At 43.2% G+C, this 62,042-nt stretch overlaps 2 protein-coding genes across 2 annotated transcripts in view; one reads left to right on the plus strand and one right to left on the minus strand.

Moving 5' to 3' along the window:
• RASSF5 (Ras association (RalGDS/AF-6) domain family member 5) overlaps positions 1 to 18,057 on the plus strand; it is a 54,602-nt gene extending 36,545 nt beyond the window's left edge. The window contains exons 3-6 of the mRNA XM_015427697.1: positions 8,449 to 8,562; positions 11,724 to 12,021; positions 13,598 to 13,713; positions 15,503 to 18,057. Coding sequence (XP_015283183.1) covers positions 8,449 to 8,562; positions 11,724 to 12,021; positions 13,598 to 13,713; positions 15,503 to 15,655 — 681 coding nt within the window. The 3' untranslated portion in view covers positions 15,656 to 18,057. The remainder of the gene's footprint in view (positions 1 to 8,448; positions 8,563 to 11,723; positions 12,022 to 13,597; positions 13,714 to 15,502) is intronic.
• Positions 18,058 to 19,172: 1,115 nt separating this feature from the next.
• EIF2D (eukaryotic translation initiation factor 2D) lies at positions 19,173 to 52,483 on the minus strand. Its single transcript, XM_015427764.1, is given in 16 exon segments — positions 19,173 to 19,288; positions 19,738 to 19,912; positions 21,296 to 21,416; positions 22,651 to 22,712; positions 22,714 to 22,756; positions 23,504 to 23,593; positions 23,985 to 24,143; positions 32,980 to 33,083; positions 35,534 to 35,579; positions 38,089 to 38,206; positions 38,923 to 39,221; positions 40,304 to 40,411; positions 41,807 to 41,897; positions 44,783 to 44,866; positions 46,469 to 46,659; positions 52,282 to 52,483. Coding segments are annotated over 16 exon segments (1,818 nt in total). The 5' UTR covers positions 52,338 to 52,483; the 3' UTR covers positions 19,173 to 19,217.
• Between the last annotated feature and the right edge of the window lie 9,559 nt (positions 52,484 to 62,042).

Below are 62,042 nucleotides of genomic sequence, written 5' to 3' on the forward strand. Positions count from 1 at the left end.
TCTTGTGACTGGTGATGCTTTGCTGGCATTTCCTGTAGAGCCTCTGCCTCTGGATGCCATTTTACTCCCACACTGAGACATTGTTTATACTTAGGTAATAGTTTATAAAAGTTCTGAAATCTTTACTATGTTGTGACTGCTTAACTCAGATGTATTCCGCTTTGAAAAGGGTGTTAATCGCCTGAATCCGGCTTGCTTCTACGCTTCAATTTCACTAGTGGGTAGGGTTCTTCCTCTGCGAGTTCCCCCCCATCTCTTTGAAGCTATGCCGTTTTGTTATGCCAATTTCTTCCACCACCCTTTTTGTATATGACTTTCTCTTTGCCACTTAACTCACTGTTTGATTAATCGCTGGATAGCTTTGTCGCATAGATTTTCTTTTTAGTTAAGTCCTTGTATACTCTGGTCCGGTAACATCACTGAGCACCATTGCTGGCCTCAGGGAAGTGGAACCTATCAGAGCAAAAAGGAGCACTGTGCTCCCAAGCCGGAACTTCGGGAATGGCCCCTCTGGCGCTCCAGGCTAGAAGCCCCCTCTCGGAGCTTCATGGGAAGGTTGGAACCAGCCGATCCCCCTCCCTGCCGCCCCGATCCGACTCGCCCCCATCAGAGCTTGATGGGGTGCGACCGTCACGAGTTGCCATTCACCGGAAATCCCTGAGTTGTCATATTTGAGTAGGCTGCAGCTGATATAAAGACCACCAGACTCAATGTTAGGATTGGGGGGGGGGTGCATTTTGCTTTTAGTTTTAGTTAAAATAGTTTACCAAGCAAGTCAGTATCTCCCAGACATATATTCAGAGCTTTGACTTCAGAGAAGGTTGGGCTTAACTGTAAATGCTGCAGATAGCAATTTGTTTTGTGGGAGACGAGCTCTCTGCTGTAAAAGCTATTCTGGGATTTGCTTAAGAAAAGTGTTTGGGCTGCCAGCAAAGGGAAGCAGCAGGGGGAACTCACTGCAGATGGCCACAATCCCCCCCCATAGTATGGTTGAAGATGGTTTGCCTTTGCTGCTTTCTCAGTAGGAGACATGTGTGAACAAGGCTTCAATATGCAGCTCCATAATTTAGATTGTTACAAAAAATGTGGTTATGATTTGAAGTGCAAGGCATGCTATGGGCTTCAGTAAGTAGCTATCACTGAAAGTGCCTGTCTTACTGAATGGCCAAAGAGGGTGTTCAGTGCTGTCTGGACATTTAGCAGATATTTCAGAATATGTGCTCAAATTATGAGACATCTCTTCACCTTGCAAAAAGTGCAGCTTCTTCTGTGAGCTGCTGCCTTAATAAATGGGCACCTCAGGAGTGCTAAAAAGGGATGGAGCTTGCTTCAGAAGAGCCAGAGGACTGATGGTTCAAGACCACTCATTTTAACTTATAGTCAGTCTTCACGTTCTTCAAAAAAAAAAATCCTCTTGAAACAATAATTTGAGTATAAGATTATTATGGAAGGGTATTAGAGTATTAGAGTTGTACAGAGTTTGATTGGGATATAACAATGTATGGAATTCTTTTTGATGTCTCAAATGCCTGGAATTTGCACTAGGGTGGTGTTGGTGTTGGGTTGTTTTATGAAATAAAAAATTTTATTAAAAAAAAAAAGAAACAATAACATGCATTTCCGCCTCTTTAAAGTGGTATCTTTTTTAATGCACCTTTTCTGGGTACAAGTGCTGGCTCTTTCGTTTGCATCATTTATTCATGATTTGAACACCTACTACTTTAAGATTAGATTATCACTCCCAAGAGGTATGATCTGGTGGCCAGGCTTGGCAAGGGATTCCTCACCGTAAAACACTTCCCAAACTCTCCTCTTACCATACTTCACCCCTCTCATTCCTTGTCCCCTGTCTGGGCAAACCCAAAGCTTTTTACCTGGGAACTATGCAAGAAATATATTTATACCAATAGTGCCATGAGTCCTTACTTGAATCCTGTGATAGTTTCAGGGAGTGGTCCCACATGGAAGTCTCATAGTTGAGCATTGGATGAACTGTTCTCCATTCTTTTCAGCTACCAATTTGTCTGCCTCTGAAGTATCCTGCCTCCTTTCTAAGCAGTCTCCAGATGAAACATTTTACCAATCGCTCTGCATGACTCACTCCCTTATGGCTCTTTTTTAATGGAGGACAGATTTCTGTGGTACATGCCTGCCATTGTTAGAGGACTTTGTTGTGCCTCTGCTAGGGGGAGGAGCACAATGTCTCAGTGCTAGAGCATCTGTTTTGCATGAGAATATGCCAGGTTCTCCAATCACTGGAGAAGACCCTGATGCTGGGAAAGATTGAAGGTCAAAGAAGACGGGGGACGGCAAGGGATGAGATGGTTAGACAGTGTCATAGATGCAACAAACAGGAAATTGAGCCAACTTCAGAGGACGGCGGAAGACAGGAAGGCCTGGCGTGATCTGGTCCATGGGGTCGCAAAGAGTCGGACTCAACTGTGTGACTGAACAACAACAAATGCCAGGTTCATTCCCAGGCATCTCCAGTTAAAAGGATGAAGTAGGAGGTGATATAAATAGACCTGTGCTTGAGACAATATTGATCACAGTGAGGCAGCTTCCATGTCTTGTACTCCTTGAGAGTCATTGGTTATTTACCAGATTGGCCTGGAAAGCCTCATTGGTGTCATGGCTTTGGAGGCTGATGAGGGTAGCAGCTTGGCTCCTCGAAGCAAAGGTTGAGTTGCCCAAATAAGAAGATATGTTTCTAAATCTCTCACCTGATTAAGGACACCCACATTGAGCTAGGCAAAGCTGGAACTTTTGTTACAATTTCTTAGCATTCTGATCTTGTTAGATAATAATTTAATTTGTTCTCTGTCTGTTCCCTGAGAGAAAAGCCGAGGACCTGAACCTCCCTTGGTCCCAGATTTTGGTTGGAAGGCACTTCATGATGTAATCTTGCTCAATTTAAACAGGTCTGTGTCTGTTCAGTGCTTGGGTGGGATACCTCCCATATTCATCACCTTGAATTCTGTGATGCAAAAAAAAAGTACAGTGTAAATCTAATAGACATTCCTATATCACCTGTTCTTTTCAGTAGAAATTCACGGTAAAATAGAGAAGATAAAACAGAGGAGAGGAAAACGACGTAAATAGCTTTGGATCCCCATTGGGGAGAAAGTTAGAATGTAAGTGAAGTAAAATAAATAAAATAAATGCACACATGCCGCTGCAAGTTGGGAAATCATGAGCTGAATGGAAACCATGCTTATGCAACTCAACCCTAAGGACAGAGAGGGAACATGGGAGCTCATAAGTGGACACTGACTAAGGTCCTCAGTTACTTTTCTGACTGGCTTATTTGGGTGCTGATTCCCCAAACACTTGCCACCCACATGCAGCCCCCAGCTGTTTAGGAACATATCACAGGGGAAAAACAGCTCCCATGTGGCTGCAACGACATCTGAAAAAGCCACCTTGTAAGATCCACCTGTGACCAGAGGTATCAGAATTAGAAATTCTCTTGGGAAGAGGCAGATCCTCCACAGGAAAAGATGTCTCTGATCAAAATCTCTCTTGGCTTGGCTTGTTGTTATGGAAATAGTTTTCCCGCAAGGAAAGAGAATTGTTCAAATTGATTTCAGGGAAGGTAGCCTTCTTCAGAAGAACTGAGAGTGTCTTTGTTGAAGGTGGATTCCTGCTCCTCTCCCATAATAATCTAATTTAGTAGGCCATAGTAATCTGCTGCCTCCTAGACTGTGTCTAGTATGTTCTTATCATTTGGTATATTATTACCATTATGGACATTGGACATAAACGTCCAGCAGAAGCTACATTGTGCATGCACTTGCTACTAATTGGCTTACTTTGAATAGCTTCATTACCCTCCTGATTCAGTGTCACCTTCTGAATGAGCTGGTAATCAATACTGAGTACTGTGTTGTACTCAAATATAAGAAGGCAAAAGTAGATTGTGAATCTGATGGCCTTGCTTGGAAGGTGGCCCAGACAATGCATAAGTGCTATTTGCCTCCAGCAAACCTGACTCTAAACAAGCTAGGGGGGAGTCTGAACATTTATAGCACTGGGAACTGTCCCCAGTTACGTTTTCATTGGATTGTTTCCTTTCTCAGATCCATTTGGCATATTGCAGATGGCTCAGGAGAAGCCTTGATTCAAGAACAGAGCTGCTTCTAGCTGAATGGGATCCTCTTCAACTCACTGGAGTTAAGAGCTGTTCATCAAGGGCTATAGATTCTTTGCTGCATTTAAAACAGAGGATGGAGAGAATATACTGCATGCCAGATGTGCTCTTGATTCCCATAGAAACCAGATGCTTTCCCTTTGATTAGTTGCAACATTACTATCAGTTGTATATTTGCTTATGCAATGTTAATGTTTAAGCCATTTTAATTGTGATTTTAACTATATATTTGCTTTGTGAGCTACTTTGAAAACAATTATAACTCACAACAACTCAGCACATGGCTTCCAAATGATGAGTAGGGGGATGTATGGCAAAATGCACTGAAATGCCAGAGGGAGTTGACAGCTGGACAGGGGATATGGAGAGATGGGAACTGATGAACAAGAAACAAGACTGAAGGTACTTTGTACAGAGGGATCGCTCTTGCGATGGGTTCAGTACAGATGAGCAAGCATAGGGTAACAGACATGGGGTAACATTGGCACATGTCTGCTTAGGTTAACAAGTATTTTCACCTGAGATGCTTTGACTGTGCATGGAATATTAGTTCTAATGTAGAGTCTTGAGAATCTGAACTTTATCCTTTTAGAGTAGGGATGTGAGCCTCCAGGTGGGACCTGAGGATCCCCTGGAATTACATCTCATCTCCAGACTACAGAGATCAGTTCTCCTGAAGAAAATGGATGCTTTGGAGTGTGGACTCTGTGACATTGTACCCCAATGAGGTCCCTGTCCTCCCCAGGCTCCACCTCCAAATCTCCAAGAGCTTCCTAACCTGAATCTGTTAACTCTGTCCCCCATCCCCCACCAGTAGCCGGGGGGACCTGGCCACCCTATTTCAGAGATTGTCTTCTTGAAAATACCTGATTGGATTCTAATAAGGGCTTAGACAGTACAGAATATCTAGGTGAAGTAGTTGGTGGTTGCTACTACAGTCCAGGTCTGTTATATGAACCATTGAAATTGCCTTGTGTAGACCATTGATATCTAAATCAGTATGTGTATTTTGGTGACCATTCAGTGAAAATTATCTCCCAAACTTGCTTTATGAGATTTTATTAATTGGGGTGAGAGGGACTAGAACTTGGGATCTTCTGCAAGCAAGCTCCCTGTCAAAAGAGTTGTGGCTCCTCTGGAAGGGAGAGTCCACCAGAGACTTGAAGAATTAACACTCATATAGCAGGCTTCCCTAGGACCCTCCAGTTCTCCTACATTTATAATAATCCAGCAATGTTCCTTAGTGTGAAGGCCTGAAAGTTGTTTTCTTTTTAGCCTTACCCAGTGCCTAATCTTGTTTGTGTCCATTCTATCGATCACCACCCTCACCCCCCATCACCATGTTATCACCTATTTGTATCAACAGATATCTGTGGTTTTAGTTTCTAAAACTGTTTTAAGCTTTATGTTACTTAGAAGGCTGGTTTTCCAAAATGCTTTCCCTACATTTAGTGAAGTGTTGTCCATCTTTTTTCAGTAATCTGACTTTCTCGATCTCTACTGTAGGAATCAGAAAGCCAAAGCCCATTTGTCCCATACCTATATTAACTTCTTTCATGGCTAAAATGTGCCCTGTCTTGTTCCCCTTTAAATACCTGGCTCTGCCTCCTTGACTGCCTCTGACCAGGTGTAGGTGCCATACTCTGGCAGTATAGATGGGTTTGGTACATGGTATGTGATTGGGAGGTTGCTCTGAATATTTTGGTTAGAAAGGTATGAGCTGACATTTCTGGGTCTTGCCCATTTCAGCCTTTACACTGGGAAGAGAGGTCAGGGAATATCTCACCATTCCCTGGCAGCTGCCTGAGGCTTTATGGGGCATACTTTATCATTTGAGGTCTCTGAAGATAAAAGAAAAAAGCACCAATCTCCTCCTCTTTGCTTAGACTACATTACTCAGCATGACTGTATTGATTTCAGTGGGCTCAAGTACTAGAGAAGGAACTGCTCTCTTTTTCTTAGGGCTGACATTATTCCCAAGATTGATGAAAAAATCAAATGCTTTAATAGCTTGATTATTTAGCACCTGCCATTCCATCTAATCAATTGGAGCACTGGGTACAGGACACATTTTGACAATCAGCCCATTGTTCATTTAATGAGCTTCCTCAGCATCCCTGTGGCTGTGACAGGTGTATCCGAAGTTGTTTATTTCTTCTCTGCTGAATTCTCTGAACCTCCGATTATGTTTGGTGTCCTGGAGAAGTCCTGGTCTATGATTGGTCTTGATTGCTAGCGTGTTCAGTTGCATCTGAACATTAATCGATTTGCATTAAAAAACCCTCATGGGAATCTAACCTATGCTCTGATTTGTCTTATTTTAAAAGGAAATTAAAATAAAGTGCACAGCCAGTGTCCCTCTCTGTTTCTTACACAGAGTAGTTTCCAATCATGCAACGAATGGATCAAATTCCTTTTGGGACTGGGGGGAAAGGGTTGGTTGGAAATGCAGCATGCAGATTAATTCCGTTTTGCATGCTTTTTAAAATGCTTGGAGGGGGCAATTCTCTTTAAAACTCAGCAATATTGTATTGTTTGTGTTTCTTCTAAGAAGAAGGCAGTGCAGAGACAATCAGAGCTAGTATCAGGGCTGTCAAAAGGAGTGGAATAAGGTAGCAAAATTCAGGGATAACATCTACATCAGACTACATTAGACTACTGCAGTGTACTATGCATAGGGCTTCCCTTGAAGAGTGTCCAGAAGCTACAACTGGTGCATAATGCTGTGGCCAGAATTCTGGCTGAAGTGGCTTGTAGAGACTATATCATTCCAGCTTTGTTCCACCTATATTGGGGTCTAGTTTGCTTCTGGGCCCAATTAAAAGTGCTGGTATTGATCTTTAAAGCCCTATACAGCTTGCGGACAGCATACTTAAAGGAGTGCCTGCTCCCATATGGACCTACTTGACCATTACGGTTATCCTCAGATCCCCTCCCCATCTGAGAAAGAGCCTTTTCACTCATGGCACCAGCACTATGGAATTCTCTTGCTAGGGAGGTTCATCTGTCCCCTTCTATCACAGTCTTACCCCTGCAGATGAAGACTTTTCTGTTTTGTCTGGTGTTCCCGCACTGATTCTCATTGACCATCCTCTCTGTTCATGTGTCTTGTTTTCATTGTTTGCTGCCTAGGGGACCCTAAGTTGGGTAGAATGTTAAAGGATGTTTTGAATAAATAAACTAGTTAATATCTGCAATGGGTGGAGAGTCATGGGTTTTTGTTAGGCTAGTAACAGTTCTAGTGAGATAAAATTCCCAAGTCCCAAGGAGGAGAGAGGAAGTAGTGTGAAACATTTGAATAAATCCCAATTCAATTGTTTCATACTATATTCCCCTTTGAAGTTCTTTTGTTGAAGGTTGGTGGCTTAGAGGTCAGAAGCACTATCCTGGTAGATTGAAAAGTTCTCCCTCTAATTTCTGAATATTATGATTTTTAAAAACAGATTTGTGTCCTTTAGTTTTGCATAGAGACTGACTTCTTTGTCATATGTAGAGAGCAGGAGGACACTGTTGACACTTGATGGACTATATTACACTGCAAGATGAGCAAGTGAATAAGCTTTAGATGGTATAGCTGACAGAGGTATAGGAGGACAGATAAGAGTAAATGTGATAAGCATAAGTTTGATGCTATTTGTGCAATTCTGTAGTTGTATTCAGGAAAAAGAAAACCATGTGCCTACACTTCTGAGATGGAGCTGCGGTGGCTCAAGTGGTTAAGACGCTGAACTGCAGGCTGTGGAAGGTCAGTAGTTCAGCAGTTCAAGACCCGGGTGCCGCAAGACGGGGCGAGCTCCCGTCTCTAGTTCCAGCTCCTGCCAACCTAGCAGTTCAAAAGCAAGAAATTGCAAGTAGATAAATAGGTACCACTTCGGTGGGAAGGTAATAGCCTTCCGTGCACCTTGGTGTTTAGTCATGTCGGCCACATGACCACAGAAACGTCTTCGGACAGCGCTGGCTCTTCGGCTTTGAAACGGAGATGAGCACCGCAACCCTAGAGTCGGATTCGACTGGCTTTCGAGCAAGGGAACCTTTACCTTTACTTTACACTTCTGAGAAGAGGAAGCATATGTTTGTGTGTATGCATATAAAATGTGCCCTAGGCAAAAAATGGAATGGATGAGTTCATATGTTTGTGTGTATGCAGATAAAATGTGCCCTGGGCAAAAAAATGGAATGGATGAGTCTTCCACCTACAGGGCAAACTGTATGGAAGGCAAACATTATTTCAAAGGCAGCATAAGCCACCTAGATACTGGAAGTGTATGTCAAGTGTTGCTTCCCATTTTGTGTTCCAGAATGCAGCAAAAACAGTGGAAGAAGAAAAGCTCAGAGCTCCAACCATCCAAGAGCTGAAACAGAAGATTGACAATTACAATTCAAAAGTCAACAACTGCTTGCTGATGAAGATGGTTTGTATTGCATTTTCTGGATTACATTTGTCTTTCAGTACAGCTCAGTACAGTAATGTGGCCTAAACATAAAGGTGAACTAATTTTTGCTCCATTCCAGAAAAAAGGTGCCTCTCTTTTCTCCCACTCTGTATCCCTAAGAACAAATGTAGCCCAGATTCTGGAGGAGGGGCTGTCCATCTATCTCCTTGTGGAGACGAGTTGAGAGACTGATTTCCTTGAGATCCCACTATCCTTTCCGTAGCCTGTTGCCATTGCAGTAGCTCCTGTACAGAGCACCAGTGCAGTATGACTCTGGGGGACTGGCTAGCTGTTGCTCTCTCCCTAAACTACAAGGTTTGCATCAGATTTGGGTGGAGTCAGGAGTGAAGTTAACTAACCAAAATCCGCTTCTGGATGGACAGAAGGGACATCAAGACAAATAATGTAGTATTTAAAAATCACTCATAGTCTCTTCTTCCCTGCAAAAGCCATGTTTAGCACCTGAGCTATGATGAAAGGAAAGGCCAGCCTAATGGAAATGCGCCTGGCAGAACACCTCATGATTTATGGAGTGACCACCAATTACAGATATTTTGTAGATTGTACAGCAGGGGTCCCTGACCTTTTGGAGCCTGTGGCCATCTTTGGAATTCTGATACAAAACGGTGGGCACAACCACAAAATGGTCACTGCAGGAGGCAGAGCTGTACACACAGGATCCCAAGTGCAGGGACAAGAGGAGTAATTTAAAGGAATACACTGGGAAAGAAGAGTGAGTGAAAATAAAACCAACACTCTGGTACACAACATTATTTTAATTTGCACAGCCAATCAGATCTCCAGCAGCCAGTCAGAAGCCCTGGCCTAATCACTTTCTAAAACTGTTAGCAATTGCCAAGGAAAAAGTGTGTGTGTGTGGGGGGGGTGCCATGGCATTCATGGGCACCATTGTGGTGGCCCTATTGTACAGTATTGTTTTCATTTCCGTTGCCCTGAGAGGCTTAGGGTAGGTAATTATATTATAACTACCTGTATATAACTTCATAATAGATGCAAGGAATTAGTTGGTGCTTCATGGGAAACATGGATTCATTAATTCTGCTTTTAAGTGATAGTGCATTGGCTGCTCCATTCTGTGTTGATTCCTCTTGCACAAAGTTGCTCAATGTAGAGTCCAAATGCAGTTGTGCAGGCTATTCCATGGCTGCTGCTTTGCTTACCAGAACTGATCAAATTGGCCTGATAGTTGTTCATTCAGCATGACATAACCTTTCATCAAAATGGATATATAACATTTGGTCAGGACAGATGCGCCACCATTCCCTTCAGTCCTCTGGTTTGCTTGATTTTCATCTCAACAAATCTGGTGGAGGGCTTGGCTTATTCATCTGGCTGGTATGGTGTTGACTTCAGCAATTTCTTTATTGAAGTCCATACAGTCTGTCAGCTGGATTTGAGCGTCACAATGTTCTTGAACTCTCTTGAACTGTTGCTGCTCAGGTCAGGAGCATTGTACAGCCAACAAAAGTTGAGTTGAGGGTACAAAGACAGACCTACTTATAGCTGTAGAATACAATATTGAGGTGATCTCTTAGTTTCACTTTGAATCTGAAATGGTACAGAGTACTTGGGAATGTGAGCAATACAACTACTTTAACTGAAACATTTTCCCCTTAATAAGCATTGATCAGTAGCTTCTCACTCACACACTCACCTTTCACCTCAGAGTTATTGTGAGGGTAAAATGAGATGCTCCTGTGTGTGCTGTTCTGAGCTTCTTGAAGGAGGGGGCTCCTGTGTGTGCTGTTCTGAGCTTCTTGCACGGAATACAAATCTGATAGATTTTTTAGAAAAGAAAAATCAGCTCAGCAGCTTTATATCTGAAAACTAATTGTACTTCATGCAGAGCCCCAAAAGGTTTGTGTTCCATATGATGTCAGTCCCTTAGTGAAGTACAATCAAAGAATACGGACAGAATCCATCACCTCAGCTCTGGTAAGGAGGGCAACTTTCCTCACAAGGACAGACTCCCTTCACATACAAGAAGATTTTGAGCTGTCTCACCATCAATCGTCCTTCAGAGCTTATTCCATGAACCTGCTGTGTAACTGGTGTGAGCCATATAGCAGCTGGGATGACTGCTCTATAGCTAATTTGAGTGTTAGGTTGAAATGCTCCACAGCTACTGCAGTGCCCCATGAATACCAACAAATGATTTTCCAGAAATAGTTGTGGCTGTATTGTTCTGGTTCAGATGAGTCAAGATGAATACATCCTACCCCTGCTGTGGTTCAGCCGCTGCCTCACATCCTGCGCCCCTGTGGAAGCAGATGTGTTCATTTTTTCCAGTCAGGTCCTACAATTTGGGGTTCTTGACAATATATTTTTCCCAGAAAAACAGCATTTTCTATAGAGGCACCAAGGGAAAGCTTGTTTAAACTTCATTGGAAAAGGGATCATTGTTCACTCAGTTCAGTGCATCTTTCTACTTTGCCTTGTCAAGATGAGGCAGTTGCTTTTGGGCCACAGCACTTCATCATCAGTCACCATCGTCAGCTTTAAGTCCAGTCACGGTGAATGAGGGAAGCTGAAATTGAAATGTATGGGGGTTTTGTTGTGGAGTTATAGCTTCTTTGTAACAACATTCTTCCATGGCAGTGGAAAAATATTATAGAAAATAGAGCAGAAAGACATGGGCCAAGAAGTGTATTTTAATACTCTATTAAACACAATCTACCTGGAAGTCAGAGGGCTCCCACAGAGCCATGATTATAAAAGAAATTACTGGAGTATAACTCCAGATTGTTATGAATGTGGAATGGCTTAATGAAGATCTGAATGCTTTGTACAGCACTAAGGGCTGTGTTGGAGCTAAATGAGCCAGAAGGCTCTTGCCAGCTTGTATACTCAAGGTACATGGTTGTTGGGTCTTCCATGATATGTTTTATTTCCCAAAGCATTTAGCTCAGGGTTGTTACAGGTTGGGTTAACTTGGAATACATTTATATAACCAGGAAATAATAGTATGGGTATGGAAGAATGGTGAGTTTGTTGCTTCTGTAGTGAAGTTCTTCATGAAAATTAATCCCGTGTTCCAAGTAACTGGAGGATTAAACAAATGCCACTCCACTTTCTTTACTCCTGATAAATCATCACTATCTTGGACGTTTCCTCCACAGAATGATGATGGCACTTACACAGGCTTCATCAAAGTGCACCTCAAACTGCGCCGGCCTGTGACAGTCCCAGCAGGCATCAGGCCGCAGTCCATCTATGATGCCCTCAAAGAGGTCAATGTAGCCAACATGACAGAAAAGAGAACGTCCTTCTACTTGCCACTGGATGCCATCAAGCAGCTGCACATCAGCAGCACTACCACTGTCAGTGAGGTGATCCAGGGACTTCTGAAGAAATTCATGGTGGTGGACAACCCACAGAAATTTGCACTTTTCAAGCAGATGCAGAAAGATGGCCAAGGTGAGACAAACAGGCCCTCAGAGGTTTCCAATAAGAGCTGCCTACAATCTCAGACTGGTTTCAATTTCAAACCCAGTGAAGATGTTGTGCATGTAAATGGTAAAGCCCATAATATCCATTTGTGCCCGCCTCCCCAGTTAGAGTGGCACAAGTTAGTACAATGGAAGTTTTAAATAGATGTCTGTTAATAATTTTTTACTTTTCAAAACTGGCATCTGAAGCACCCACGAATTTTACCTGAAAGCAACTTAGAATTAGGCAGATGTATCATAAGTTAAATATCTAAACAGAATAAAAGGGGGTTGGGGGCAATGTTCCCTCTAAGCTGTGGAGTCTTGTGAGCAAAAATTCTACTTTGTGAGCTACCGGCATTAACGTTGTGAGCGAGCGATTTGGCTACTGCTTGCTCTGGAGCCATTCTTCCTAAGACAAAAATGTGTGAGTTGGAGGCTAAAAAACTGTGAGCTAGCTCACACTAACTCAGCTTAGAGGGAACACTGGTTGGGGGTGGAAAAATGATTGCAGGGCAGCATAGAAATGCATTCCCTCAATCAAATTTTGGATGTAACCATGTTTTTTCAAAATATATTGTGATGTGCCTTTTGCCTTTTCCCCCTTGAAAAACTTGTCTGCTTAAGGGTCTTATCCATTTCTGTAATAAGCTAGTGGGAAGTAGTTTGTAAAATACAGGATGTCTCTCTGTAATGCAGAAGATGCTTGAACCGTACACAACAGACATCTGGCAAAGCCATGATGCTGTCCATGGGCCTTGTCTGCATGCAAATTCTTCCTCATTTGACTGCACCCTGAAAACGGATAACTTGTTGTGGGAATTGCAGGTCTTAAGTACTGGTTGCCAGTGAAGAGGCAGTTTGGAATAGGGAGCAGAAAGGTGAACCACTGCCTTTGCTGAGTGACCTTGGATAGGCTTCTTCATCAGTACACAATTACTGATCAAGCCTGCTCTTGTCAAGTGACAAATTAGGCCAATCATGCGCTGGCTGGAAGCTGCCACCCCTATAACAAGGGATAAGGTAAGGCACACACACACACAGGTGCCTTGAGTCCATTATAATCCAATCCATCTTGAGTGATAACCATAGAAAGATGCTTGTGGCAAGAGGGCTTCTCTCTCATCTCTCAATGCTGAGACAATTGATCTAGGCCCTGTTTAATGCCTGTCCTTGAGATAAAAGCAACTGGAAACTTTATTTATTTATATTTCTTTCTTTCTTCGACTTATATCCCGCCCTCCCCACCAAAGCAGGCTCAGGGTGACTTTCAATTCCAGGGAATTTGAGATGAATGTTACATAGTCCTAATTTGAGAGAAAGAAGGGTTGTACTTAAGTGGGAAGGTGCAGTGTTTTCCTGCCCAGTCCTTGAGAATTGGGACTGTGTGTAGGGTAGCCTTAACAATCCTCCAATAACCACGACAGGTAAGGGAAGACTTTTCTGATTTTCAGTTACTTTTGAGTATTGTTCCATGCCCCACTGAAAGTAAAAATGTGCTGCTTTTACATTTGGCCTGTAATTGCCACAGGTCTGCAATAATCCTCTGTTTGTCCCTTTTGCAGTTCTTTCCCAGAAACTCTCGGTAACAGAGTATCCTTTATACCTCCGACTTGTAGCCGGTCCCGACACAGACGTTCTCAGCTTTGTGTTGAAAGAAAATGAAACCGGGGAAGTTGAGGTATGTCTGGAAGCGGCTTTACCTTTTGAACCTGCACAAACATGCTGAACGTTCTGAAGACGCACAACAGCCAGAAACAAGCTGAGAGTTGTATCCAAAAGGGCAGAGTTTGAGTGGGTTGGAAAAACAAACTTCCTGTACTTCGGGAACTAAAGATACCACTGTTCCAAGACAGGAGAAATGTTGAGCAAATAGCAAGGTTTCTTGAGCCTATAATATGCTGAAGGACCCATTTCCCCTTTCTTCATTTAAGCTTTTTAAAAGTTAAATTTTACTTATAAAAGTAATTCTCTCTCTTCTGCAGAGCCTTCAATCATAATCCTTGGCTTGCTTGATTTTTTTAAAAAAATTCACAACACATCCATTTTTAATCTGCAGGTAGATAAACTGAGTGGTTGCATTATAGATTAGCATTTATGGTTAGCTAATGTGCTGAGGGAGATGGCTTTCCTTTCAAATTAAAAAAATAGGTGGAGTATTTGGTTTCCACCCCATGCATGAAGATAACAGAAAATAAGGCTCCACTGTGCTTAAAACAATGCTAAGGATGGAACTATGGTCTCACCTTTTCCGTCTGTCTTTTAGAAAAGGAAGAGTAAGCAGTTCTGTACCTTTGCAATAAGGCAGTTTTAAAAAATGTCACATCTATTTCATCTGTTAAAAACACATAAATTGAGAACTGTTTCTCAGCAGGGGCTCAGTAAGGACCTGGAGAGAATGGAAACCCTGGTCTTCAATGCCATAAACAGTTAGCTTCTTTCTTCATTCCTCTTATGACATCATGTTCTGTGCAGCTGTGGCAGAAAACCACGGCAATAGAAAATATTTATGTTCACTCATAGAATGGAATTTGGTCTTATAGCGCTTGGTCTTATAGTGCTCTGATCTCTCAGGAGTCTTAGGTAATCACACACAGTCCTCTACCTTTAGGCACTAGGTATGATTCAAACAGGTGTAGCTATGCAGCCACATTTTTTCCACTGTATCCTATTCCAAAGATGCTCTGACTGAATCCCCAAACCAGTCCTGAAACTCAAGAGCTGAACAGGTGGATTGGAGGATTTACATTTTAAAGGAAAACAGTCACCACTACGTGCATAGTGTACTTTCCTGAATTTCTCTTGAACTTGCTCTGCTCACACACCAAATACCTGAAACCTTGCGGCTGAGATAAGATTTAAAAGCATTTGCACCATTCTGTGAGAGCATCTGTGAACAGAAAACAATACAAAGGATCCAGATGTGCAGCTGATTGTGCCAACATATTTGCAACCATAGAACTGAAGAGAGACGGATAAAATAAGTGGTCAGTATTCTAGGAAGCCATTCTGTCAGGTCATGTTAACCTGTCTTATCCCAAGTCAGACCATTGATGATCTCTCAAGGTCAGTATTGTCAACTCAACACAGTGGCTCTCCAGAGTCTGAGCTAGAGGTGTTTCACATCATTTACTATGTGGTTCTTTTAAGTGGAGATGCCAAGGATTGGACATGGGACCTACTGCAAACAAAGCAGATGCTCTGCCACTGAGCCACGCCCCCCTCCCCAACCCCACAGGGGTTCTCTTTGTCCATTAATGTTGAGATTGAAATTTCTTCACCATTTTCTAATCCTGAAGGTTCTGGAGCAGCAGCTGTGAGAGGTAAAATGTGGGACAGGGAAGGACAGATTATTTTATGGGTCTTTCAACACAAAGTGTATTGCCAGGTTAAACTTTCTTTCTCTCGCACACGTGCACATATTGTCCATATGCCAATCTTACATTTCTGTGTGGCTTTTTCTTCCACAGTGGGATGCCTTCTCTATTCCAGAGCTACAAAACTTCCTAGTAATACTTGAGAGGGAAGAAAAGGACAAAATCCAGCAAGTGCAAAACAAGTATAACAGGTTTAAACAAAGACTACAGGAGGCCTTGAAAGAAGCCAATGAGAAGCCTGGATAACAAAACCTGGAAGTGTGGCTAGCAATGAACTTAAAGTAAAAGTTATAATTATTTTAAAAATGTTAAAAATCAAGACTTTTCCTCAGGACACTTTCAGTTGGTTGCTAAGACATGATCAGAGCTGGTAACTATAGAATGGAAATTGATGTTTCAAATTCACCGGCCCTCAGAAAACCAAAAAAGAATGCTGCTTCTCCTTCAACCATAGTCATACTTAATGGCATAACCAGGAAACTTTGCAGCAAGTGCTGAATGTCCAAGGAATTGGGTTGCTTGCACTGTAAATGCTGAAGGCCAGACTGAACTTGCTAGCTTTCTTCTCCTTCTCAACGCCAATACCTTGGCTGCTGGATTTGTGTATATGTGGCAGAAGTGCAATGAATGTGCTCTCTGTGGTCATTTCATCACATGCAGAATGTGGTATCAGAAGCTCTGCATTAGCAATGGACTCTTATTGCTCTGGTGTGCGTGTGGGCACATGTGGGGGATGCCAAACAGTGGTTGCACAGTATGAAGAGAGTTAGCTAAAAAGATATCACACAGGCTAGAGAAGTGGTCTTGATGAGCTTTAGAGTATTGTTGGCCTTGAGCAAGAGTTTATAATTTCTCAGGGGGAAAAGTCAGCTGCTTTTATTTTATTTTATAGGCAACTCAGGAGGGCTGTTTTCTTGGTTAAGCCCTCAGCCTAATATTTTAAGCTTAACCTCAGTACTGCCAACTTAGTTCCTTCTTACCCTGTAGGAACTGGGACCACTGTGAGGAATCTGACAATGAGGTGATTTCAGCACTCAGTGCTTAGCACCAGTCTTCTAGTAGAAAAACTATGTCAGGAACCGGAGGAGGAGGGGATCCAGTTAGCAGAACACGGGCAGTGGGAGACTGGTGGCTGCCTGCTCATCAGGTCCCCATTCCCTGCAGCTGGCTTTTCGATTGCAGGCAACTCAACCTGATGATGGTGGTACATGTTTCATCCAACTAGTTCTGTTCTAGTACGGCAAAGGTAAAGATCTCACCCAATTTAACAGGACCTGTAGAATTTAGTCACTCCTGATTAATTTAGTCACTCCTGAACGACTTGCATGTGGTGCCATTCAGCTGTCATGCTTTCTCCTGTGTTATGAGGCTCTTCTGTGCAATATTGGGAAATTTTAAAAAAATGAGACAATAAACGAGCTATTATGAGAAAGGTGCTAAGTGTCAAACAATGCAGATAAAGCTACTTCGAATGATTCCTGCTTACAGCTCTCTTTATCTTGGATGTGTGAGCAGACTAAGCTGCCCTTCTGACACAGCTGGAGCACTGCAGCAGTCACTCATCTATGAGGCCGTCCCGTGGGGGTGGAGCTCTGCAGCTAAGTGATAGAGTTACTGGGCCTGGGTGTGTGTGTGTGTGATTCAGTGCGGCAGATCCACACGATTCAGTCATTTTGGCACAGCTTGATGGGATCACCTCCTGGAAAAGCGGCTCCCACATACCTGTCTGGGGAAGGTGATATGGGGCCTGACATGTACCCTTGCCTGTTCTGATCCCAAAAGGATTGAAGTACCAGGCCTCCAGTAAGGCTGAGAAGAACTGCTGTCACAGCACGAAGAAGGCAGGGGACACAAAGAAGCACATGCAAACACCATGCCCTGAATATAAAGTATTCAGAAGTTTCATAAGCACTGTAGAAACGGTTGGTGTAGTCCACTGAGGAAGGACTCCTGCCAAATTGTGGCACCAGTGAGAACAAGAGATATTGTTATTGTTTCTAATAACGAAGGACAGTTTTGTAAGTCATGACATTTGCCCTCAGAATGGTAAGTATTCCTTTAAAAAAAAACAACACAGCTTTTTGGAGCCTGGCATGCTCCTGTTCCCTTTAGCATGTCTTGAATATTTTCCTAGAAGGCATGGCTTCTTATGCAATTTATGTGAATGCTGCTGACTAAGCCTCCTGCAAAACAGGAGGGTTTTTTTGTTTTGTTTTTTAAAGATGATATATAGTTATGGGGCACAAAGAGGAAACAAAATTAGTGATGCCCCCGTTGCAAGAGAAAGCAGAGCCACTGGAGCTGTGGCAGAGCAGACGCCTTAGGGATGCATTAGGCTAGACCCCCACCTTAAGAAGCGCAGACTACTGCTGGCAGTGCCTTTGTTAGTATATTGTGTTGCCTGCATATGTACATGTGTAATTCCCCACCCCTTCTCTTTAATGGTCAAATGTAAAAGATGTAAAATCTGTATAGAACAGAATTAGTGAAAGCTTATGTGGTAAATACATTTTTGCAATGCTGTAATTTATTTTTACTACTGGTTTAATCCTATGACATTAAAAAGTCACCTTCCAGCTTTTTTTTTTTTAAAGCTCCTAAGCAATTTGTTCATGTGACACAAACTGTAAGAAGCTATTAAAAATAAACAGTCCCTGTTAAAGCTGTTTCAAAGAGTTGGTTTGTTACCTTGTGCCCTCTGCTGGTATTCACTGGTATTTTAGTCCATAAGCAAAGACACAACCGCAAAGTTTATCTATCTATCCCCGGCTTCTCTCCCTGTGGGGAACCAAAGCAGCATACAATATAGTTCTCCTCAGCTCCTCAGTGATTTGCCAGAAATCACCCAATGAACTTCCATGGGAGAGCGGACAGTTGAACTGGCTCCTAGTCCAATACACTACTGCAATTTGCATTCTACACATAGAAGATGTTGTCGAGACAAGATCCAGTAGAGAACTGAGAAAGATCTAAAAAGTAGATGCTAGGAAAAAATGCGGAAAAAATAAGGCATTATTTAACCTAGAGACAAGTCTATGCCAGTATGTCTGTATAGCTTATGGTGTGGCGTAGTGGTTGGAGATTTGGACTTCGGAACACGGAAACCCAGGTTCAACTTCCAACTCCTCTATGAAGCTCACTCATTCTCTCTGTGTAACTGACCTCACAGGGTTGCTGCAAAGCTAAAAATGGAGGAGGGGAAAACCATCTATCCTGTTATGTATTTTGCCTTAGTGCAATATCCAGCAATGTTTAGATGCAGCCTAAGAGTCAATGTATAGCTTAATCTCTAAGGTACATGGACTATAGTGTTTCATCAGTACTCTTTACCTCTCTGTTCCTGACTGCTTTTTCAGTTACAGCTTCCCCAATGATATACAAGAAAAGGATGAAACAGGCTATGGGGCTGGGGAATACAGCAGGTGTATACTGTTATGCTCTACTTTCACAGGCCTGTAAAAAAACGTACAGTGCAGCTCTATACAGATGTACACTACTCAAATACCACTAATTTACAAGGGGTATAACTCTGTTTAGGATTGCACTGTCAACTACCTAATCTTCAGAATCCTGTCAATACAAAGTTATCTGGTAATTAGATGTAGTAATTTAAACAGGTGCAAATTGTATTACATTTTTATACAGCACATATGTCCCCAACCAGCTGTGTGAAAATTCAGCAAAACATCTGGAAAAACCATTTATTTTTTAAATAAAACCATAATTTTTATAGCTAAAGAAATTGGATTACTTATCTCTGTGGAATAAAATAATTTATAAATAATAGTGCTCTAATCTTCGGTCTTGGCTACTTCTTTCGACCAATCTTTGGTGCCTTCTCAAGGCCCTGGATGTACTTGCGATGTATCTGGTAGTCCTCTGCAACAGAGTCAAGTATGAACAAAATAACCCCTTCTGTATTTGGTTAACTAAAACACACACAAGAGGATCTGCAGCTTTCTACAAAAACTCTAAAGTGCCATACAAATAATAATAAGGCCTGATTGTTTCAAGTCTTTTTAATTGTATGCGTTTCAGTCAGTAGGGTAGATCTGAAAAGGACATTCTTTATTTTTAGAAGATACACACACACATACAAACACACATTTCATAAACAGGCACCATCTCTAAAGGCATCTGCATTGTGAAAGAGAAGAAAGAATGTTTCTTCTAAGATGGTACATGGCATCTATGCAGATTGTGCATACATGTCGTACTTAGCAATTATTGTTGAAAAATCTGCTGCCTGGCTACTGTAAGGTACTTTTTACCTAACTGCAAGATTTTGGACTGATTAATATAAACACTGCAGTTTCCTAGATACTTACCTAGCAACAGTTTTGCAAGATGGTTGATTTGATTGCCTTGTATCTGGACCTGAGCTCTATCCTTGGTTCCTGGGAGTGTGGTGATTGTGGCACTGGCCTGAACCTTTTGCTGAAGAATATTGGCAATAGCCTGCGGATCTAGACCATAAAGCTCCAGATTCTTAATTATTGTTACCTGTGAGCGGGAGAGAGAGGACTGTATTATGGGCTAAGGATAGTCTAGTTAGTACACCATTCTACTGGGATATCCTATTCTTCTAGGCAAGCAGCACCCATAAGCCGAAAACCCAAGTCTGTAGGTCATTCGTTTGTGAAAATAAATGATTTATTTATTTATTAAAACATTTATAACCCGCCTTTCCCCTTGGCCCAAGGTGGCTTACAATAATAGTTAAAACATCCCCAGCTAAAACCAAAGATAATATAGAAAGCCCCAAATCCCCCCCCCTTAAAAGATGTCTGCCATTCAAACCCCCTCAAAAGCCCTGGCCAACAGACAGGCCTTGCAGCATCATTCAAATAATGTCAATAGAAATAAACAGATTCAACCTCATTTGTAACAATACAGTTTTGGTCACTAACTTAAAAATGCATCACAGAACTAGTTAAAAGCACAGAAGAGGACAATTAAGATGATCAAGGGGTTAGAACACTTGTCCTATGGAGAAAGGCTGAAGAGAATGGGAATTTTCAGTTAAAAGAACTAAAGGGGAGGTGTGTAGAAGGAATATCATAGCAGTAAAATTATGCTTGAAAAGCTAGGACACTGTTAGCTACACATTTTTACACAATTTCCCATCTATATTGAGCCCATCAGTATGACTTCTGACCAGGCCAGGCTTCAACCCCTAATTCACCCCCAGTTTGTGAAAATAAATCACGAACATACACTACCAACAATGTAATGTATCATCTTAACATCCTAGCTAGTCTTCTGCAATGGCATAGGAATTAGGGACAGATGTTAACCTCCAGAATTCTTGTCTCTGAAAAAGGAAGACAACTCAAGTGCTGTTCAAGGGCAACTCCCCTTGGTGAAAAGTACAGTTCCAGTAGTCATCCTTCTCCAAGAACTAGCAAAACATTCCACCCATCTTTCCTTAACCATCTAGTCTGGTGTGCAAATGGCATTTCTAAATTAGCCAGTTTGCACGCATAGTTCAATAATGCAGGAGACAGACAAACAAGAAGAAGAGGAGGCGGAGGAGGAGATTGGATTTATACCCCGCCCTTCACTACCCGAAGGAGTCTCAGAGTGGCTTACAAACTCCTTTCCCTTCCCCTCCCCACAACAGACACCCTGTGAGGTAGGTGGGGCTGAGAGAGCTCTGACAGAAACGGCTCTTTTTCAAGAACAGCTGTGCCAGAACTATGGCTTGCCCAAGGTCATCCAGCAGGTGCAAGTGGAGGAGTGGGGAACCAAACCCAGTTCTCCCAGATTAGAGCCCGTACACTTAACCACTACACCAAACAAGCAGGTTTTAAAGTGAACTTAGTTTGCTATAGAAGTCTGAGACAGCAAATTTGGGCCTTTGCTCAGAACACTCCTCACCCTTACCTTTTTATTTGATGATCGCTGTGCTATGGTTATGTCAATGGGGTCAATATTTCCTTTCCTCACAGTGGGTTCCTGCCCTGCAAAGGTCACCTGATGGAAGGGCTGCAGCTGGTTCAGACACCTGCCAGAGAGGTAGGATCAAGAGTTAAATCCTGAAGGGATGCCAGCTGTCAGCATCATGGCTTTGCCATTCCTGCAATAGTTAAGTAGCAGCTACCTCTTTCAAGGGAATAAACCTGTGCATTTCATCTTTCTCTACCTGTAGTTCAGGATTGTCAGCAGTGTTGACAGAACCTTTTATGAAAGCCAGATCCTACCAGGCAACAGAGCCCCAGTGAGGAATCACACTGGTCTGATACAGAGTAGTAGGCCAGGCCATGGTGCTACTCCAGAGTGCCTCTCTGGACTTACAAAGACTGTTACAGTTCTGCTTTGGTACTGTTATATGTGTTTTATAATGGAAAGCAGCCAAGTACTACCATTATCAGCCTTAAGGGAACTCAGCTTGACGTACTGAATCCCAAAAACCAGGGAACAACACACCCCTAACTTGCCATCTCACAAAGCCTGACAAACAGTGATGTAACATACACACAAGATTTGCATTTGGCCTTAGGTTTAAAGCACTTTCCTGACTGCTTTAAGCAAGAGAGTTCTTGATGCTGTATAGTAGAATGATCTTCCTTCAGACATATAACGAGAAATTAAATACACCCAAGACTTAATTTGTGGCACTGCCCAGGACTCAAGTCTCTTTACAACAGCAGGGCTACAATATTTGCAGCAATCCAAAAACCTCCTCAGAGCATGATTGGAAGCTCTGTCCCACAATGCTAAGTAAGCACAACTTAAACCTGTAACCCATTAACGACCAGGCTTTCAACCCAACCTGAGCATCTCTGTCTGAGCTATTTAAACAAAAAGCTTGTCAAGAATTAGTTAAGTCAGTCTGACAGTTAAGAGGAATTCTATCTGTGTGCCTTTCTTAATTCCCAGTATCTCCCTCAAAGTGTACTGTATGGGCCAGAACAGATTGCTTCATATAATTCACACAGCCAAATAGCGGAAATAATGCACCAAAACACCACAGTGCTAGGCCCTTGCTTGGCCACATGCCAATTTTGACCTGTGGTTGATTTCAACCTTCCTGACATTGCAGAATTCTCTCATACCGTATTAAAAGCAACCAAAACCCCTATTAACAATACTATCCCACACCCCGTTAAAATTAGGAGGATATGCAAGGAGTCATTCTTGATGGTTGCCCATCAATGCACTGCAATGTAATGGCTTGCATTATATGGGAAGCCAGGGCACAGTTGGCCTTCAGCACACTAGGAATCCATATCCCTCACCTGCTCAGAAGGTCATCCCACTTGAGCTTTGAGATTTCAGCTTGCTCTGATTGGTTCAGCAAAAATCAGCAGGCAGTCACACAAGATAGGATTCACTGTTACAAAGCTGCAATCAAATAAGACTCATGAAAAAGAAGCTTGTTCTCCCCATGATATGTTCATTGAGCTGGGAATACATCACAGTCCAGGCTGTACAGCACTCTAAAAGTCATTGTTCGCCTCTTCAGCATGTCACTAAAAGCTGAATTGGAATGTTCAAAACCCCGCTGCACTTGCAGTCTTGTCCTAGACTCTGACAGCCCGTGCCTAGTAAGAAAAGACTAAATGACAAAGGCCCTGTTTACTCATAACATTTCTGGATGTCCTATATTTGGCACTCTTTCACTGTACCCGGGGGGGGGGGGGTTAGCCATAACTTCCCTAGACCAAGTGCCTATTCACATCTAACATACCACAGAAGAAAGTAATTGGGCTGTATGTGCAGGAAAGCAGGTCACACACTGCTTTAAAACTACCGATTGATTCAGCTGGGGTACAGTATTGTAGTATATCTGTATCCATTCCACAGACATAGCAGCAAGTGCCCAGCTTATTTTAATTTCCTAGATATAGAAGAGGGCAAGAACAGGCCACATGTATGACTCAATGTGCAGGGAATCTTATGCCAGCAAAAGTACCTGCTCTTTCTAGCAACACTTCCCACATTTTTGGTTTAGCATTACAGAGCTGATCCAAGAGCAAAGGCAGTGAGACTGTGCACCAGCAATCCCGCTAGACAGTCCATGCTGTCAGCACAGGGCATAATATTGGTATTCTCCTCTCTCTGCCCAATGTAGTCTCAGTTCTTACATACTTTTTGTTTGTTTCATCAACCAACTCATTGATCTTCACATAGCTGATAATGGCACTTCTCACTTCACTACTGGAGAGGGTGCTGCCTTTCCTGTGGGTAAATGGAAACTTCATTACTTGATCTGCTGTCCTTTGGAAGCACAATCTACAGTCTTTGCAAATCAGAGATTTCAGAACAACTTCCCCTTAAAAAAAAAAAAAAAGTGGAGGAATTGCCCAGTCAAGCCAGACCCTCAAAACTATCCCTCTCCAAACATTAAATGTTTTAGGGAGGGTTATTTTCCCCAAACTCTTATCCTCTTATATTGGCAAGCTCCAGCTGTGGCACTGTCGTCTTCCCTAAGGCTATGGACACACACACACACACACCCTTAAGCACTTGGCTGTTTCCCCTCTCTAGATGTTCTGGGCCCATGATGTCAGGCAAAGAACAATGGGTTGTAGGGGGTAAGGCAAAGGGTTGGTTTTCTTAAATTCCTTACTTATATCCAGACTCCTGGAACAAGGGTGCCATTTTGGATGAGATACCATAGAGTGGTATTATTTCAGGAGGGTGGTACATCTGCTCACCATCAGCACCTTTATTATCTTGGGCCGGCGATTCAGATGCTGCTATTTCAGGTACTACAAAAGATCTAATGCTGAAATACAAAGGAGGAAAATCAGTCTTATATTGTTTACTGTCTACTGGAGAAGTATCGTGAAGGTTGACACTACTGAGAAACAGGAAGGGCAAGTCTCAAGTCTTTTGTCTCCCACGCACTAAACCGCCTAGACCTCACGACTGGCAGTACCATGCATAAGTTGTCCCAGCAACAAACCTGTTCAATGGAAGTGCAAGCTTATTCCAGCCTCTCAGCTCAATACAATACATAGTTTTTGTTTCCCCAAAATATATCTAATATATTTCACAGGCCATCCTACCAACATAAGAAAAAAGTGAGTGTTATCTTCCAACCGCCACAATTAGTCTGCTGGTTTCACCAAACAAGTTTTCCTATAAGTTTGCCATGTGTACTTTAGTAGTAAAACCAAGAAAAGCCAAAAAAAAATGGACCAGCAGGTTCTGAGCTTATTCAGAGGACTTTCATTTTGAGAACTGGAAGCTTTGCAGGATGACTCAACCCACATTTGGTCCCTACTGGTCCACTTGGCTGATCAGGAGCAGCACAAGCTTTGCAGTACACGTGACCAGTGTTCCCTCTAAGCTGAGCCAGCGCACAGTTTTTTAGCCTCTGGCTCACACATTTTTGTCTCAGTTCAGGAAGGATGGCTCCAGAGCAAACTGATTTATGCAGTGGCCAAATTGCTCGCTCACAACTTTAATGCCAGCAGCTCATAAAGTAGCATTTTTGCTCACAAGACTCCACAGCTTAGAGGGAACATTGCACGTGACTCACTTCCTCAAAACATCACAGTGCTTCCCTCTAAACCAGGATGGCCATTAGTTGAACAAATCCCAAGTATAGCTGGGCAAAAAGGCACAGAGCAGGTAAGGTTATTGCTTTTATCTTTTTTTTGGTATTTTTTCTGTATTTTTCACATGTGTGTGCGTGCACGTGCACCTGGAAGACATGATGACCTCTGGTGACTGACTGTGTGTGCACATGGAAGTCATGGTGGCCTCTGGTGACTGACCCCTACTGGGGGCCTGGAAGATATTCAGAGAGGTGATTGAATAAAGCCTGCCCCCACCTCCTGACTGCTGGTATTCCAAGGAGGGTCTCCCATCCAAGTACTTGACAGAGCTGACTCTGCTTAGCTTCCGAGATCTGATGACATTGGGCTTGCCTGGGCTATCCAGGACAGGGTAGGTAAGGTTATTCGCACCTACTGGATGAATTGTCAAAAATTCTGTCCCTGTGACTTTCCTAAAAACTACACTGTCACTTTAGCATCCCAAAAGAGAGCTCACTTGGCAGCAATCACCTCTGTCCTCTGGACAAGTGAAAGAAAAGTGGGTGGGGAAAAATGGACTACCCTCTGCAGTTCTAATTCTAAATTAGTGCAATAGGCAGGAAAGAGAGTCTAATTGCTGCTTTCCCACATCAGGTCCAGCTTGATCCTCAGTTGGCTTTTTAGAAAAGGATTAGGCAAATTCATGGAAGATAGCATAATAGAACATCCATGTTCAGAGGCAATGTACTGTGAAGACCAGATGCTGGAGAAGAAGCTTCCTTATCCATAGCCTCCTTGACATCACAAGTAGTCATTGTGACCAATCTAATGCAAGGCACTGGCTGTCCTGGCTGAAGGCTCTAGGATTCCCTGACATCAAACACATCTACACAAACAAGCACAAATGAGACCCTGCAGAAGCCTCTATCAAATTCTCACCTCACAACACTATGCATGTGTGACATCACAGAAGAGCGGGGGAGGGGAAAATGAAGAACACCCCAGTGGGAACTCCCCAGAAGGTATGCAGCGCAGCTGCCAGGAGCCAATCCCAGAGATGATCCCTGAAGAGGAAAAAGGAGACGAGGGGCTACAGTGCATCCCCATCAACACCAATCCTTCGCCTCTTTTAGCCCAAGTGGTAGGAAGACTTGCAAAGCGAGCATGGGCAGCAGTAGCAAGAGATGACCGGTAAGCACACCCAGTTCTAACTTATTTGTTGAGACAGGGAGATTTACGTATGTAGGTGTGTATGGTAAGGAATACAGCACAGAGGGCTTTGTAAGCTTCATCAGCACCACCCAGCATCTACATCTTATGCACTGCTTCTTATTTATTTATTTATTTGTATTTGTTTATTATTTATTTTTATTTATTAGCTTGATTTATATCTTGCCCTCCCAAAGGCTCAGGGCGGCTCACATGCACTGCTTCTTATCTTCTGATTTTGATTAAGGCTACTGTCCTTAATATCAATGTTTCCTGCCAGTACCATGCATGCCTTAAAACCATGAGGGGAGCACTTCCAGAGCTGGGCTAAATCAGACCCAAGCTGAACTGGATTGACAGCGACACAGTGGCTTTACAATCATGGACTGCTGCACTGACCTTCAGCACCCCTAAATGCCTGAGGTTGCACACTGGTCCTAGCTACCAACACAATCTATGGCTGAGTGGAGGTTTTGAACTCATGATTCTAATGTCTGTGACTGTGCTTGGATCCTATAGCATCGTTCCCACTGTGCTTCTTGCTGGCTGCTGCAGAGGTTTTTCTTTGCTATGGCACTGGTTGCTTCTGTCAATAGTACTTCCGTGTGCACAAGAAGTGCTAGTGAGCACCAGTGTTCCCTCTAAGCTGAGTTAGTGTGAGCTAGCTCACAATTTTTTAGCCTCCAGCTCACACATTTGTCTTAGCTCAGGAAGGATGGCTCCAGAGCCAACTGATTTATGCAGTAGCTGAATCACTCGCTCACAACTTTAATGCCAGTCGCTCACAAAGTAAAATTTTTGCTCACAAGACTCCACAGCTTAGAGGGAACATTGGTGAGCACCACAGCAAAGGAAAGCCTCCACAGTGGCTGGAGAGAAACAGAAGGGGAACAATGTTGTAGGAGCCAACCGCAGGAGCTCTGTTGCATATAAATCAAACAAACTAGCTAACAATGAACTGCAACCAACCTACCTATATCTACCAAACAACACCGGCTCTAAAGACTTTAGATCTTATGCAAATTTGTTTAAAATATTGATGACTGTATTTTTCCCAGTGAATCTGGATCCTAAATCAGATAATAAACAAAACACAGGATAATGTGGTAGCATAATATAGTACTAGTACATGCAGGCCAGAGTTACTGCTTAGTTAATATTTATAACACAGATTCATGGTAACAGGGAGACACTTTGGAAGTGACATATATTTCACTTCGTTTGTTGTAGCCGTTTGGAATGATGGAATTCAGAATTCTGATGCAGCTGTTAAAACCAGTGATTCGTAAGGTGTTGCCCTTGAGATATGATCCACCACTGAGGGGTAGAGTGAGGCTTTTGACCTCTGCCTCCCCAGTGCCTCATGGCTGCCTATCAAACCCCACCAGCAGCTCCAGTGAGGTGGTGGGGGAAGTGTCCAGGAGTGTCTTTTTGCACCTTAGGCTGGTATACCAGCTGCAGCCATTCCTGGAGACAGCAGATCTGGCTACGGTTATCTATGCCTTGGTCACATCCAGATTAGAGTCCTGTAACACACTCAATATAGGGCTGCATTTGAAATCAACCTGGAGACTTCATATGCTACACATTTTTTTTTTGTGGCACCCTAAATTCTAACTGGGCTTGTTGTCAAGGTCATCCTTCCTCCTCAGTGCCACATCAATGATGTTGGTACCAATGCTCCCTCTGAGCTGTGGAGTCTTGTGAGCAAAAATCCTACTTTGTGAGCTACTGGCATTAAAGTTGTGAGTGAGCAATTTGGCTGCTGCATAAATTAGTTTACTCTGGAGCCATCCTTCCTGAGCTAAGATAAAAATGTGTGAGCTGGAGGCTAAAAAACTGTGAGCTAGCTCACAGTAACTCAGCTTAGAAGGAACACTGGTTGGTACCAATTTGGTTTCAAGCTCATTGCAAAGTGCTGTCTGTCTACTTCAAGACTACTTAGGGTTTTAAATGTTTTTCAAGGAACTCCCTTAACCGATACAAACCTGCTCACAATTTCATACCGATGTAGCCCTGTTCCACATGCCTGCACAAAATGAGGTCAGATGAGTCATCATACGGGACAGAGCTTTTTTGACAATGCCCCCTTACCCAGGCTCTGTAATTCTGTCCTAGGAAGCCTCTTTGGCCTTCTCCCTTCTAGCCTTTTTATTCAAGAGAGCCATTGATGGGAGTTAAATTCGACACCTTGCCTTTTTCTTAATGGTTGGATTCAACTTTTGGGGGAGCTAGCGGGAGCATGCATATTACTGCCATTCTGCAGATGCTCACTTGGCTGCCCATTTGTTACCAAGGTCAGTTTAAGGTATTAGTGAAAGTCCTTCATAGTCTTGGCCCCTATTATTTGTGGGATTCGCCCAGGGCCAGCTCGCCTGCTAGGCGAACTAGGGGCTCGCCTAGGGCGGGGCAGCCCTCAGGGGCGCCAACTGCGCCCCGCCCCCCCTCCAACTTACATAAAATACATAAATAAATACAATTAAAATCATTCATAAAACATCATAACAAATGAAATATTAGTTATCCTAAAGTGCTGCTTTTAAATTTGGGTTTTATTAATTGTCCTGACTCACGCTGTGTAATCTATCTTGAGTCCCTGTGAAAAAGGGAGACGATAAATTGCACAAATAAAAACTATTTTTTTATTTTCTGTTCAGATTGATTGGTATTATTTTTTATCTGGCTGGATCTTATTTGCTGCTTTATTGTTGTTTACTGGGGGGTGATAATTATTATTCAATGCTACTTTTATTACTGCTTTTGTTTTACTCTATTGCATATTTTGTGCTTTTTAACTTTTGTAAGTTACCCAAAGTTCCATCTGGTAGAAGACAGATGCTAATAAATACCTTAATAAAGGAGTGGTGGTTGTTAATGAGAATATGCTAGCTGGTTATGGAAGGAAAGTGGCTAGGGATTGCCAGTACCTGCTCTTGAAAGATTATTTTGTGCCTTTCAAAATCAAGCAGTTGAGAGATTGCAGAGGTATGACCTGCCCTGCTGTAGTGGCAGAGTGATGGCAAAAGCTCCAGTTGCTAAGCTTGTCCCTGGCATACAGTTATTGAAAGGTCTGATGTACAATCCTCTTACTGGTTCTGCTACATAAGTGGAGAAGTGTTTACAATGGGATTGGCTTTCTTTTTTGTACTGATGTACTTGGGAAATGCTGAAGGTTGAGCAGTTAATTTTTGAGTAAATGTAGCAATAGAGGGTCCCTCTTTTCTCAAAAAACAGAAACACACCAACCGTGAACTGTACAGGTAGCATGGCCAACAAATTGTCCAGAGTGTAACAACTCATTCATACAATGGAAAGTCTCTGCTTTAAAATTTGGATTTAATGCATTATAACTTTGTAAGGAAAACACATTTAACTGTCTTAGAAATCAGGATTCCATCCCTAGTGTGAGTTATGAACACACGCTGAAATGGCTGCTACTGTCTCCAATGTGAGCCACCAACACACTTTTGTTGTTGTTCAGTCGCACAGTCGAGTCAGACTCTTCGCGACCCCATGGACCAGATCCCGCCAGGCCCTCCTGTCTTCTGCTGTCCTCTGAAGTTCACTCAATTTCATGTTTGTTGCATCTATGACACTGTCTAACCATCTCATCCTTTGCCGTCCCCGTCTTCTTTGACCTTCAATCTTTCCCAGCATCAGGGTCTTCTCCAGTGAGTGCTCCCTTATTTTTTTGCTTCCTCTGGGAGGCAGCAGCAATGGACCTAATACACACATAATCTGTTCTGGACTACCTTTTGGAAGGGGGGACACTTTTTGGTAATGCAGATTTTAAGACCTGTGTTGATCAAAAGTCACATTAAGAGAGGACGTCAAAGTATAGAGAACTGAAGCATCAGGATGATGCCCAAAAATGTGCTAAATGCTTTTCTCAGCTAACTTACACTGCATCATTATATAAAATTACAAGCAGTGGACCCTAGAAGCCTTGCAGGGGCATCTCGTTTTCCCACCCCCACTATTTCCATTTTCCCTTCCCTGAAAGCCCCCATAGCCTCTCCTCTTTCCTGCTTCTCTCTCTCCTTCCCACCCATCAGCTAACCTACTGTGGGGTACCGTAGGGATCAGTACTGGGTCCGATGCTTTTTAGCGTCTTCATTAATAATTTAGTTGGGAGTAAGAAGTGAAGTGGCCAAATTTGCGGATGAGACTAAATTCTTCAGGGTGGTGAGAACCAGGGAGGATTGTGAGGCACTCTGAAGGGATCTGTCGAAGATGGGCGACTGGGCATCAACGTGGCAAACGGGGTTAAATGTGGCCAAGTGCAAAGTGATGCACATTGGAGCCAAAAATCCTAACTATAAATACACGTTGATGGGGTCCGAACTGGCAGAGACTGACCAAGAGAGAGATCTTGGAATCATAGTAGGTAACTCAATGAAAATGTCGAGACAGTGTGTGACTGCAATAAAAAAGGCCAATGCTATGCTGGGGATTATTAGGAAGGGAACTGAAAACTAATCAGCCAGTATCATAATGCCCCTGTATAAATCAATGGTGCAACCTCATTTGGAGTACTGTGTACAGTTCTGGTCACCACACCTCAAAAAGGATATTATAGCATTGGAAAAAGTACAGAAATGGGCAACTAGAATGATAAAAGGGTTGGAACACTTTCCCTATGAAGAAAGGTTAAAGCACTTGGGGCTCTTTAGCTTGGAGAAACGATGGCTGAGGGGTGATGTGATCGAGGTTTATAAGATTATGCATAGGATAGAGCAGGTAGAGAAAGAAGTACTTTTCTCCCTTTCTCACAATACAAGAACTCGCGGGCACTCAATGAAATTGCTGAGCAGTCAGGTTAGAACAGATAAAAGGAAGTACTTCTTCACCCAAAGAGTGATTAACACATGGAATTCACTGCCACAGGAGGTGGTGGTGGCTACAAGCATGGATGGCTTCAAGAGGGAATTAGATAAACATATGGAGCAGAGATCCATCAGTGGCTATTAGCCACAAGGTATAGATAGGAACTCTGGGGCAAGCGATGCTCTGTATTCTTGGTGCTTGGGGGGGGGGGCAACAGTGAGAGAGCTTCTAGTGTCCTAGCCTCACTGATGGACCTCCTGATGGCACCTGGTATTTTTGGCAACTGTGTGACAGAGTGTTGGACTGGATGGGCTATTGGCCTGATCCAACATTGGCTTTTCTTATGTTCTCTTATGTTCTCAGTATTGGCTTCTCTTATGTTCTTATGTTTTTATTTGCTCCCCTGGTCTTGTGCTTCCTTTTCTTCCCTGCCTCTGGCTGTCTCTATCCAGGAAAACGATGGCCCAGTTATGCAGAACTTGCAAGGATTTGCAGGGATCACCTCATTTCCCCTTTTTATTCCCCTCCCCACATTTCCTCTTTGCCTCCTCCTGGCAACCCCCATATCCTTACCTATCTCTGCTTCCTTCTCTCCTTTCCACCCACCAATCAACCTACCTTTTATCTGCTCCCCACATCTTCAGCTCTATTTATTTACACCCCATCCTTCTTCACAATGCAGTTCCCAAACAACTTACATCATTCTCCTCTTCTCTATTGTACCCTCAAAACAACTCTGTGAAGTAGGTTAAGCTCAGAATGTGTAATGGGCCCAATGTCCATTACAGTGAGCTTGGTGGGGATTCAAACTTGGGTCTTCCAGATCCTAATCTGGAACTCTAACCGCTACACATCACCGGCTTTCGTGCACTGGCTGCGGTTGAACAGTAGCAAGCAGCCAGGCCTGGGTGAGTCATGCATGTTGCATAATCATGACTTGCTCAGTGGTTCCATACATCCAAAATAGGCCTGGAAAGGGCCCTGCCCCTTACTCTCTGCCTTTTATTTTCAGAAATCAAGGCTTGAATGTTGGCAATACTGTTCTGGTTGCCTAGCAACCCTCACATTGGCACCTGAAACGGCATTATTTTATTAAAACTACAGGCACTGCTTCTGTTATTTGGGAGGGTGTTTTTTTTAGTTTTTAGATTGTTCTGCAAACCTCAGGCATTTTTCATGTTTGTAGAAGGTCTTTCTCTTCTGTTCATGACTTCAGTCTCTGTATTTAAGTATCCACAAACATGGCTTTTCGAGAATTAGATATACTGATAGCCACTTCCACAAATCAACTGCACATGGTCCACCTGCACAAATACTTAATCCTCTTGTTTTAAGCCTATTGAACTGAAAATTTAACAAACTGTCTGAAAAGCAAAAAACCCCTTCTTTTTATGCTATTTTGTCATACTACTAATGTTTTTCCATACTGGTTACTTTCCTTCTCCCCACAACACACTTTGATGAGATGCCTTGCATCTTTTTAAATTTCTCTTGCTTATGGTTATAGACAGCGTACATGTAAATCTTAACCCTTTCTTGCCCAATTAGATTTCTGCCTTCTCTAACACAGCCTTAGACATAGCAGTCCATTCTAGGATATTAAGTAGAGTTACGCATCCCATATGTTGAAAGCAAACATCTATCTAGCAAGCATATTTTTTATCTTGCCTTTCCTCCAGACAGCTCAGGCTGGCATACAAGATTCTTCCGTCTTTCTGATTTATTTTCATAACAACCTTGTGAGTAGCTTCTTCTGAGTGCCAGGCCCAAGATCACCCAGTTAGCATTGTGGCTGAACAGAGATTTAAAACAGAGTCTCCCATACCTTTACAGCTGCTATGTGAGTGTAAACGCAGACCAATAAAAGCTACTTTGTTACCAGTTAAGTAGTTACTTTGCTGTTGATCACAGCCTAGCTTATTAGTCAGCTGGTGGTCCTAACACAGACACAAACAGACTTTAACCTCTTCTCCATTGTGAAAATTGCTTGTATAGAACGCCTCTCTTGAGCTCCCAATGCCCATACAGGATTCATTCTCCTACCTGTCATGTCTCCAGTCCACATCCACAATGCTCTCCACTCCCTTACTCAGTTCCTTCACCTGAAGGATTTTCTGTTGCTGCATTGACTGTAGGAACTTGGAGAACTAAAAAGAGGAAGTCAATTAGAATCTCATGCTGGATCTCACACCGAAATGACTGGATGCTATCTTCAACTCATAGTCCAAAAGGAAAGCTAGTTTACTTACAGCCTCTGCCACCAACCAGAAGTCTAAAGGGGGGGGGGGAGGACAGAGAACAGGCCCTAATCCATGCCATACAGGTACAGTTGCAGTACACCCACACAGTTCTTCTTTCAATTTGTACATCATTGACTTGTGCAGGCTAAGATGGGCATAGGTCCTCTCACTTAAAACTTCTGGTTCAAAGCTCAGCGGTGGCACAGGAGCACTGCAGTATGTAAAGACCCATGGTTTACATCTGCATGGGGAACACTGGAGTTAATGCTAACAGGTGGATTGGCGCCATCAAATCACTGGAGAGTAACTCACCATTGCCTGCTGAAGTCTGCTGATGTACAGATGTCGTACAGTATACTTGTTTCAGAGTGCATTTATATTGATGTATATATATACAGCGTTCCATGCGCCTTGGTGTTTAGTCATGCCGGCCACATGACCACAGAAATGTCTTCGGACAGCGCTAGCTCTTCGGCTTTGAAACGGAGATGAGCACCGCAACCCTAGAGTCGGATTTGACTGGCTTTCAAGCAAGGGTACCTTTACCATATATATATATACCTTATATATATTCAAGAGGGAATTGGATAAACATATGGAGCAGAGGTCCATTGGTGGCTATTAGCCACAAGGTATAGATAGGAACTCTTGGTCTGGGGCAAGTGATGCTCTGTATTCTTGGTGCTTGGGGGGGGGGCAAAAGTGAGAGAGCTTCTAGTGTCCTAGCCTCACTGGCAGACCTCCTGATGGCACCTGGTATTTTTGGCCACTGTGTGACAGAGTGTTGGACTGGATGGGCCATTGGCCTGCTCCAACATTGGCTTCTGTTATGTTCTCTTATGTTCTTATAAGCTCCCTTGTTAGAAAGATCAAAGGCATAATAGGGTTCGATATACCATTAAACCTTTTAGCAATTCTCTTGGGTTATTTGAGGCCCTATGTCTTAAAATATATAATGCCTTTTTGATTAATTGATAACCACATATTTATAGCAATGGAAAAAGAATGTTACCCACAGTACAGAAATGGTTGTGCAGAGTTTGGCTCAGCATGTTAACAAAGAGGCTGACCTTTTACCAATATCTATGGGAAGGAACAATTAGACAGAATCTTTGTTGCTTGATGAATGGAGACCACTTACTGTATCTAGGAATCATTATGACTACATGAAAATTGCAGTACAAAGTGCTGCCAGTAGTGTAATTTTTAAAACAAAGTTTTATTTACACGTCTATCATGGTGTAATATTTCTAAAATTTATTTTAAGAACATATTAACTTGAATATTATAAAAGAATACTACACATTTACCTTTGTAAATCCAAGGACTAAAAGACAGAATCTTTAAAAGTGGTCCTTAACCCACATATATGTTGCAAAGACACTGGCAATGCAATCTGATGCTTACTCGAGTCTAAATCCAGTAAAAGCAAGTGGTTTAGACTGAAATGACTCTGCATAGGATTGCACTGTAGGATTAGAGAAAAGCTAAGATTACACCTACCTATTTCATGAATCTAGCTATAAAAACACATCCTTTCTAAAAATAATGTGAACATTTCTCCAGTTGGTGTACTCATACTGAAATACACATGTGATGACATATATGCACAGTTGATACTCTCTCCCAACCAGTGATCCACTGTCTTTATGAAGGGCATGGAATCAGAAGCACCTCCAAATGGCAGTGAACCAACAAAGCCATTTGGCCTGACACCCCGTAGACACTAACTGACACTGCAAATACCAGCTCTGCTGAACTCCACTCATGGAAATATGTACACACAGCACCTCACTGAGCTGCAGTCAGAATATCTGCACTTCAGTAAAACTCTGTATCAAAATGCCATAACCCCCAAAGAAATGGTATATTTGAGTCCAGGAGCACCTTATCCAGATTTTCTGGATACAGGTTTTCCAGAGTCAAAGCTCTCTTTATTACCTGACCAAGGAAGCTTTGATTCTCAAAAGCTAATATCCAAAAAAATCTTGGTCTATAAGTTGCTACTGGATTCAAATCTAGATGTAGTACAGACTGATACAGCTACCCTCTGAAAGCAAATAAATGAAAATCTTTTTTTAAAAGATGAAAATCCAACATTCTCATTTTCCATGTGTGAAGTTATTCGAATCTAACTCACGTGTTGAGAGAGAGAGAGAGAGAGAGAGAGAGAGAGAGAGAGAGAGAGAGAGAGAGAGAGAGAGAGAGAGAGAGATTCCTCTTTGCTTAAAGCTAGGTATTTAGGGAATGAAATATGAGAGAGGCAGACAAACCCCTATCATTGTCATCAAAATTTAATCATTAATTTCTTTCCCCACTCTTAAACAGTATTGGGAAAAACAAACATACACCCTCACCTTCTTGTAGCTGGATTTCTTTATGTCTATTTGTTGACCTTTCGGACTATTGGTAGATTAAAAAAAGAAAAACGAATTGCATGAATGAAACACAATGAATCAAACTTAAGTAACTCTTGGTTTCTGGCCACTTTTTAAAAAGACCTCCCCCCCCCGCCCCACTGATTTCTCCTACTAATGGAAATCAGGTCCTTCACAGAGTTTTGGATTAAAGCCACTATACTTATGACAGCCCATTTCTACTCTGTGTGTGTGTTTTTAATGACAACAGATACTAAAAACAAGCCATTAAGGAAGTGTCCAAATTCAACCACTGTTATTGCTGACTAAAACAATCTTGGGTGGTGCAGAGGTCGATTCGGGGGGAACGTGGGGGATCGCCGTTCCCCCGGGTGAGGTGCAGGGGCGGGGCACACAATGAAGCCCCGCCCCCTGCTTCCGGCCACCCTGTTTCCGGCCCTCATTCAGCCAGGAGGAGGCAGGAGAAGAGGGAGGGTAAGTTGCTTCCTCCCCACACACAAAAGGTCAGAGGGCTGGACTGATGAGGTGTTCCAACCAATGTTCCCTCTAAGCTGTGGAGTCTTGTGAGCAAAAATTCTACTTTGTGAGCTACTGGCATTAAAGTTGTGAGCGAGCGATTTGGCTTCTGCATAAATTAGTTTGCTCTGGAGCCCTCCTTCCTGAGCTAAGACAAAAATGTGTGAGCTGGAGGCTAAAAAACTGTGAGCTAGCTCACACTAACTCAGCTTAGAGGGAACACTGGTTGTTGATAGCCCAAACACACGCTTCAAGTAAGCAAAAAAAGAGAGGACTTTGTAAATTAATCAAAAGAAAACTTCCCACCCTTAACCAGGCAAACCAAAACCAAATGAAACCCCATGGAATGCTGAAAGATGACTATGCTTCAGGTAGCGTGCAATGTTGAGAGAGCATTCAAGAGTCACTTGAAGCAGGAAGAAAACAGGGAGGGGCTGTGGCACAGTGGTACAGCATCTGCTTGGCATGCAAAAGATCCCAGGCTCAATCCCCAGCATCTCCAGTTAAAAAGGACAGGGCAGTAGGTGATGGGAAAGACCTCTGCCTGAGACCCTGGAGAGCTGCTGCCAGTCTGAGTAGACAACACTGACCTTGATGGACTGATGGTCTCATTCAGCATAAGGCAGCTTCATGTGTTCAGAAACAGAGGCAGATGGCAGAACTGACCTGCTCAAGCCCCTGAGACCTTACAGCATCCTGGAAGAAGTAATTTGGGAGGTGAAGGACTGGACGCTGTCCCATGCCTCAGCCTCCAAACTATGTGGCAAGAGAGTTAGATAGACTAGACAGGCAGACTGAGCTTCTTCCTGTGTTTACTCTTATGCAGAGGTCATTTCGGGGGGGATCGCGGGGGATCCCAGTTCCCCCGGGTGAGGTGCAGGGGGCGGGGCACATGACGAAGCCCCGCCCCCTTCTTCCGGCCGCCCCCTGCTTCCAGCCTCATTCTGTTGCAGAAGGAGGAAGAAGCAGGAGGGTAAGTTGGCGTCCTCCCCCTCTGCCTGGCCGAGGCCACTCCACGTGGCCTCCGCAAGGACTCCCAGCCCCATCCAGGAGCTTCCCCGAGGTAGCTGTGTTAGTCTGTTGCTGCAAAATAGTCCAAGAGTTCAAATAGCACCTTTAAGACTAACAAATAGCACCTTTAAGACTAACCTTTAAGACTAAGACTGAGTGGTGGGTGTGGCCTTATGACACACTTCTGGTGATGTCAGGGTGTGTGGCATATGCTAATGAGTTATGCTAATGAGTTCCCCTAGCTCTTTTTCTACAAAACGACCCCTGGGTGGCAGGGTATAGAAACTCCACAGAGCTACTTGCCAGATGGGCTAAAACGAACAGGGCAAATGGCCCAGTGGTCTGGGCTCAATATAAATCAGCTTCAATTGTACCTTATATATGTCATAATCCTGAACCCAGGGGTCATTTCGTAGAAAAAGAGCTAGGGGAACTCATTAGCATAACTCATTAGCATATGCCACACCCCCTGACATCAGGGGCCCGGCGGTGGACCTGCAAAGCCAGCAGGAGTGCGAGGAAGCCCCGCCAAGGCCCTCCCTGGCCCCAGGCAGGCAGGGGTGCGGAGAGGCGGGGGGGAAGCAACTTACCCTCCCTCTTCTCCTGCCTCCTCCTGGCTGAATGAGGGCTGGAAGCGGGGCGGCCGGAAGCAGGGGGCGGGGCTTTGTCATGTGCCCCGCCCCCTGTACCTCACCCGGGGGAACTGTGTTCCCCCACGTTCCCCCCCCGAAATGACCTCTGCCTGAACCTAAGGGAAACTAAACACTGATAAATGCCATATAACTGGTAGCGAAAGGACATTTTTCTTGTCTATAGCAATTTCATACTAAACGGGTATCTTTTAAAATCCAAAACAGAAAAACTTTTCAATAGACAGAGGCTTGGTTTAAATGTAAGACTTATTTACACAGCACTGTACTGTCAGCTAAATCAGGATTTTCAAGTAGAAAGCGATTTTTCTGAAATATCCTCACCCCACCCCATCTAAGAGAAGAGAGGTCACGTACCAGCATGAGAACATGTAATTACGTAGAAAGGTACTGGTCAGCAGAGGAAGCTCCGACTTCTTCACTTTACATTTTAAGGCATGAAAGAAGCTCTGATGAAGCAACGCATCCATTTGTTCTGTAAAAAAAGATGGAACTGTTTACCCTCACGAGGCTCTACAAAAAACACAATGTTGGACAAGATATCATTGTTACAGTGAGAACCCCTCCACTCTACCTCAGAGCTGTGTCAACGCTAAACAGCAAAAAGGCTATAATGCTACACCACACAGCACAACATTGAACTCTAAGCTTTCACTTTCTTTTTCTGGCATCCACTCCTTTTAACAAGTGTCATTATTGTTTGTACCTCTTTCTTTTGTGAAGCGTATCCAGAACCCCTTAAAAAAACCAATGAAAGTAAGTATATCAAGATTGACAGGACTGTTCTGTCCATCCTAAGCTCCTACTGTAGCAAATTAGCATACCTATAGCAATCACAGACCTTAATAAACCCCTCCTTCACATGTTATTAAGTTAGCAGGTGTACTCTGTGCATCCATTAAGTGCAAGACTGATACATTTCATATAACTCTGTATATGTGCCACAATTAAGCCTCAGGCACCCAGGGCAGGGACATTGCCAAAAATACATATATCCCATCACCAGGTGATGGTCACAGACCACAGATATACACAATATTCACATTAACCTGCAAGATGTGAAGTGCCCCAAAGCTGGTAAGCTGTACCTGCCCCTCTAGTCAAACAAACAAGCAACTGTTCTCTTCAGCACAAGGATTATTACTAAAATTCCAAAGAACACAACCCCTGAACACATCCCTAAAGTGATACCATGTGGACTCCTGCTGTCTTCCAGTTCCTGAGGAACGTCCAAGTTGCCTTCTCCAATAGTCTCGGCAGCTGCATTCTCACTAGGTTCCTCATTTTCTCCCACTTCAGAACTCTCAATAGTTTCATTTAGGCTCACATTCCCAATGTCTGTTGACAAGGATGGGTCAACGGGGAGGCTGTTTTCAGACACTTTGTCTTCATCTTTTTTATCATCCGGTTCCTCCTCTTCAGCATGCTCAGTGCCAGGTTCTTCCTCCAGGGGGACTATTGTGGGTGGACATGTCTTGTCACCAAAACTCCTTTTTAATAAAATGTGTAATAAAAAAATCAACAAAAGGCATAGTAAGTCTCAATTCAAATTCCCATTTTAGTAAAAGAGAAGGAATAAGGCATAGAGAAGACACAGAAAAGAGACAACACAGCTGGTTAAGATACAGAGCTGTGAAAAAAACCATGTTCTTGACCCTGAAGAATGACTACTCCAGGAACATGGGAACAGCAGCAGACAACAGTCCCCAAAAAGATCATGGTCAGAACAGTTTGGAAAAACCAAGGAGGCTACCACATTTATTTAATGCCAATAATTTGCCAAGAGACAGCAGACTGCCATAAGTGAAGCCAGGTCTTGTTTGCATAATTCAAACAAAATCCACACTTCGACTTGGAATTAGAGTATAACTTAAGGAAATATTAGAGTATAACTTAAGGAAACCATAATCCCACAGCCCTAGAGCTGTATATGCTGCTTTACACCAAGCAGCACAAAACGTAGATTCATTTGAAGGGAAAGCTCTTATTTCTGTTCTGGAAACAGAAGGACGCATGCATGTCCTAATCTACCATGAATCTTGAACTCAGGCAGAAAGGAAGAAGGGCACATGGGCTAACTGGAGACTGGCAGTACGAGGAGCTTCTGAATGAAGCCTCTCACCACACTCATTTGACCTTGGTGACTGGCAATTAAGGAAGCTGAGCCAAGAACATCCTATGCCTCCATGACATTCCCTTGTGGCTGCTGAACAGAAGTTGAAGGAGAATCTCAAGCACAATGGTGGACACAGAGCTTCCTGTGGTGCACACTGTTCTCTAAATTGGTGCGGGAGGACTCAACTCCTGTTCGTAAGTATGCTTCAAAATCATGCACCCATGCTGATCTAAAATTGTTGGGAAAGACTTCTGTTAGTCACCCTGAAGACCTTAGGCCCTTTGTCAGTTGACGGCTCTGACGCTATTCAAGGCTACTTATTTCCTCTGGGTGCAAGGCTAATCCTCCTCCAATCCAAGCATTGGATTCAAGAAACCATTTTAACATTTGGTCCAAGGTCCATATAGCTTTGCTCCCATTTTGTAAACTATCTGGTATGGCTGGTTATGTACCCACCATAATTGATCCATGTATGTATGCAGCACAGTCAAGCCCTTCCCTTTCATTCCAGCAGCCAACATCCCCATAGTAGACATGGTAGCTATTCCAATAGCCACTGGGGCTCTGAAGGAAAATACACACATATATAAGTTTAAAGTAAACAGCAAAAATGCTTACTCCATCTAAAACGAGTTATATATTAGCAGCTCCCAGCCTAGAATCTCAATTGGTTCCTAATGACCTAGCCCTTCTAGTGCAACCCTAACTTGTACGAATAAACCCACACGGAGTAAAGATCTTGGCACAGTAAAAAGTTACAAATGTTAAGTCCAAGCAGTTGCCCTTCAAAGCCAGAAGGCTAACCCTAGGAGCCTAGACTCTTAAAAAATGCAGCCTTTAATCCCCTTCAAAAAACTGTTGAAGTGACATAGGTCTTCTAACATCCTTTTAAGGCTGTTCCACAATGTCAGAGTAGCTGGCATAAGAGACTGCAAACAGCATTCGTTTTTTGTACTCACACAGAGGTTGGAACATTAGAAAAGTACTACTGTGCTGAGTGGAGCTGCCACATGGGCTCAGACAGGTCACGTCACAAAGGGGAATAATACTAATGCTACTTTTTCCTATTTATATTTGTAAGATACTTTTAAGCACAAAACAGTCAAACGTATCTTGTTTTAAAAAGGTCAGAACAGGCATCTAGTAAATCTCTTCCAAGCTGGTACAGTTGCATGTAGGAGATTTGCAATGTAATTTTCTACCATCATGGAGGGGCCACAGTTTAATAGCAGAGCACATGACTTGCATGTACACAGTACATCCTGGTTAAAGGATGTCTGGAAGTCTGGCAGGGAAAGAAGAAGAAGAGCGAAGAGATTGGATTTATACCCCATCCTTCACTACCCAAGGGAGTCTCAGAGTGGCTTACAAACTCCTTTCCCTTCCCCTCCCCACAACAGACACCCTGGGAGGTAGATGGGGCTGAGAGAGCTCTGACAGAAACTGCTCTTTTTTCAAGAACAGCTCTTATCAGAAATATGGCTTGCCCAAGGTCATCCAGCCAGGTGCAAGTGGAGGAGTGGGGAATCAAACCCGGTTCTCCCAGATTAGAGTCCGTGCACTTAACCACTACACCAAACTGGCTCTCCTAAATTATCTTTAATGTATGCTGGTAACAGTTACAGTGATTGATCTGAAGATCTCTGACTCGAAAGAGCACCTACCGGTCAAGAGTGGGTAACAAATAACTAAATGGACCAATGATCTAACAAACTTACATATTTACAAACTTACAAATTTTTACAAATTTAAAATAATTTCTGGGATATTAAATATGAGTCATGGCAATACTATGCTCTTGCACAGATTTTTCTAACTGATTTGCACAGCTACACGCCCTTTTTCTGTTGAACAGAACTGGATTTTATCTTGATGGAAATGGATTTTTGTTCACCCTCTTGAAATATGCAGTAAAGCACAAAGACAAAACTTAGCATTAGCTTTCAAGAGAAATCATACCTGTTTCCCACCAAGGTTATAGCACACAATGTACCCCGGTCTATCTGAGGAAGACCAGAAGAGGGCACTACAACCCCCGGAAGCATGAGGTCTGTAGAAACAAACATCAGTTAGCATCCCCCCCAAATTTTTCAGGACAGGCCTCATCTTGCCCAACATTCCTTTATTTACTTCAGTAAAAATACAGTACAACTAGAAGGATATGGCACACTCACATAAAGAATAATCTTTTCAGCAATGCCAGTGCTACGTTTGAGGCTTACACAATACATGAGCTTATTTCTACGGCTCTGAATTTTGTTCCTAATTCCCACCAAACTTCCCACCTTCAGTTCTGCAGCCACAAAGTTAAAATTCATCAACTGGAATGTAAATTATGCAAATATGCTTCACAAAAATGTTGCAATTGAAGTCAAGCTCTGTAAGCTAGGGGCTATAGCTGGACCCTGGCCTCCTGTTAGAGGCCCAAACCTTCTCTGTGGCGCATAATGACTTTTATCAGCTTTGGCTGAAATGCCAGCTGCAGCAGTTTCTCAAGAAGCATAATCTAGTCCATGGCAACCCACGCTCTGAATATGTCCAGAGTAGAGTACTGTAATGCACTTTACATGGTGCTCCTTTTGAAAACAGTCTAGAAACTTCAGCTCGTTTAAAATGCAGCAGTTTGGCCATTGCCATGGGCAGAATCCAGGGATCAGATCAGTGCTGAAAATCTAGGCACAATTCAAAGTGAAGGTTCCTACCTTTAAAGCCCTAAATGGCTTGGGGCCAGGGTATTTGAAGGACTACCTCCTTCCATATTGTCCAGCCCACCAGTGAAGATCTTCCTGACAAGCCCTGTTCTCGGATGCTCTTGCCTTCAGAGGTGAGGTGAATGGCCACCAATGGGAGGGCACCTCTCTTGCGGAATGCCCTTCCACTTGAGGCTCATCTGGTGCCTACATTGCTTTGTTGTTGCTGCCAAGCCAACATGTTTATATTAACCCAATAGTTTTAAGTAAAAGGTTTATTTTTTCAACACTATTTTAGTCTGGAACTGTTATTTTAAGCTGTCTGTGATCTGTTTTTATAATCTATGTTTTTATGCTGGACTTTTTTCTAATGCTGGATTTTAATACACCTCTTTTAATGTTTTTTATTATTTTATTTTGTAAGCTGCCTCAGGAAGGTTCCTGGAAAGGAGGCATAATTTTTTTCTAAATAAATAAATATTTGGAGGATTTATTTTTAGGGGAAGTGATGGAAGTAAGAGGAATGATGCAGGCTTTCTACTTTTGGGACCAAAACTTGCATGGCCATCTACTCAATTTTCTTACTGTAAACAAAATTTGGGGAAACTGTTCAGAGGCTCACATATATTTTTTTCAGATACTATGGATTCTAGAACCCTCCTTTAAAATAAACAATATTTAGAAGGCACTCCAAATTATTTTAATAAAGTTTTGCACACAATTCCAACAAGGCACATTCCTAGATCTCATTTTTGCTTTCCAAAAATGTCTTCTCATAGTAAAGCCAAGGTCCCTTACAATATCATGCTCACTGTCAAGTTACAATAACTGGCAACTTTGAGCAACTATTTTCCTCAGTTCTGTTCTCAGCTTCCAATTTGCCTTTGTTATTTCAGTGCTGCCAGCAATAGATGCAGGCACTGCAAGAGCAGGAAGCAGCAAATTCTGTATGGAAAGACAAAACACATGCACATCATCTGGTGATGTCTGAACTCCACACAAGCGTGTAAGCTTCCAGATGCATGAGCAAGGAAGGCTTGCCCATACAAATCATGGAAGACAATCCAATGGAAACATTCATGACTAAGTGATCTGACCTAGCCTCCCAGTCCTATGCCAAACTACATAAGATATCTTAAGACTCCCTCAGTTGGTATAGTATTTACTTAAAACACTTTTCTAAATAACTGATGTACAACAACACACAACGCCAGAAGACTGGAACACCATATATTACTTTTAAAAATACAAATCCTGAATTAACAGCATTGCTGAGATCTGAACATTGCCACTTCACCATTCACTAAAGTTAAGAAATTAGATTATTACTTAAAGACCACTTTCAGGTTTATCTTTACAATTCTTGGTCTCTATGAAGACCCAACATTGCTGCTTATTGGATATCTTTTATTTTCTTGCACGCTCCCTCAAAATAGCTTAGAATGTACACAGCCATTATTATCTATCTTATCTTATTATCTGCCTTCAGCAGCATCCATTCACCTACCAGGCTGATTGCTATAAAAGACCCACAGAACTTCTTTCACTTAAACTACCCCATTCAAAATCCATGGTCTGCTCTATATTAACCTAGATGAAACATAAAAACTTTGTGGGAAGTAAATGCCCGTATGAGTTAAAAAGGATGTAGACCAAACACAATCAGGACCCAACAGATTAGGACCCAAGGACATTACATTATGTTGTATATTTCCAATGCAAATGCAATGTATTCTCTCACCACGTGTAAACTGTGCCTGAACTCCACTCAAACAGAGAACCTGAAATCCAATCCATTACAAAAATCATATGACTGGATTCAAATCCCAGTACCTGCAACCTATCCTCGTTAATTCCCCTCCACAGCCAAGTATACTTTGATGCGAGGAGAAGCATACCTTCCACCTGCCAGTTTATGTACCTGCAAGTAAGTCCAGCTCAATTTCAAAGGACCTAACAACTAAGGTGGGAAGGTAACAGCGTTCCCTGTGCCTTGGTGTTTAGTCATGCCGGCCACATGACCACGAAAATGTCTTCGGACAGGGCTGGCTCTCCGGCTTTGAAACGGAGAAGAGCACCGCAACCCTAGAGTCGGATTCGACTGGCTTTCGAGCAAGGGAACCTTTACCTTTAACAACTAAGCAACAGGCTCAGGACTGCAATATAACAAGCCAGGCCACAAGAACCAACTTCAGAAAAGACAGATCAATTGTGTAATGCAAAGATTCCAGCTCAGCCTGCTTACCTGCTCCTCCTGCTAGTTTGTGCAGCACAGGTGGCCAAGTTGTGAAGGCAGGGAGAAGGTCAGGATGAGCCCACAGGGTATACACTGTCTCAAAGAGAAAGCAAAATGTTTGAGACTTCAACACCACAAATTTTGCTTGGCTTCACCTCTCCCCAATTTATTACCATTTGTCTCAGCTTTGTGTTAGGAGGTAAAATTAAATGACAAGAAACCGGAATATACAACCCATGGTCCTAAGTAGCCATGCTTTCAAAGAGTTCTCTGTGGCTTCAGTATGAATGTTATCTATTGGTTACTATTTGCACTAATACTGAGGAAATCCCAACTCTACCTGTTATTTTTTATCCAGAGTGAATTTAACCTGGTGACCAGGAAGAGTTGTTCTGCATATCTAATGAAAAATGAAACTGGAAAAAGCAACATATTGTGTCAAGGGAAGAAATTTAACCCTTAATGAGAGCCAGTGTGATACACTGCTTAAGAGTGTTGGACTAGTATATGGGAGGCCCGGGTTTCATGCTGTGGAAGTTCACTGGGTGACCCTGGGCTAATTATACTCTCTCAGCCTAATCTACCTCACAGGGTTGTTGTGAAGATAAAATGGATAATGATGTAAGCTGCTTTGGGTCCCCACTGGGGAGAAAGGCAGGGTACAAATGAAGTAAATAAATAAATAAATAGTGGTATTTTTGTACTGTAGGCCAAAATGTGTATTCATACGTATCTGTATCTCACAGCAAAAAACAATACAAGAATGACTGATACTTGTGTCAAGAAGATAGGTAGTTTATATAAATTTAGAATATTTCTCAAATCACTCTAAACAATTATCTTCTCTAACACTGAAGCACATCATAATCTTTAAAACTAAGGGTCATAATGAAAATACATCATTAGCTTGGGAGCTGCAGCTACTTTCAATACTACAGTGATATATAATGACTACAGTTTTACTTATTTTTGGTTTTTAACCCATTATATCCTGAAGGACAGAGTAGAAAATACTTAAAGACAACAGATATATAATTCGATCCACTGGAGCATTTCCACAGACTGAAGGATTTCTATTGAAGGGACACAGTCTTCTTACCTCCCCCCTCCTGCTGCAGCTCCAAATGCACCATGAAATGCTGCTCCTGGGGAAACACCCCGCCCCAACAGCATTGGGGGGGGGGGTTGGAGCTGCAGCGGAAGACAGGAGATGAGAGTCCCTTTCTGTGAAATCCTGCCTGCAGAAACGCTTCAGCAGATCTAAACCAAGACGTGTTGTTAGAAGACACATGGACCCCGATTCAGAAAACGGTGAGCCCTACAGAAGGGTGTGCGCCTGTATTCACACTCACAAATCTTACAGTGCAACCAGGGCTAGAGAGCAGAAGCCTCTTAAAGCTTCAGGCAACTTTTAAGTGAAGCAAAAGTCTGGACCCAAGCTGTGTGCCCTCTTCCTCCTGACCCACCGCCTCTTCAGGATAGCATTTTAACGTGTTTCACAGTGTAAACAGGGTTTCAGAGGAAGCACGTGGACTGGAGCCTATATGCTGCCTTGTCAGGCACTGTGATACTTCTCTGCTTATGGAAGCAACGGGAAACAGGCTTCAGACCTGTGTCCAGAGTGGAGCAGAAAACCAAATTCAAACTTTTCCAGCCCCATAATAACAAACTGCCTGGCGCAACATCTGTCTGTACCTGTTGGATACAGCATTTTCTCCATTTCAAACAGGACTGGATTCCTGCTATCAGCATAAACTGTGACAGCCTCTCCTTTGTGAGTGTACAACTTGATAACATTCAGCTCCTCTTTATTCGACACAACCTCAGAGAGCTGCTCAGAAGAGAGCATGGGAAATGTGGCTGCAACATCAGCTCGCAGCTTCCTCCTGCAATGAACAAGCACATGTTTATTCCTATGCATAACTCTGGAGGTATGGTCAGGGCTGTTGATTCATAAGGCATCTTCTGTTGCTGATCGCTAACCTGTAGAACATGGGAAACTTTTCTGCTTTCCCACTTAGGTTGTTACCACATAAAGATATTTAAAAACTCATATTCTTAATAGCGTAACTATACAATTTTATACCACCTTGCCATCCATTCAAGACAGCTCATAGAAATATAAACAATACCATTAAACTACAACATTAATACAGATGATACATTTAATAACAAGTAAAATAATCACAGATCAGCCGCACTATATCTTAAATAGTTTGGGCAAACTTATAGAGAGGGTGATGGTGATACAGCTGCAGAGCTTTCTGCATGACGCTTCCATCCTAGACACTTTCCAGTCCGGCTTTCACCTGGGATATGGGGTGGAGACTGCGCTGGTCGCCTTGACTGATGACCTCCAAAGAGATCTGGATCGAGTCGGCGTGGCAGCACTGTTGTTAAATCTGATGGACTTTTTTGTTGTTCAGTGATCTGTCTGCTCAGCAAGTCTGATGCAGGAGTCCCTGGATATATTCTGCTGAGACAGACCCTAGGTATTTCTCCACTCACTCACAAAAGGGCCTCGGTGTATAGGAGATGACCAGAGTCAGGGATTTCTGTGAGGTTTAGGCCAGGATTGTTTTGGATAAGACGGACTGGTTGTCATCTGCATTGAACAGGTGCGTGGCTTTGTCAGCAACTATGGGTGCCTTCTCTGAGGAAACCTCTCCCACCTCCCTCTTTGGTTCTGACTATGATGAGGGGCTATCCATCCCTGAGGGGCTGCCCTGGACCCTAGCAGGGCTGGCAATGGAGGAAGAGTCTTTGCAGGCCACCTTGGTAGGCCACTGAGAACGAGAGTCCCAGGAAGATGAAGCATGCCCCTCCCTACGCCTAAACCCTTGCTTGGGGGCAGGCAAGGGTGACCTCGGGTCGGAATGCTTGGATCCCTGGGATGGGGTAGGAGAGGAGCACTCAAGCATGCCTTGCAGCCCCTCTCTCATGCCTCTTTAAAAAATTCCATTATCGCAGTTGAGCAAGGATTCCACCCACCACAACCTCGGAAGTGTGGAGAGACAGCACCTTACCACCTGAAGATCTGTTCTGATGCTCAAGAAGTCTCTCTGAATCAGCGCAGGGTCCAATGGAGGAGCCTGGCATGGCATTATAGCCCTCTGGGGCCAAACTGGCAGCCAAGAGAGCCATTGGCACCTGAGGAGCCCTTTTTATGGCACATTTTTAAAGCACTTTTGTTTTTGGCTCCAGCAGTTTTCCTAGGCTGCTTTGGGCTAGACTCAATGGGGGAGCTCTCTCATTTTCAGAGGTAAATTTGTCTCTTTTTCATCCCTCTAGAGCAGGGGCGTCAAACATAAGGCCCGGGGGCCAGAACCGGCCTGTCCAGGGCTCTTATGTTGCCAACAAGCAACTAACGCAAGAGAGGGAACAGGAGCTAAGTGTTTCGCCGCTCGGACGCATCTCGTCTCGCTCAGATGGAGACGCGCCGAGATCCGGCTGACGGGAGGGGTTCGAGTTCATCCCGGACCCCCCCCCCCCGGTGGCGGCTCCTACCTGGTGCAATGAGCTCCTGAAGGAGATCAGGGCCCTGCGGGACCTTGTACAGTTCCACAGGGCCTGCAGGACAGAGCTCTTCCACCAGGCTTTCGAGTAGGAGCCACTACCACCACCACCACCAAGTTGGAAACAGCGGGGTATGGGAACGGCCCTGTGATGATCGAACTGCAGCACTATGGTGTGTGAATACCACTGAGCTGGGATCTGACTGAATATCCTTTGTATACCATCTTTAAACTGAAGAATACCACCTGCAACCATCTTGAAGCACTTTATTTGTAATTTTTGTAATTTTTGTGTTTTATCTTGTTTTTATGTATTTGGCATGCGTGCCTGGATGTTAGCCGCCCTGAGCCTGCTCGCAGGGAGGGCGGCCTAGAAATCAAAATATAAATAAATTTTAAAAAATAAATCTCAGATGTTTTTAGCTCTACAATTTTGATTCTTGTCACAACATAGAAGATGATAACTAATAATTCTGTTGAGTAATGATAATAATTATTAGTTTTTCACAATGTAAATATGCCAACTTTACCATTTTGGCAACATTGCAAATCCATCTATTACATTCATGCACAGGGAGAGCAAGCCTTCTCTCAGTTCCATGCTATTTCCCTTTTTTTGCCTATTATTCCTATATTTATTCTAACCTTTACAGTAAGTCAACAAGGGAGCAAACAATAAAAATATAGTCGACACCGTAAAAAACAGTATATTATTTAAATCAATAAAATACTATAGCCAGCAATGTCACAATGCAGAAAAAAGCCAACGAACCACAGAAATAAATCTCCAGAAACCAAAACAGGACAATTCACTATATTATTAATTTCTGGTAGATCTCCTGCCTCCTGTGAGCTCACCTGGGTAAAAAAGGTGGGATCTGGCCTGAGCACCACTTCGTCCTTGTGGAAGATACACAGGCATTTTCTGGCTGACAAGGCTCCCAGTTTTGACACCTTTCTAGCTGAAATCACTGCTGTGAGAAAGGACTTTTGTGTGCAGCCATTTTAGGTGGAACCCCCCTTAATAACTCAAAAGGAGGATCAGTGAGAGCTAAAAGAACTATATACATTCTCCATAGAGGCAATCTGTGGACCACAGTAGGGTTGATCTGTACAACCCCTTACAGAAAGCAGAAGATAAGAGGATGTCTAGTCAAGAGATGCCAGCTAAATAAGGTAGGATTGTGGCAATAGCTGCTATCTGGCAACAATGGGGGGATGTTTGTAGTTTTTGATGAACATCCCCTGAAGGAGGGCCCACCAATGGCCCAGGCCAGAATCAAGGGGGTTAATGTGCTTGCACTGGCATCACCTCAAGAACGTTCTTTCCTATGTAGTATTGTAGATGCATCTTCTGGAGGCCCTCTTGGAAGCCCTGATGGTCTTTGTGACCTCTGAGGAGTAGCCAAGGTTCAGGAGTCCATTCCTTTCAAGAGCCTGAGTTTTTCCTCCCCTTATCTAGTAGATTATATGTATTTAGACTTCCCTGTCCCATTTCCCATATTAATAGTGATAGGGTATTAGTACTCCTTTCCCCATTCCGTTTATATGCAATGTGTAGAAAATGTAAAAATAAAAAAATTCCCCTTAGGGGGGCCAAAAAAAAAAGAAAAGAAGAGAGAGGGAACGCTCACTGGGAGGGGCAGAGGGGCATACAGTAGGCCCTTGGGCCACAGAGAGGTTAGAGCATCTGCTCATTCTGACTGAGGGAGATGGGACCTGGAGAAAAATCCCAGTACTTAATGACTGAATGCTGAGGTAAACAGATCCACTTCTGGCATTCCAAATGGGGATGCAATTATTAAGAAGATCTCCCATTTATTTTATTTATTTATTTATTTTTCTTTATACAGCTTCTATCTCTAGGACATGGCATTAGGTTTTATGGCACACATGGCCTGGCCTGACAAAGTGACATTTATGTCAGATCCGGCCCTCATAACTAATGAGTTCAACACCTCTGCTCTAGAGCCTTGGAGGCTCCCTGCTGGGCCATTCTCTTCCATGTCCCTTCAGGGAAGGGGGGGGGAGCAAAGAAAAAAATGCAAAGACAAAAGGAACAGACGAGCCAAAAGGAGGTGTGAAGAGCAAGAGGGACAGGCTGGAGAGTTAGGATGAGCAGCCAAGCCAAAAGGAGGTGTGAGCAAGAGGGACAGGCTGGAGAGTTAGGAAACTCAACCTCAGGTATGAAATTGCTCTAGGAGAAAAGCAAGTAAAAAAGAGCAAAGGGCTTTGCTCCAAAACTGCACTTTCTAATGAAGCAGGAAACAAACGGAGACAGGGCAACTCCCACCCAGGAGACAGGAAGTTGGAGATTTCAGTCCTACCTCCTTGAGCAATTGGTGGGAATCACCCATTCCAAGATGCCCCCCCCAAAGGAGTAAGAAGGAAATATATACAATAATTACTTTCCTATCAAACTTAATCTTGTTTTACTATTTTAAGAACATAAAATGCATAGTATAAATGCATAAATATAAATACTTTTGCTGTGTACAAGCAACATCATACCCCATACTTGAGAGAGAGACGCAAATGGCTGCACTTATGCTACCTTAGCACACATATCTTAATTTTTGTCATCTGAGAGGTAGGGGGGAAAGCTGAAATTAGTAAATGAATGTTGTAGTTAATACAGTTTCTTTTGTTATTTCAACTGAAAAAGTCCCATTACAGTCACAATACTAGTACCAGCATATTTGGATTATTAAGTTAAACTTTACAAAATTGAAAACACTAAGCTCTGTAATAGCACATAAGCATTAAACATGTTAAGCAGATTCACCCAGAAATAAGTTCCAGTTTATTCAATGGTACTTACTCCCAGGAAAGAGCTCTTAGAATTGCAAATATAGCATATTAATTGTTGTAAGTTGTTCACATTTAAACAACAAAAATATCCTTGAACTCCCTATAAAACAACTATGAAAATGTAATGGTTTGATCCTCCACTACCACTTTGGGGAATAAAAAAATATGTTTGTGGCTTAGAGGAGAAGGAAAATGCCAAAGATTTTTCTGCAAACCCTGTTACAGGATCAAAAAATGAGAAAGGAACTCAAATGTGCTTTTCACAAAGTTGGTGAGAAGCAGTGAGGAAAAACAGCAATCATCAGGTGGCTATATTTGGAAGCTTTTCTTAAGCACATTTTCTGAGTGCATAGAAAACATAAGACACAGTTAAGTTCAGAAATACAAGTCTTTTAAATTCAAATATGCCAGTCAACTGAACACCTCTAAACCTAAACATGAAGCTTTGGGTGCCACATTAACCCTCCAGCATCAAGTGGAGTACTTCTGTTTGCTTGGAAACTGGTACTAGATGTTGTAGTTATTGCTTGCCACCCCAGAAACCTTGTGGGTGAGCAGCAGCAGTAAGTTTCCAGAACAAATAAATATTAGCAAATAGTTTAATGAGCTGGAATGGAAGATGGAATAACAGAAATAAATTCAAGAAAGCTTTTGTAAGTACTTCCTTACATTTCCCATTTGTCCAGAACTCTAAAAAATTATAGTGTTTATTGTAAAATTCATGTCTTTCATTTACAGTACAATTCTAAGCAAAAAAGCATTGAAACCAATGAACTCAATCCATTTTGTCGACCTCTACTCCTAAATCTAAAGGACAGATGTTGTTTCATGTTAAAAACAAAATCTATTTTTAAAGAACCTTTGAAGATGCATGCCCAACAATTAAGAACAGGTTGTTTGTATCTCATCTATTCCTGGGTAACTGTCCTTATCCCAAGCATAAACTCCCAGTAATCAGTTCTCAGTAACAATATCTGCATGTCACACTCGAACAGCGTACAGGGCTTGTGTTTACTTTGAAAGAAGCATTAACTCGATTTTTAAAAGCCTCCTCGCTTTAGAGAATTTTAAGCAGCATCACTCACATTCTCATTCCGTTTGTCTGAAAAACAGCGTCTTTATAATTCCGAAGACCAACAGATCAACAATTTAGGCAAACTCCTTTAAAAGAAGAAAGCTCACCTATCAGATCCTTTAATAGCCGTGTTGGATTTTATCCTAAAAGCTTTGGCAAACATGATTGGAGAAATCACAGCCTTCAGTTGTAGCAGCTAAAATCCCGCAGGCTGCCCTTGATACACAGAAAAAACGTGTAAAGAAGCTACCTTCATCGGTTAAATTATAGCTTCTCAGACCTCTTTTCTCATTGCATGGGCGCAGCCATTGTAAGGTGCGGCGACAAAATGAGTCCGTGGAGCAACAACTTGATCGCTCTACCGGCAGATTCTTCTCTCTCTCTCTCTTTTAAACTAGACTGACAGTTCCACGGTATGGAGACGGGACTTCCTGGACATTTTCAACGTCATTTCCCCTCTCGCTTGCGGGGTATAAACGGCAGCTCATAGAAAGTAATGGAAAAAGTTAGGATTTGATTGTACCCGTGATTCGTTACCAGCATTGTCTGACTACCACCGACCGCGCCGTCACACTCACTCAGCTAAGCAAATGGAAAATTCAGACGATCTCTCAGCCAAGTCTTGTTTTATGTAAAAATGTGAACTTTAAACAATTTTATACACGTAAAAATGGCCTGCCAGCAATGCGAATTAGGGCTGCCAGCCTCCAGGTGGGGCCTGGGGAAATCGCCGCCAGTGTTCCCTCTAAGCTGAGTTAGTGTGAGCTAGCTCACAATTTTTTATCCTCCGGCTCACACATTTTTGTCTCCGCTCAGGAAGGAGGGCTCCAGAGCAAACTGATGTATGCAGCCCCCAAATCGCTGGATCACAACTTTAATGCCAGTAGCTCACAAGGTAGAATTCTTGTTCACAAGACTCCACAGCTTAGAGGGAACATTGCCTTTTACTACTAATCTCCATCTGACAGAGAACAGCTCCCCTGGAGAAAATGGCTGCTTTGAAGAGTAGACTCTATGGCATTATACCATGCTGAGCCCCCTCCCCTCCCCAAACCCCACTCTCTCCTGGACCCACCCCCAAAGTCTCCAGGTATTTTCCAACCCAGACCTGGCAACCCTAATGCAAATTAAAATATAATCCATAGTTACACCCCTATTGCAGATGGAGGGGGGGGTACTGTGACTGAATGAGTGTATATAAAGGGTTTGCTCCCCTATTTTTTGTAATGCTTGATTCAATCTATTTTTTTAATCCAGGTGATGTTCATCCAACCAATTGCTTCTCTCTGTTTTCATTCTGTTCCTTTCAAGTACTGGTTCGTGGCAAATTTATTTGTTTACGAGCACAATTACAATCCTAGGACAGCCAGTGTGAACTGCTGTCGTTCTATTTCCCCTTCCAGTCAGGACTGTGGAGCGGTTGGCTGAGGCTAGAAGAATGGGTTATAATAACACTGCATTAGTCCAGTATTACATCATTGTTCAGGTCCACATATCACATGGGGGTTGAGACTGGTGGACAGTTGCTTATAACAGCTCTCCAATAAAGGCAATAAGATCTGTTGCCTTTTCTGTTGGTTAATATCAACATCACAGTACAACTGCTTCCAGTTAACGCGTTCCGGAGAATAGGACAAACTGTAATTACTAGTTTGTGAACAATAGTGATTTTATCAAGCAATATCTGTTTGTACATTTCTAAAGTAAACTTCCAGGTAACACCATGGCCCCTAACTTGGATTCCCCCCCCCCCATTCATTTCATTCAGTGAAATTATATGTGACTCGTAGAATGCATTAAATAGTTCTTTAAAATGCTTTGGTGGAACCCATTGCTCACTCTACCACACAATTTCTGCTTGCTGTTGGCTGTTTTGAAATTTCACATTAAATACAAAAACAAAAAGCAGCCTCAGAATCAAGCAAGACTAAATCAACTCCCATCTCCAGTGCCCCTTCCCAAGCCAAAACCAGTATTCAACTGAATGTAAATGTCTTATGCATCAAAAAACCCAAGTCAAATCAGAACCCAGGACAACATGTGTAATGATCAGGGCTATTTTTGGGCAGGAATACACAGTAATGGAGTTCCGGCTGACTTCAGAGTTGGCCATGCCCACTACAGCCAAAACCTCTGCGAGCGTGGCTACAGAGGGAAGGCCTGGAGAGCAACACCACCACCCCCGCAACTCCGAGGCAGGTGGGACGGGGGGGCCCTGGAAGGATCAGGGAGGCATTTAAATGCATCCCCATGCCTTCCCCGCAGCCGCAGGCGCCCGGGCAAGCCAAGGGAAGGCACAGGATGTGGCCTAATATGCTGATGAGCTGTGCTGTCAGGGTGTGGCCTAATATGCTAATGGGTTTCTGCTGTTGGGTGTGGCCTGTTATGCTTATGAGTTCCTGATACTGGCTGATTTGTTTTCAAATGCCTGTGCCTTCCCTGGCCTTTCCAAGGGCCGGCTTGCCTGGGCTCCCCGCAGCTGCGGGGCACCTGGGCAAGCCAAGTGAAGGCACGGGGGTGTGACTTAATGGGTGTGCACTGTCAGGGGTGTGGCCTAATATGCTAATGAGTTTCTGCTATTGGGTGTGGCCTATTATGCTAATCAGTTCCTGCTGGGCTTTTTCTACAAAGAAAGCCCTGGTAATGCTCATGTCTTAATGGTAGTGTTACCCACCTCCCGGTGGGTCCTGAAGATCTGGAATTACAACAGCTTTCCAGATGACAGAGATCACTTTCCCTGGAGAAATGACTGCTTTGGAGGGTGAACTCTAGAGCCACCCTCCACTGAGATCCCTCCCCTCCCAAACTGCACCATCCTCAGGTTCCACTCCCAAATCTGCAGGACAGGCTGAATTTCCTGCTTCCTTTACAGTGTGAGTGGCAGCTGCTACTGAAACAAGTACTCTTAGCCCAATCTACTGAACAGGGTTGTTGTGATAATAAAATTGAGCAAGGAGAATAACATGAGCCACTTTGGGTCTCCATTAGGAGTAAAGGTGAGGTATAAATGAAGTAAATAAATTATTATATTTTACAGCATTAAATGAACTTCACTGGTTTTCAGTTTGTTTCTGGATACAATTGAAAGTGCTAGTTTTCACCAAAAAACAACAACGTACCTTGATAACTGTCCTCCCATATGAATCTACCCAGGATAGGTCGTACTTCAATTGCCCCCACTCTGTTGGATAGTTGGCTATAAGGGCCTTTCCTATTATAGTACCATGACTGCAGAATGCCCTCCTCCAGCATAGTTGCCTGGAACTGACAGGGTATTTTAGGTTCCAGATTAAAACTGTTTTGTTTAGCAAAGCTCTGGGCAGGTTTTACTGATAACAGTATCTGCATTTTTATCTGTTTATTACTGCTGTTTTTCAATTCTATTTGCTTTTTAAAGTGATTATTTTTATTTGTGCTGGCTTTTAATTTTTATTAGCCACTTTAGACATCCATGTGATGGAAAGGCTGGATTTAAATGTTTAAATAACAGCAATACATAATGTGGATTCTCTAATTAGTATCCATGTTACAAATTCCCTGGCATTTTTCATGGATCATTCATAGCACAGCAGCTTCCTAAAGATTAGTCTTTAAATCCTAAAGACTGCAGGACAACCCTGGTTTTCAGCAGCTTTGCTCAATTAGCAGTCTGGAGGAAAAGATCTAAGAATTAACAAATGGCCAAGTCGTCTTAACTCTTCAGCTTACTTTTTGAATAGAGAACACAGAGCACAGTTTAAGATGGATTTATTATGTAGAACTGATGTAGAACTGATGGTTGTGACAACAGTACCACAAATATGGCAGTTGATAGACCTGCACCCACTGGACCAGAGCAACTCCATTGCCCCAGTGATATGTCACCTTGAAATGGAAGACACTACATTAGTGAGGAATGGCCAGTTGCCGTGGTAATGGGTGCATAGTCTTATGGTATGAAGTGTCAAAAACAGTGATGTCAGAGAGAATATATAGAATGGGGAGTTGATGGGCAGATTGGGCATTTAACTTAAAGGGAAATTTCCCAGAGAACCTCTGCCCTAGAGGCCCTTGGGTGGCCAGGAGCAAGCAGATCTAAGTCCAGCAACTCTGCCTGAGTCTCAGGCACCGCTTGGTCCAAACCCCCATGAGTTGTGGCAGTTTGTGTTAGCTCACTGTCTTCTCCTTTTTTGTTGTTGTTGTTCAGTCACACAATCGAGTCCGACTCTTCGTGACCCCATGGACCACATCACACCAGGCCCTCCTGTCTTCTGCACTGCTTCCAGTTTGGGAGAGGGGGGGTGATGCAGTGGGTGAACTAATGCCCATTGACAGCTCCACAAAGCTGAGGGGCCCTGCAGTGCTGGCTTGCTGCTCAGCTTGAATTTCTCTGGGTCATTTTTCACTTCCCTGTCCACTCCTGGAGGTTGAGTATAAAGGATGTGATGCAGTTGGCCAGAAGGGGTTCCCCCAAGGCTTTGCTGGAGTAGGCAAACATACTGAAGCAGGAGGAGGAAGACTCCTCAAGTGTAGGCTAATCCCTGTCTCTTAATTTGAAACCATACTGGAAGCTCCATGTGATGTTTGTCCTTAGTTCCCACCCTTATATTGATCACATAAAGAGGCCTCCAACATGAAACCATATACATGGCCTTCAAATTGCTTTTGCTCCATTTTGCTAGCTAAAGTCTTGCTTTGCCAGAAACTGTGATTTGACACAAAAACATTATGAATATAATTTTAAGGAAAAGTTATTTACCTTATTTCAGGGGTGGTAGAACAGTGTATGTGGGCTTGAGCAATCTTATGTGGCTCAGTGGTTAAGATGCTGAACTGCAGATCAGAAGGTCGGTAGTTCAGGAGTTCGAGACCCTAGTGCCACATGACAGAGTGAGCTCCCGTCTCTGATCCCAGCTCCTGCCAACCTAGCAGTTCAAAAGCAAGAAATTGCAAGTAGATAAATAAGTACTGCTTTGGTGGGAAGGTAACAGCGTTCCATGCGCCTCGGCGTCTAGTCATACCAGCCACATGACCATGGGAACATCTTTGGACAGTGCTGGCTCTTCAGCTTGAAAACAGAGATGACCAACGCACCCTAGAGTCAGATTTGACTGGCTTTCAAGCAAGGGAAATCTTTACCTTTATGGTTCTACCAAATTTTAATCAAGTGTGTTTTAAATGAATTTATATGCAGTACTGCAGTTGACAGCTATCAGAGATTTATTTTTGAGGCCGAATACCTAGGTTGTGTGACAAAAGAAACATCTAGCTTCCAGACCACTGTACAGAAAACAGAGCAATGTTCTCCGAAAATACAGAAATTGGCCATTAGTGTCTTAATTCAAATGAAAAAGAAACTCTGTAATAGAAACAAAGTCCTTTATTCACACACGCACACACACACACACCCTTTTATGCTGCTTAGCAACTTGGGTTCAATCTGTACTGGTCTTTTCTGCCGCTGTGCCTTCAATTTCACATAATCTCACAAATTCCTGTCTACATTGCATACCACCATCGCCTTCCTATTGCATCAACTCAGCATTGGTTGTCTGCATCATCTTATTGCCCTTTAGAGGCCACTCTGAGGTCACTATGGCGTCCCACTGCATTATCTGGATCTCGTTTAAAGCAGTTCCAATTGCTCCTCCCTGCCCTCAAGATGCTGTGAGCAAAAAGCAGACTACTGGAACTAAATTCTCCCCCACCCCCGGGTCGTCTGTGTGTTTAAAAGCAGCCAGGGAACATCTTTCTGCAATCATATATTTTTGCTGGAGAGTTAGAAGCATGCCCACCCAGCTTGTTCACTTTCCAGCCCCCCTCTGCCCCCCTGCCAGGTCACCCCCTTTACTTTCTGCAGGGGAGTCGTGGGTGCCATTTCTTCCCCCCAGCGTAATGCCCTGCTAGCACCCCAGGAGGCCTCCCCCCTCTCCCGCGCGCTCTCCCTCCTGCGCCCCTGCAGTTGCCATGGTGAGGACTGATGCAGACAGCTACCCTTTATTCTGAGCCAGAATGGGAGGGAAAGGGGAACAGAGTACAACGCCGCTGCAGAAGACTGAAATTGCTTTACACAGCAGATGCAGATTCAGCCTTGGTCAATGGGTAGTCTACGTTCCTAAGTGCACATTCAAGGCTGTTAGGACCAAACTAGAGATGCTGATTCCATTTTAGGTCTGAATCCAACCATTAAAAAATACCATAAGGGCCCAGTCTTGATTGGGTCCACAACGCAGTGGGACCAGGCAATCTTGTTATACCGCCCCCCCATGTCTTGAAAAGATGCTGGGGGGATAACATTGCCTGGTCCTGCCAACTGTGGGCCTGATCCCCCTCATGGTATTTTAAGTCAAATTTGAAATGTATAGGTAGGGAGAATATTGAACGAGGAGATAGTTAGCTGGTTGCTATGTTCACTGTTCTAACCTTGTCATTTCTTTAGAGATGCTATATACCGAGTAGATCTGTGTAGGATTGCATTCCAAATGTTGGCTGCTCCTTCCTGTCTTGAGGCCCTGTGCCTCTTTATGACAGAAGCCCTGGTAACTCTGAAATTGACATGTACATATCTCTATCAATTTGCAGGATTTAAAAATTAATATTAAACTTCCTATTTGTCAGGCTACTGTTAATTTGCTTTTAAAATCTGAAAAAGCCTCAGGCACCCCAAGCGAGGCTGATGCATTGACGGAAAGGAGAACATTATTTTCATACTTAGATTATTCTTTAAAATCTAGTGCAGGTAAAAAGGAAATGGTAACCATATAAACTAAGCTTGTTATTCCTGAATCTGTTAAACATCTTCATTATGTTGTATGCTAATTTACTGCTCACCCTCTACCTATATGTAATGACTGGTAATTTCCGTTTCATTGTATCTGAGGAAGTGTGCCTGCATATGAAAGCTCATACCTTGAATAAAACTTTGTTGGTCTTAAAGGTGCCACTGGACTCAAGCCTTTTTCAGTATGAAGGATAATTAACATTAAAATATAGTAATTGACATAGCACTGAATAGCAATGTCTAAACTGTCACTGTTGATTTTTATGTTGTTTACAAAAGCAAACATGAATTGTTATATAACCTTTGCTTTCCCTAAATAAAATAACAGGACAACACAGATGTCCCAAGTGTTCCCTCTAAGCTGAGTTAGTGTGAGCTAGCTCACAGTTTTTAAGCCTCCGGCTCACACCTTTTTGTCTTAGCTCAGGGAGGATGGCTCCAGAGCAAACTAATTTATGCAGCAGCCAAATTGCTCGCTCACAACTTTAATGCCAGTAGCTCACAAAGTAGAATTTTCGCTCACATGACTCCGCAGCTTATAGGGAGCATTGCAAGGGACATCAGCAGGGTTGTAATCCCTGCTTCCAGCAACAGATGGCTCTGTGCTTCGTTTTTGCAAAATTTTACATATTCTCTGTAAACACTTATATGAGAAGGTTACTCTTATGGCTTAGGTTGTGATTCACCCCCATTATTATTCATGGGGATGCACTAGAGAAAATACTGTTCACATTAAAAGGCATCCTTAAAAACTTGGAGCTTTGTAGGCATTTGCAATAAAAAGGAAAGTAGTCTAAAAATTGGAAGATGAACAAAAGTTCACTCCAGGGGTTCATACTAAGGCAGGCGTATTCCAGCACAAAATATGTTTGTGTAGCTGCTGTCTAGTTAAGATAATGGCAAGATTTTCCATTCCTAGTACAAAGCAGAATGTGGAAGTGGTTTAAAGGCAAAGATAATTTCCTTCTGTGCTCCAAGTTGTCATTATGAAGAACAGAAGATCCATATCTTTGACACTGCCTAAAAGGTGAAATTTGTGTAGAAGATGTTTAAAAAGATGTTGTCACTTTTTAAACAAAATTTTGTCATTCAAATCCAGAGTAGGTGGACTACTTATTATACTGTGTAAATCTATAGAGAACATCAGGAATCCATCAGTTAGACTGGACATTGTATATAATCTGAGTCACCCAAACAATTCTCTGTCCCAAAGAAGTTCTTAATATAAACCGATTTTTAAAACAACAACAGATCTTTGTAGGCTGGGCTAAATGTGTTTTAGGATCTTCTATGACTGGTCTTATACCTCAAAATTTGTCAATAGATGGTGTCTTCAGGTGATGCATTTGGCTTGCATTGTTTACAGCTCAGTCATTAAATGGATGCAAACTCAGGAGTTAGACTTCCTTCCTTTCTCCCCCCAAATAAATTTAAGCTGGTTTTTTTCTAATCTCTTGCTGTCTGAGACCGTAACAACAATCGCTTCCTCTACTAGCATTTCTCGAATAAGGTCCATGAAATCTTTGTCAGGACAGGGGGCAAGCCCATGTCACATCTAGCTAAAACAAATGTTGAACCCTCTGTTAAATAGTGGGTTCAAGAGGCTATCATGATTTCAGCATAGCTGTTTATTTCAGTAACATTAAGAACAACAACACATATGGCATGCCGCAACAATATACAAAACCCCCAGTCCCAAACATACTCACAAAATACAAATAAACCAATAAGAATATAGTAGCTAGGAGCCTTCATTTGCATGGCCTCATTTACACTTCTGTCACCTGACTGGCCTGCTCTGCAAGGTTGGCCAATCTGAATGTAGCTGCTAGGAGCCTCTCTAACAATGCTGGTTCATTTGAAGCTCTCGCTACACAACACCCTCTCTGCTTTCTAACAATGAAGGCCTCATGGAGAAGGGATGATTTTAGCTTCCCCCTCCTCTTTTGAAGGGCAGGAGCTCATATAGCCACTACCTGAAGCTTCCAGATCACCCCAGAGCACTAGCTGGAAAGTTGCCAGGATTCAGCAGCTCAGGCATGTGACCTTTAATTAGTTCACTGGCACCAAGGAAATAGTCATTATAGGTACTTCATGTATAAAATTTCTAGTGTTCACTGTTTTCCAGTGCAAAGGATTTCAGCACACAGATAAAGAGACACAACTTAGGGCTGCCAGGCCCCCCCGGGGGGGCAGGGGGTTGCCCATTCTAGGGTCCCCCAACCCGCCAGCCCGGATCCAGCCACTGGGGGGAACTCTGACCCCAAAGTGCCTGAATCGGGCCAACATGCCTCGCGCAATGATGTCACCCAGAGGTGAAGTCATCGCACCGGGCACATTGTCGGGGGATGCTCTAGCATTTGATCTTAAAACTCTATGGTCTTAAAACCATAGAGTTTTAAGGTCGAACACTAGAGCGTCCCTCGACAACGTGCCCAAGGTGATGACGTCACTTCCAGGTGATGTCATCATGGCTTGTGCATGCATAGCACGCGCACGAGACTCCTGGACACAGATAGGCTTGCCAACTCCCCCGTTAGGGCGGGGGTCCCCAGATTTGAGATCCCCCACCCCCACTTTTTAAGAATTGGCCGGCGGGGGTCGTTCTAGCACCAGCAATAGAGACGAAGGCTAGAGCGCCCCAGGTCTCTGACCGTGGGCGGGCACGTCTGCCTTCAAAGAGTGTAGTCCGCGACTCACCTCGCCTCCTTAGGGCCGCCCACTCCCGGCATCCCTCCTTTGGCGGGCGATCTGCTTGTGTCCCGCCTGCATTCCTCCCAAGCCGACGTTGGCAGACCGAGGTGAGTCCCAAGCAGCAGTCAACCATCCCCTCCTCCTCGCTGAGTGCAGCCCTCCCACCCCCCGTCCTGGCATGCCAGAAGAAAGGCGTGTATGCAATGCTGGAGGGCTCCAAGGCAGCTTCGGCTGTCATTGGGCCCACCAGCCCAGCCTCCCAAGAGCAGCGAGGGAAGGGAGAGCGAGAGAGCGCCCACTCGAAGGAAGGCAACTGCCAGGGCAGCCCACAAGCCCTGGGCTCCCACCTGACAGCTGCTCTGCAAAAGAGCCCGAGAGGGAGGGAGGGAGGGAGGGAGAGGGCCAGCCAGACCT

This window comes from Gekko japonicus, unplaced genomic scaffold (assembly GCF_001447785.1).
Source record: "Gekko japonicus isolate JY-2015 unplaced genomic scaffold, Gekko_japonicus_V1.1 scaffold413, whole genome shotgun sequence".
Lineage (NCBI taxonomy): Eukaryota > Metazoa > Chordata > Lepidosauria > Squamata > Gekkonidae > Gekko > Gekko japonicus.